This window comes from Centruroides vittatus, unplaced genomic scaffold (assembly GCF_030686945.1).
Source record: "Centruroides vittatus isolate TY-2023 unplaced genomic scaffold, ASM3068694v2 contig_1381, whole genome shotgun sequence".
Classification (NCBI taxonomy): domain Eukaryota; kingdom Metazoa; phylum Arthropoda; class Arachnida; order Scorpiones; family Buthidae; genus Centruroides; species Centruroides vittatus.
The window spans coordinates 1,348,191-1,408,412 of NW_027120867.1; the positions used below are offsets into that span (position 1 = coordinate 1,348,191).

General features: G+C 30.1%; 1 protein-coding gene across 2 annotated transcripts; it reads right to left on the reverse strand.

The window, feature by feature from the left end:
• Positions 1-1,189: 1,189 nt before the first annotated feature.
• Positions 1,190-53,269, reverse strand: Vps53 (vacuolar protein sorting 53). Of its 2 annotated transcripts, XM_067289372.1 has the most exons (22): positions 53,146-53,269; positions 46,010-46,140; positions 44,474-44,627; positions 43,402-43,517; positions 39,810-39,929; positions 38,903-38,981; positions 38,661-38,728; positions 36,444-36,516; positions 30,724-30,866; positions 27,835-28,003; positions 14,486-14,593; positions 13,862-13,959; positions 11,762-12,001; positions 9,274-9,433; positions 9,099-9,181; positions 7,328-7,406; positions 7,063-7,211; positions 6,916-6,985; positions 3,126-3,211; positions 2,368-2,419; positions 1,958-2,062; positions 1,190-1,556 (listed from the first exon to the last, which is right to left on the reverse strand). In XM_067289372.1, exons 1-22 carry the CDS (start codon positions 53,248-53,250, stop codon positions 1,371-1,373), a joined length of 2,574 nt encoding a protein of 857 aa, XP_067145473.1. In that variant the 5' UTR covers positions 53,251-53,269; the 3' UTR covers positions 1,190-1,370. The 2 variants fall into 2 exon arrangements, with proteins under 2 accessions (XP_067145473.1, XP_067145474.1); XM_067289373.1 differs by lacking the exon at positions 14,486-14,593.
• Between the last annotated feature and the right edge of the window lie 6,953 nt (positions 53,270-60,222).

Genomic DNA, 60,222 nt, shown 5'->3' on the forward strand with positions numbered 1-60,222 from the left:
ATTATATTTCCCTTCCCTCTTTTCTATTGCTATTATCTTTCCCTCTGGAATTTTCTTTCGACTCGTTCTTAACGGCGTAACGGCGGGTGGTCCCTCGCAAACGACGGGACGGCGTGCTACCCTCGGGGCAGACTATAGACCACGAGGGCAATTCTTAAGGTCGAACCGGACGAGAGGAGACGTGCGAAGGAAGCTCTCCGGCTTTTGTGGTACCGCACGGAGAAGACGAAGAGATGGAAGAGAAGTGAAATCCTGATGGTGAAAGTACAAGAGTATTACTTCGTCCCGGTGTATTTGACTTAATAAAAGGTTTGATGAACAAAGCCAATATTCGTCGTAATTAGAAAAGGTTCGTCCTTTAGATCTATTGCATCGAGAGCACCGCCAATAATCTTGGGTATCCCTCTTTCTTCCTTGCTCTAAATCTACCTATTCTCTTAAATTAATAGTAGTTAGTTATAAGATAGTTGTAAGATATACCTATATATTTCAATTTGTGCCTTTCGGTTTGTCCTTCTTTATTGTCGGTTACAATATTAACGTGTATTTGTACCAGGGGTAGAGATTGTAAAGCCGACATCCTACATAAGAAGATCCTGTATTCGGCTATGCAAATTAAATATTCTAATTTTACTAAACTTAGTTTCTTTGTCTAGAAAAATTTGTACATATCTTAACAGTACATTAAGCTTTCTAATACTTTTTCTATCACAAATACTAAGTAATAAATTTTTTAAATTGCACACAGACTTTATGGACACACTGTCTGTATATGTATTTTTTCTATTGTTTCCAGAGAAGAGCTCTTATATTTGTAATCTGGCTAAGAATTTATCTCACCTCTCTTAAGCCATTGTTACATATGCAACACATTATACAAAGCTGCCAATTTTTCCTAAGATTGTTATAAGATTAAATTTTAAATCTCAAAAATTTTATGATCTTTTGTTCAAAATTAATTCTCTATATATGTAATTTATTAAATATCAGGTTAAAAATATAATTAAAATTTGAAAAACAAATACATCAGTCTTAGGAAAGTTATAATTTAGAAACTACAAAGAATTTCATGGGTACTTTATGAAATATTGACACATATTATCTAAAAAGTACATATTTAAATAATAACATTAATGTCTGTAACTTATAAAATTGCATGTCTGTAAAGGAAAAAAGATTCAATAATAAAAAATGTATTAAATTTTGCTTATTTATTTTCAATATTTATATATTCTTTTCCTCTTACTTTGCACATCATATCATAAGGATGCTATCTTTACACACAATTCATTATATAAATACAAAATATCATACATTGCCTTTCAGTGTATTCATTAATTTACAATATAAATAGACCTGAAAAATATTTTTCACAGCCTCTTCTTAATTAACTTTTCTAATCTTTTGATTCTACTAGATTCGTGTTCCGGACTGGAATTTGTAGCGGAAATGGAATTACCTGCGGCGGCATCTGCCGTCGATCCCGTGGCGACGCCGATCGGCAGTCTCGTACGAAATATTTCCGTCATTGTGTTTTGTTCGCTGCGTTTTAATCCCTGAAATTATAAATGGCATTATTTACATACATTTATTTTATTGAGTTCGATATTTAATTACAAAAAATATTAATTCCAGTCTCGACATTTAGATTGGATGTGTCGATAATTACTAATTTTATTAATTTTAATATAAAATCAGGAAAATTCAATTTATTTTATTAATTTTAAGTATGAGGTACTTCACGGATTCAAATTCTGTTTCAAGCATGCATAATTATTTCTTGAGGAAGAAACTACCGTAGCCGCAATAGTAAAGTTTTTATTACAGAGAATAGTAATTTTAAAAATATATCTGTTCATAAATTAATAAATTATTAACTTAAATATAATTAAGTATTTTAGTTTTTATTCGAATAAAAAAATATTTTCAATGTTTAAAAACAATATATAAAACTTACTTTCATATCCAACACCTTCTGAAATTCTGCACAATCTGATTCAGGAAGTAACTTGATGTAATTATCCACAAAACCCTGAGCTATTTCGTATGGAGCCATTACAACCTAGGGCAAAAGACAAAGATAAAGACTTGGAAAACAAGTGAAAACACAGTAAAACCCTGCTTTTATGATATAAATTTTCATAAAATGCAATATTTTTGTTGGCCTTTATTATATTTCCAGGAAGAAAACCTAAATTTGACACAGAAAATTAAACTTTCAATCGATTCGGTGACTTAACAACGATTTTATAGGATCGATTAAATCATAAAAACAAAGTCTATTATAATATAAAATATAAATATATAAATGATTTTAGTAAAGGAATTAAAAACTAATAAATAGTAAAAGGAACATAAAGCAATTACCTTTAATATCATCTCAGCCTTAGTCATACCTTTAACAACAATTTTAGTATAGCTGGAAGTAAGATTATTAAATATCATTAAACTGATGGAAAAGTATATTAAATTTTTCAACACTAAAAATCAAAATTTTCATATTGTATACAATAAATAAAATTTTAGACTGCTGAAAGTATAAAAAAATTATAAAATAAAATATTTTTAACTTCTTCAACTTATAATAAATGTTATATATAGCTGAAATCAAGAGAACAAACAGTTTTGTTATACAACAAACATTCACTTTTCAACTGCTAATTTTGTGAAAACAAAGGGCAACCCACACGTTTTCCTGCTCGGTGTGCCGACGTTTCTCGTCGTGTGAGCATTACCCCATGTCTAGCCGAACAATTCCATTGCTTTCCTTTCCTTTTAGCTCCATCGTGAGACCAAAGAGTTTCCAGAGCCAGCAGCCCTTCGAATGCCATGTTAAATGTTCATTTATTCTTTACATTAGTCTTTTATATTCATTTTATACTAATTTCTTATTGTTTTTAGTATTCAACACTATATTTATTCTATATAAAATGTGTTTTCAGTATGTATTTTGTAGCATCTAGAACAAATAACTGGATTTACGTCGACTCGTATGGAAATAATTGCCTCGGTTTTTGTCAGTTTTAGATTTCGCCGATTGTTTTTGGACAAATTATCAATGAAAATCGAGGTATCACTATTACTAATAAACAATATAAATATTTATAAATATAATAAATACATACCTGGCAGGAGCTTTCCTCACAACCTGCGAACCAAGAGAAGGAAGATCCAACAACACTGTTTTCAACATATGAGTATCTAATAAGAGCTATAAAAAGTACTTAAGATATAATTTAAGAATAAATTTCTTACATATCTACATTCTAATGTACATGTATCATCAAGAACTATTTAAACTAATTATAATTAAGTAACGGTTTGAAATTAAATCATATTTCATCAAATATAGCAAAAAATCTTGATATTTATGTATGAACAAGAAATATGTACATGGTTTATAGCATTTTTCAAATCATTTAAATATTTAAATTAGAATTATTGTTCATTTTATTATAGGGAATAATCAATTTTTAAAGTATTTCCATTTTCATAATGAACTAAGAAGTGCATTTGGTTGTGAAACATGCAAACAATTTTGCTTGTTAGTACATTCTTTTTAATTACCTGCAGCAAAACAAGCAGTTCAACATATAAATTACATTTTATTATATGTAAGTGCTAACTGACAAAGTACAGTCAAACCTGTTTTTATGCGGGGGATAGGGACCGCATAAAAAAAGTCTCACATAGAAAATAACTCAAAACCGTACGAAATAGAATTTATTGACAACAGATGTCAGCACTTGACTGCATCGTCTGGTCTATCGTCTGTTTTACATATTTTTGTCCGGGTGGTGTTTTGTTGACTTAAAAAGTAAATTATTTCATTTTTCGCATATTCATGCAATAATATTACTATAATAAGTGCATTTATGCTATAATAAGTTTATTTAGCTATAATAAGTCAACGTGAGACATGACGAATCGCACGAGACTAGTCGCCAACTATACCGCACAAATTAAAAATTCGCATTAAAAAAATCGCACAAATAAAAATCGCACATAAAAAGAGCGCATAAAAACAGGTTTGACTGTACAAAATATGAATCTTCAAGCATTATACTAATATAAGAAAAGGATTAGAAACCATTACTTTAGAAGAAATATCAAATAGCAAACTAGAAGTGAATTGCAATGGAATGAAGTTACTGGAAAAGCTAATAAAAAAAGATTCGAAACATCAAAAAATTTGTGAATTTATCAAAACAGTTGCGTACACTTGATATTGTGTAAAATATAAATTATAGCATACGAATTTCAATGTACTAACAGTAATTATAACAGAATCATTTATAAATATTGAATTTGTTTCCATTTAGAAACACTATCTCCTTATTTAAGTTTTAGTTTAATAAAATATAACATTTGTTGGAAATGAAAATGTTATTTATAAAACCATTTTCACCAATTATAAAATATATAGTTTAGAAAAGATAATGAAATTTTTAAGTTTTTAACTGCAGTAAACTCCCAATTATCCAGGCTAATGGTGGGGAGAGGTGGCACGGATAATCCAAACTATAATTAATTATTTCTAAAATACAACATATTATACATTTCTAAGGCAGACAATTATTTTAACATGTTTAATGCTCATTATTAAGAAAATCTGTGATTTTGGTTTGTTTGCAGGAATCTTTTAATGATTTTTTAATATCAGTTTGAATTTTTCTAAGATCTATTATGTCATTATACTCAAATTCCCATTGGTCGATGTATTCCAACAAAGTGTCAACAGAATTTGGGGGCCGTGTTGCGACTAATGCGATTGATAATTTCTTCTTCTCTACTTTCGGCTTCATTCTCTTGCTCTTCTGGTTGAATGAGATTGGAAATAATATCCGCGTCACTCATTATTTGAAAACCTTCATCATATGAATAATGTTCTAACCACTCTTCAATATTTTCTCTATCAACAGTGCCATGTAAATTTGCACTTAGCTCACTTATTTCAGATACTGTTTCATTTGTCTCGGGCTTGATAAAATCCAAAAAATCACCTACATTTGGTAGAATTTTCCTCCGTGATCGAACGAGTGTTATTGGCTTTATTTTGTTCTGAAATTGAGTTACACCATGTATCGCATCCAGTATTGTCATTTTTTCCCAAAATTTAATCAAATCATTATCTTCGTTACATTTTTTTAAAAATTAAATTCATGCACGGATAATTGGGAGTTTACTGTATTTCAAACTATATTAAGCATTAAGTGAATTAATTATTTCAATTTATTGAATGAAAAAGAACTTTAAAATTAAAAACAATTTTATTGGGAAATAGAAAAAAAAAAACAGCTTATCTATACTTTCTTAATGATGCTTCACATCAATTTTAAAGCCAAAAAATCTCAAATTTGATTACAGTATTTGGCAGTGAAAATGCTATTCGGCATCACTGCAAAATACATATTCAGTACTTGACAAAAATTGCTATTACAAAAGTATAGGAACACCATAAATTTAGTGTTTTTTCAAAATTTATTTAAATTTTTGTTTAGAAAACAGTTTTATATATTTTAAAACAATTACAAAAACATCATTTTCAAGCTTTTTATTTTAAAACAATAATATAATCGAAGTTATTGCAGTTTTTCAGTTTTTACTTGTTACAAAAGTATAGGTACACTTTCTAAAATTATATAATAATAATTTTAAAATATATTTTATACACTTTTAATATTTGGTTTCAACCCCTTTGGCTACAATTACTTGAAAAATTCTGTTAGGCATGGAGTTTATTAAGTTTTTTAATTGCTCATCCTTAATTTTATCCCATGTATCCATTATTGCAATTTTCAATTGATTTACAGATTCATACTGTTTCCCACTTTGATAAACAATGGCTGCTAAAATCTCCCATAAATATTCAATGGGATTTAAATCTGGATCATGTGAAAGCCAGTCAATAACATCAGTATTTTTTTTCTTTAAACCAATTTTTTGTTGACATTGAGGAATGAATGGGAGCATTATCTTGTTGAAACTACCATTTATGACCGCCAATTAATGCACCAAATGTAATCATATTTTTGTCAACAAATACTAAACCAGTTTTATCTCCCCATCCGTCCCTTTTACTTCCAAAACCAGCCCAAATCATTACATAGCCAACTCCTTGTTGTTGGCTTATTAACTCTGCTTTCTCTTCTTAAATCATGCCAATAATGTGAAAACCCATCAGGGCCATCTAATTTAAACTTCTTCTCATCACTAAACATTATTTCTTGCCATTCTTCAGTCTATCCCATCTTGTCTTTAGCCCAGCTTAAATGCATTGATTTGTGTTTGGCAGTTAAAGGAGATTTCAACCTGATTTTTAAATATTTTACATTGTCGTTGTTTTTTAAAGTTCTCCAAACAATCGCACGAGATACATCTACTGGTAATTCAGCAGCAGCTTGCCTTGTTGACATGTTTTTATTAGTTATAAGCTTCAAAACTTCTCTCTCATTCCTGGATGTTAAACATTTAGGTCGTCCCGACTTCCTTTTTTTGGCCCAAAATTTTTACCTTGTTGGAAAACATATTGAATAGCAATTGTAGATCTATTCACAGCAGCAGCGATTTGCCTCAGAGACTTGCCTGAACCATTCAAATAATAAATTTTGCGTATTTCTTGCTCCCGAAGTGCAGTTCTGCGAGGCATTGTTGAAAATGTTTATATAACATTCAATAAAACATTCAGAAAAGTCACCATGACAGTTAAAAATCATAACATCTCATCCTAGTCATGATAATTTTAATTATTATTATGATAAATTAATTTTTAAGAGACTTTTAAATGGTGTACCATACTTTTGTAACAGACTGTAATTACAACGTCTAGTTTTTTTACATTGCAAAAATTAGCTAACAATAGAATAATATTTTCTGAATTTAAGCTTTGTTAATTCAAAACTAAAGACAACTTGCCTGTTCTGCTCCTATTGGACTTATTGGTTTGCATTTAAATAAATGATTTATAAATTTTGGAATAAATGAACTGAAAGAAAAGAAAATTATTTTAGTTAATCATCATCATAATAATATATAAACATAAAAGATTCCAACATTACTTACTTAACAAATTTGACACAAAACTGGGTGAAGTATTTTCGAGAGGACGATAAGTGATCCCTTAATAACGGTAACGTTTGCCTCAGATGAGATGTTATAGCCGTAACGTAACTACTTTGATCGCCGACAGTTTCTACCGAGGCCCACTGAATCTAAATATTCAAAATATAAATAAATTTCGTTTTATGGAACATTAAGTATAAAAATAATGAAAAACTTAAATCGAATACTAAATAATCTTATAAATCTACAAAAAAATTCAATTTACTTTACTCATGGCTGTTAGAGCAGGTTCACACGCTGCTTCTAAATCTTGAACTAACAATTGAATACAATTAGCTATGACTCTGAAAAATAAAATTATTTTACCGTTAATTTTGTGTGTTTATTTATCAGTAAACTTTATAAATACGTAACAATTTTTGCGTTAATTCTAAGAAAATTATTTTCATAATCTAATATTAATTAAATAAAATATTTTTAATTAATTGTATCATTGATTCTTGCACTAACAACAAGAAAAATTTGTTTTGCATAAATTTTTTAAATCTTTTTATTTAATTTCGCATCTTTACTTTTGTTTCGTGGAGGCTAAATCCTATATGCCTTCGATTAAAAATATGCACTTAAGCATGATCATTGAATCCCACATTTCTTAAATGTATTTTAATGTTTTTTGTACAAAAAGTCTGGAATTATAACAGAAATTTAGCCATAAAGTCATAACAGTTTCCCTTCAACTCAATACAGGTACTCCTCACTTTACGACCGAGCTCCGTTCCGACGATTACGTCGTTAAGCGAATTGGTCGATAAGCGAGGAGCTTGCGCTGGGAATAAGTGATCATTGTAAAATTATACAAATTATACAACAAACTTCAAATTTATTCATAAAAAGATTATTATAGTACGCTTAGTGCGCATGTCGCCATTCGCCACTGGCCGACACTCGAGCGGAGAAAGGGGATTCCCCGAATTGCAGGTCGAAACTCGATTGGTCGTAAGTGCGAGTGGTCGTTAAGCAGACAGGTCGTAAAGTGAGGAGTACCTGTATAATGTTATATTTTGTGAGGCCAGAACTTTAGTATGATGTTTAGTATACATATACCTGACAAATAGATAGAATTATTTCAATAAAATATCAAATCTTGTTATTTTATTTTATGTAATCTTTATAAATTTCTTGATATAAAGCTAAGTTAAATATTAATACATACAATATGGAGTCGTGGCATACTATAAAATGGAAAATCCCATATTTTGAAAACATGCAAGTTGAAAGTAATATTATAATATAGTTAGCATAGATTAACTTCATCAATAAAAATACTTAATTTAAAATAAAATACTATGTTGAACTGAAACTTTATCAAATAAAATGAAACTGTCACATTTTTCTGACCGCATTTAATCAAAATTGTCATTCAAGATTGTAAAATCAAGAATTAATAAGTGTGTATGCCAACATATATAGAAATAACATTTATTTTAAATGAATTTGTTATATGAGATACCAACATCTATGGGCTATACAATTTACTGTATAGGATGGGCAACATACACGGAGGATGGACAATGACGCACAAACTGAATTATCCTTAAAAATTCACCAAGACCTAGATATTATTCATCTTTAACCTCTCACAATCAAAAAAGAAAAGTAAAATGGAGCCTGGCTGGTCAAAAATATAGGGTACCATCATCTTCAAAAGCCATAACTTAAAAATATAATTATTAAAACAAAAGAAAACAAATTGTTCACCACTAATAAAGCAAAAATTTCACTTTTATATCATACTTTTACATAAAATCTAAATTTTAGAATCCTTTTATGTCCAGGACAGTCAAACAGTCCTCTTGGCATCCTTCTATCTGACCATGCTCAAGTCTAATAAGAAATCATCTATTATTGTTTAGCCATCAAATTAATATATTTATTCTAAAGAAGTATAACAAAAACATAAATTTTAATGTTGTTATTATATTGTAATACAAAAATTACAATAATCATTCTCAACAACTTAGTAAAGTGCTTATTACCCATGAAATATATCCTGTTCAGAACTAAGATTAATTTGATTACTCAGAGTAGGATCTACTTTCTCTTTCAATTTGTCTTCTAGCTTAAAAAAATTATTCACAGTCAATAATTTTCATATTAATTATAAAACTTTTAAAAAAATTTTTTAATTATTACTCTATTATACATAATTACCTGTTGTATTGTTTCTAAACAATATTCTGCAGTAATCAATATACTGCAAATCCTACACTGCTCTGATGATGTAAATCTTGTAACTTCTCCTTCTTTCAATAAACTTTGAAAATTTTGAATTATTCCAGCTGATGATGTTAATGAAGAAGCAGGACCAATCCTATATCAAAAAACACAAAAAAAATTAACTTTTAACCTCTAGAATGGCCTTTTCTCCTTTATATGTTAATCAGTAGTCTTTAACATCTACACTGTGTCAATTAACAGTTCCTCTTCGGTGGTAGAAATACACAACTCTAAGTATGAAAGAGTATTGAGATACGACAATTGATACAGTTCGAAATGTACTTATCATATTATATTCTTTTAAAATTACATATATAAATATATATATGTTTTTAAAAATTATTATTTTGATCACTTCTGTAAATATTTTCAGAGATTTTGCAGAGACCAAGAAAAATTACAACAGTAATTGTAAAATTAACAAATTATTTACGACTATGTAATAAAAAGTCGTCTCTTTTCCATTCTCACATCTTAGGAAAATAAGTCTTATGGCAGAATTGACCTTTTATTAGAGGCTGCTCATCCACCTCATTTTGCAAAATGTTAAAAAACTTCCTTCCTTCCGTCCTGTCCTGGCAATTTTATTAAATGCATATTATATTTTTTATTTGTGCCATTACTGAAAGGAAGTTTTTTTAATGTTTTGCATAGTGAGGCAGACGAGCAGCCTCTAATAAAAGATCGATTCCACCGTAAGACTGTTATTTTCCTGAGGTATGAGAAAGGACGAGATAAGATTTTTTACCGTATAAAAAAAAGTGTTCGTTAATTTTACCAAAAAACTGCATTCTTCCAAAAATTTTAAGTTCTTAAGGCTGCTTCCCACTTGTGTGAGAGCCCTGACTTAATATACAAGTTTTATTCAAAAAAAAAAAAATTTTTCATGAATGTTGAATTCATAAAATTTTTCCAACACTCAATAAAAATCACAGGAAGCAATTGTATCTCTCCCGGATTCACTTCCTTTCAAAAGCCACACATCTTTTGAATGAGTTTCACCAGGAACCTAACTCCAAAAATTCACCTATTGGATTAAGAACCTGATGTTACCATGGGCATAAAAATTTAAGGGGAGGACCCATATAAAAAAAAATGATGACGACAGAGGAGTTCGCCTGTCATCAAGAGTTTGCAACCAGCCTCTACGTTTAAGAGGATTCGGCCACACTCTGCTGCCTATCCTGTCATTTGCCCCCCATCACCCCCTAGGCCAGTCTGATATTTACCAGTCTGTCTGACAATATTAATTTACCTGTCTACCTATCATCAGAAAGCCCACGCTGAATGACTGAACATCCTACAAACCTGGAGTTTGTCTACCTGTTTGTCTCCAAGAAAGAAACCTACCCACCAGGTACGTACTATGATATCCTGTTGATCAGCTGTTGGACTTGCTGTTATTGTCCTAGATGTACAATCCTTTGTATAAATAAATGAGTATTTGCTTTGTTTAACCTGTAGTAGAGTGTAATTATTTCCATTACACTGTCTCTAAACCTCCTCCGTCTTGAATCCAACTGCCTACACACACAACCACTTGCATGAAGCAATAAACTAACGCCATAACAGTTTCTGTGTCTGCCCTAAGGGATGCAGTGGTGTCAGTCCCAAGAAAGGCATTGTCAATTTCAAATGCAGTTACCTATAATTTTAACTGTTTATCTCTGTGGCATAAGATGGAAATCATTTATAAGAATTGTTCATTTTGATAGTTTGAATGTTATTGCTTTTCAAAATTTGTCTGTTACAACTGACTTCATTGTAATATGTAGAGTTGAAAGCATATAACAACTGTTATAATTGCTAAAAATGAGATATAATAGTTGACGACATAGACATTTTACATAAAGATAACCTGCATCTTTGAAAATTGTAACCACTTATTGTTTTATAATGTTGAATTATTATATTTGATTGAAGATGAACCTACCATGAGCACTGGAATCACCTTTAATTGAATATAAGAAAATCCATTTGATATAAAGGTTGTGTATAATAACAAAACTAGATTTTTACTAAAAGGATTCTACTTTATATCTGTACATCTTTTAAAAGATCATGTAAGATTTCTGTCACGTAAAAACCAAAATAAAATATATAATAAACATTTAAGACTTTTTAATTCTTTTCTCTTCATTCAAATTTCTATCTTTAAATTTCTTTCTATTTGTATTTATCAAATATTCAAGTATATTTCTAAGCAAGTGATATATGTGAGGATTGATCAATAACTACGGTTGTTTGGGTCAATGTTCTCTCACCTAAGACAATTTAATGTATTTATTTCAATTCTATTTATCCTATTTGTAATTTGTTCTTATTTTGAATGAGTATAGAAAAAAATTGGCAAATTAAATCTAATTTGTAAAGGGCCAGCAAATATAAAAAAGATCAGAAAGTTTATCTACATATTACTTACTTTGGCAAGTTATTTTGTAAAATTCTCACTGCATATTCTCGTAAATACTTCTGGAAGGTTGCCATCAAAGATAGCATCGGATCTCCGGTGCTTAACTGGGTGCACTGAACTAAACATTTTTTATAAAACACAAACAGATCGGCACACGAAGGAAGTACCGAAGCACCATGAACTTCTGGTCTTGTGGCATTTATATTCTGCATATCCTCTACGAATCTGTCCATTAACTGACTCAAATTTCTAGAAAGAAAATGAATTTAATTTAAATTTTCCTATTTGTTTAAATGAAAATAATAATATATACTTTATATAAATTTAACTATTCGTCTAAGTTATCTTTTACTCGTCATAAAATGCTGAATATAATTATTGAAATTTATAATTTTCCAAGAGATACCGACTTTAAAACAACATATTTTATTCAATAACGGTAAAAATATAAAGCTATTAATTAATTAAACAACTTGCAAAAAAGACATTTGCCAAAAAAAAGTGAATTTGAGTGATTCAAAATGTCGTTTTTGTACATTTTTCACAATTATAATTGGCCACAAGGTATGTCAAAAATTGTTAAAACTCGAAAAAGTTTTATTTTATTGTCATTTTATGCTATTATCATAGTTTCATTCAAATAATTTGATTAATATTTTGCAAATTATAACATATCACATCATAATCTTTACTCAGATGTTAAGTTAGTCAATGTAAGTATCAAAATAATTATAAAATTTCTTATTTGAAGTGAAATATTAAAATTTAACAATTTCATTAAAGCTAAAATTTAACTATACAGGGTGTTTTGAAACTCATGGGCAAAAATTTAAGGGGTGACAGAAAACATCTAAACAAGCAATTTTCACCATACAATGCATGGGTGGAGAGGAGTATAGAGGAAGTACTAAATAATTTTATTGACAGCATGTGTGGCAAAATGCCGGCGACAAAGGATCTCATTTCGCACAGACACCGATGCAATCGCTAGAACATTTTTCGGTCTGGCACGTGTCTTCTCGGGAAACGATGCCCGTACAGTCTTTCGGCTTCCAGAGCATTCCCATTTGCAAGACCGTACATAAAATGCATGTCCGCCTTTTCACAATTACTGTACGTCGCCATGCCTTCTGAAATCCATGGTAGAAATGATGATGTGTAAGAAAACTCGCGCCTTATACTTTCCATTACGGCACTGTCTAGTGGTTCACCGCTTGCTCTCCGCCCATGCATCGTGTGGTAAAAATTGCTTGTTTAAATGTTTTCTATCACCCCTTTAATTTTTGTCCATGAATTTTGAAACACCCTGTATAAAACATTCTGAATTTAAAATACTTAGTAAACAATAAACGTTTGATAACATATATTTATTATTGTAATATTAAAGTATATACAAGTGTCATCATCTATTAACTTTTAAGAAAACTATTGTACCAGTATGATATTTTTCCATTTAACTATACTTTTAAGGATTTCCTACTGTCAACTATAAACAGTAAAAAACTTGTCAAACACTACACTATTTGTCTTCTTCTGGTAAAAATTAATTTAACAGTTGTTACATTAAGTTTGTCTCTTATCAATATTGTTACTGTTTTCTAATACTTGCAAAGTATATGCAGTAGCTTAAATCTTTCTTATCAGCCATAAAAAGAGGAAAAAAGCATACATGCTAAAATTAAAATGAAAACTTTGCAGTTCAATGTATTTAAATCATCCTGCTTTTAATTTTTTTTAAAAAAAAAAATCAGTTTTCTGAACTTATATAATTCAACAAGAATTTGCATTTTACTTTACAATCTATGCAGCATAAATTGAAGAAAATGAAAACATGTAAGCGAGGTCAAGGTTTTTAAACACGAAAACGCGTAAGTCGGACATTCGAGCACTGCTTTCCTGTAAGCCTAGAAAGTTTGACAATGGTGTTTGGAATGTCGAGCATGATTCCACTGACTATCCCAAACACCATTGTCAAACTTCTAGGCTTACAGGAAAGTGGCACCGAACGTCTGACATACACGTTTTCGCATTTAAAACTTCGATTTCAACCTCGCTATAGTTTAATCATTATTAAATTTATGATCATTTGTAACGAAAGGCTACACTTACTTGTCTTGAGATTCCACGTAAATATTTAAATGTGGTTCGAAACATCGAGAGATGTATCCTTGAAAAGGATTCAATTTTATCTTCATAACATTGGCTTCCTTACAGAAGAAAAATAAAGAATAATACAGCCAAAAATATGTTAATAATATGAGCAAAAATGTTTAAATAATAATAAAGATAATAAAATTTCTAATTAACATTCCAAATACCTTAAGATAAAATAACTAACAGTTTTACTCTACTATTATAAAGATATAAACACAGATTAATCTGATTTAAACATTTAACGATGTTTATTTTATCTATTAAGTTTCTCCAAGCTATCAAAATGTAATTTTTAATAATTGCTCTCTCTGAATTTTTTCTAAATATTAAAAATTAATAAAGAGAATATAATTAAAAATTTATTTTATAATAGCCTATAAATTCCTCCAAATTTACTAAATTAAAATTTGAAGTAAAATAAGTAAGAGACTAGATTTAAAATTATTTGCCGAGAAATGTATTTATTGTTTTCGACATCGAAAACACGACTGAAATTAATTAAAAACAAAATTTAAAAAAAAATCTTCATCTTAAATTCAGTTTTTGCTTGAATGGAAAAAGTGAAAAACGTTTTCTTACTGTCTCGACTAATTCTTTTTTCTCGGCCATTTCTTTTTCCATGTCTTCCGCAAATGGGTTAGTACTTTCGACTTCTTCAAAGGGATTTGTATTGGGAGTAGCTACAATCTAACAATTATTAATTCATGAAAAGTTTAAGATGATAATTAAATATGATACTTAATTATCATTTTAACCATCATTAATACTTTAGTAACTTCATGAAGGATAGACTGAACTAACTGAAGGACCGAAATGTTAATAAACAATCATCATTATTACACGGTGCAGAATTCAAACATAATGAGTAATACATTGTCTTACTAGAATTTTTAATAGAAATACAATTTCACTGTTAAGCATTAGACTATAAAATGTATTACATTACTGAATTAAAAATAGATTCCACATAACAGGATCATTGAAAATTATACAACATTAATCAGTAAGCACGATCAATGATCAAAAGTCAAAATTAACCAGTAAGCTTTTACATACTTAAAATAATACTCAATTGTCAATCACGGATCAAGCATAAAATACAATAAATTTTAACCATTTAACAATAATTTCTTTGGAAACCAGTGGGCTATCCTTCTACCCATAAATTCATCATTATAAATTGAGATTATATTATCATGATGGCCATGATAATATAATCTCCATCATGAATCGCTTCTAGACTCTTAACGAGTCAGTCATATAGTACCAGTAAAGTAACAGCGATTAATATATAGTTAAAATTCCATAAATAGATGATGTGGCTTCCAATTGCAGCTTGAGTATTTCTGTCTCCTATCATCACAAGGTTTGGCCACTCTTGTTTTATTACATTGCTGGATATAGTTTTAACTATGAAATATTATATAAAAATGATCAGCTAAAAATATCATATTGGCAATGAAAGCAGAGCACTGTAAATAAACTGTTGTAAAGTATAGATCTATTGTATAAACAAAATAATAATAAATGCATCACATCTTAATGCTTTCTAATAATTATTTGAAACTATAGATCAACTTCTTATATTCTATAAGAAACTTAACTGCATAAAATAGATATAACAATTACATGTATCTATTTGTAATTATTCAATGCCAAAATAAATGAATTGAAAAAAATTTTTCATACCTATTTCACATCATATTTAAAAATTTTAAATTTCTATAATAATGAACATGCAAAAGTTGCAAAATAACTGATAAAATTGAATAAACAAATATGAATACAGCAACTCGATTTACAACATCAATCTACAACCAAATTTTGATACTTCACATTATATTTTTGGGTAACAAGAAGCTAACACTCTACCAGTTTAAGCACAGAGAATGAATTTACAAAAACAATAACAATAAATTATACACAACTTAACAATAAACAAATGTCAGGAGAAATCATTTAATAGTAGCTATGTATATTTCCTACTTATAATAAAATTATTTATAATGAAATGTAACTGAATTAACATTAACCATTACTGTTTGTTGGTTAGTTCAGTGACAAAATAAGACATGGATCATGTTATTTAACAGAAAAATCTCTCTTTTATTACATTATATAACAAAGATTTAAAACTCAAATTAAAAAAACAAATATATTAATATAACAACATAATTAATGATGGTTAAAATGGTGTCATTTTATATATTAAAAAGTAAGTTATTTAGTCAAAATTATGGACACAAAATATATACATATTAAATATTAATAATGACATTTGTATACATTACTATAATCATTTTAAAAGTATTACAATTATTAAATTGTAACAAAATTATTATTGCAATTTGATATAATTAAATAATTAGTATATGATTATTATATACATGTATATTATATCTTATTATTAAATAAATATTAAGTTATTATTAATATATCAACTTTTAAAACATCTTTAATTATTATTTGTATTATTAATATATACAAACAGTGCTAATATTTTGTATTCTTGTCATTTTTTTGAAAATATTTTTTTATTTGTAAATTCATACAAAATTGAAATTCTATTCTTTACACAAATTTTGATTAACATGTACAGGGTGTTTCAAAACTTGTGGGCAAAAATTTAAGGAGTGATAGGAAACATCTAAACAAGCAATTTTCACCATACAATGCATGAACGGAGAGCAAGCGATGAACCGCTAGACCAGTGTTTCTCAAACTTTTTTGTCTGGTGGCACACTGAAATTATTAAACAAAATTCACGGCACCCTTAATATTATTATTATGTTGGATTAAGTGAGATATACTCGGTTAACACCGGTGGCTATGTACTATGCCGGGCCAAAGTCAAGGCATAGTAACCAAAACAGAAATTAAAGAAGTGTATCAGTGTGTGTGTCTGTATTCAGGAATTTTCTCACAATATGACATGTATTCAATATACTAGCCTTCTGTAGTGTGATGTATGTGTTTCTATTCAATTCTAATGTGCCCAGGCTTTTGTGTAGTGTGTGTGGTATGACACCTGTAGAGGAGAGAACAACAGGTATAATAAGCACCCTATCCATCCTCCATAAATGCCTTATTTCCTGGACGAGTTCTGTGTACTTGCTAATTTTTTCAGTGCATACATTTTGTATATTGTGAGTGTTTGGAATGGATATGTCTATAATGTTTGTGATTTTATTGTGTTTGTCAATGAGTGTGATGTCTGGTCTGTTGTGGTAAATTGTTTTATCTGTGATTATGGCTCTGTTGTAGTACATTTTGTGCATGTTGTTTTCCAATACTGTCTGTGGAATGTATTTGTAATATGGGTTGTGGATGTCTACTAATTTGTGTTTCTTCGCAAGCTTTTGGTGTATTATATTTGCTACTTGATTATGTCTGTGTAAATAGTCTGTCTGTGCCAAGAGCTTGCAACTAGAGGTGATGTGTTGTATAGTTTCTGGCATGATGTGACATTTTCTGCATGTGTCATTTGTGAGTGTTGCATCTTTGAGTATGTGTTTTCTGTAGTTTTTAGTATTTATGACCTGATCCTGTATGGCGATCATGAATCCTTCCGTCCCCCCAAAGAGGCATCCCCGAGCTAACCAGCTGTTGTTGTTGTTGTTATTGTTATTATTATTATTATGTTGGGTTAAGTGAGATATACTCGGTTAACACCGGTGGCTGTGTACTATGCCGGACCAAAGTCAAGGCATAGTAACCAAAACAGAAATTAAAGAAGTGTATCAGTGTGTGTGTGTGTCTGTATTCAAGTGTATCAGTCTGTGTATCTGTATTCATGTGTGTGTCTGTATTCATTATTATTATTATTATTATTATTATTAGCTTTTTTACAGTTAGTAAAGATATGAAGGATAAAAAGTCTTTGAAAAAAATAAAAGTTTTTTAAAGTAAGTAAGTTTATTTCCAAACAACACAAAAACATTCAAAACAAAAATTATTATTATAAAGGTATCTGGTGATAAAATGAGCTCTCAATTTTTTATGATTTACTAGTGCTAATTCATTCCTTAGCTTTGCTACCAGTAACCACTTCTTGATCATTAGAATCTTCACGTTTTCTTTTTTTAATGAAAAAATTATTCATGATGTTGAACAACATAATTAACTTCAATATTTTATTATAAAATTTAAGAAGGGGGCGCTTCAGACCTTCGACCAAGACGGCGCAAATTGCGTTGGAGTATCTTTGGTGTGTTAAAAAGATAAATCTATTGATAACTTGGTGGTTATTGTTGAACTGTTTATGGATAGTAATTAGGTTAAAGTTAATAATGGCAGGAGTAGAACAAAATCCAGGTCCGCTATCTCATTCACCGACAAAGAGAGGACGACCTCCATTGACTCGAAGTACAAGTGCCGTTAAGGTGTCCAAAGATGCACGTGTAGACACAATGCTCCATTGTCAACCGACTACACTTAAGGAGATGGAAAAGATGAGGAAAATAGCCGAAATAGAGAGGGAGAAGGACGAAGAAACAAGGTTAGGAAATCTTTCCGAATTGATGGAGATAGAAGACAGTTCGTCATGCACTACTCTACGGCAACTTTCAAAATTGATACAAGACTCTCACAACTCTATTACTGAACAAATATTGGACCTTAAATCTGAAATAAATTTAATTCACCAGGATATAAGAGAATTTAAAGCCAAGCTTGGAACATTAAAACATAACTTAAATCTAATGGAAACAAAAGTGCCAGACTTAGATAGAAAAATAGAAGCCCAGCAATACTTGGTAAATACCATTTTAAATATAACTAGCTAATGTAATCTAATGTTATTTGGATTACCGATTACAGAAAAAACAAACACGAAAGAAAGTCTTACACAATTTTTCCGACAGAATATTAAGACAACAGAATTCAAAAAAAAGAGAAAATTCTGGACATACACATAATAAAAAAAGAAGATCCATCAATTTTAAAAGTTTCTCTGAGCAAGATTCAGAGAAAAAATCAAATCCTTTCAAATTTTTATAAAAATAAAGAAGTATCCTTAGAAGAGCCATTTAAAAATATACGTATGTCATCCGACCTTACACAAGAATCTAGAAACCGTAGAGCAAAAATCCTCCCATACTATAAAGAAGTCAAGAAAAAAGGTGAATAGATATTACTTAGAAATGACTATATAATATATAAGAATAAGCAAATAACTTATAGTTTTATAAATAATTGTTTAGTTGATACTAAAACTTTTTTAGATTTAACAATCAACATTTAAGCTCTTTTAATAAAAATAAAACTCAGATTTTGAGTAAGCTAAATAGGGAGCCTGACAAAGTTAATATAGAGAAATTTAAAGATTCAGATATTAGAATTTTGTCTTGGAACGTTTAAGGACTTAGAAATAAGTTTTCCGCTTGCTATTTTGATAAAATCCTAAAGAAGTATGATATTATAGGATTGGAGGAAACGTGGGTCAACAAACTAAATACAAATGAGGAACATCTTCTCCATGCCTTTGAATATATACAAGTTCCAGCTCAAAAAAATTTAGGTGTAGGTCGACCAAAAGGAGGAATAATGTTAATAATGAAAAAATCTGTGGGTGAAATGATTTATAGCTATTCAACAACTTACTTTATATTCTCATTAATTAAATTGGATTCTCTTAAATTTAATAATCACTCAGATAATATTTTGGCAATAATAGTAAGCTATTTTCCACCTTATCAAACGATACAAAATCTTTACCAAGAAATGGAAAAGGTTACAATGGATTGGCTACATTTTACCTCTTTTTGGATAATTATGGGTGATTTTAATGCAAGAATTGATAACTACAATGATTCCTATTATAAAGGTAATAATCAAACAATTTATAACTTAAGTAGTAGTCATGACACCGGTAGTAATACTAAAGGGAATCTATTATTAAATTTCGTTAAAAATTATGATTTATACATTCTTAATGGACGTACAAAAAAAGACTATCCCGGTAGGCATACCTTTATGGCATCAAGAGGAGTATTGGTAATTGATTACATAATATGCTCTGAAGCCATACTAGACTATTGTAAAGAATTTAAAGTATTAGACCACGACTTATCTGACCATTTTCCTGTCCACTTAATTATTAGAGATGAATCAAACAAATCAAAATATGAGAAGGCAAGAATTAAAGAGAAAGTGCTGGTTGCGAGAAACATATTCAAATTAAGAAAGTTTGAAACTGAAATAGGAGGAATAATTAAGGCAATTGAAAAAATTGAGACTAAGGAACTATATGATATTTTAATAAAAATTTTTAATGATTATAAGATAGAACCAAATTATCATAAGAATAGACATTTAGATAAAATAAAATCCAAATTTAAGCAAGACTGGTTCGATATGGAATGCTACAGAGCAAAGAGACAAATGGAAACTAAATTAGCATCTTTTCGTAGGTTTAGAACAAGAGATCAATTAATTGAATATATAAATTCAAAGAAGAGTTATACAAATCTTATTAAAGCTAAGAGAACGAAATACTTTAATTTAATCAATCAAAAGCTATTGGCTGATAAAAGCAACAAATTTTTCTGGCTGACTGTGAAAAAATACCGATTGAGGAAAGATAACGAAAAACAAGACCCTATTGGATTTGATAAATGGATCAATTTTTTTGGAAAAAGACAGTTAACTAACTTAAATATTCACCAAGATCTAGAACAGACAGGTTTGATCAGAGAGGAGAGGATAATAAACATGCCAATTCAGGCCTCAGAAATAACAAAAACTATTAACAAATTAAAAGAAACCACGGCCACAGGTCCTGATTCAATTCCCACTTGTTTATTAAAAAGACTACCACCTGAAGCAATCGACTTAATAGCGCTTAGCTTTAATCACATGTACGAAAATAATATATATCCAGATTCGTGGCGTTCGGCATACTTCAGAATGATATATAAAAAAGGAGACGGCTCAGACCCAAGCAACTACAGACCCATTGCAATACTATCATCTTTAAGGAAGGTTTTTACAGCTATCCTCGCAAAAAGATTTAATCAATGGCTAGAAGAAACACAGTTGACGTCCGATACCCAATTTGCCTTCTCTAAAAACGGTGGTACAGAAATAGCCATTTTTATATTGATTTCAATTATTCAAATACAGTTATCTAGAAAAAGGCATAAAGTTTATGCAGCTTTTTTAACTCTGGAGAAAGCTTTTGACTCAATTTCAATAGAATTAATGTGTGAAAAACTAGAAAAAAATGGAGCAGATATCTTTTTCATAAATGCTATAAAATTTTTATTTGGTCACTATCATGTTACTATTAAATCTGGCAAAACTGTCTTCTCCCCTTTGATATTTTTGGAGGTCTTTTACAAGGTGACCCATTATCGCCATTTTTGTTTAACTTTTTCATATTTGATATAAATAATCAATTTGATAAAGCGGAGGATGGAATAAGAATTGGAAATTGTATAATTCACTCAATACAATATGCAGATGATATTGTTTTACTTTCAAATACAAAAATTGGTCTACAGAGAAAAATTAATTTAATGCAGAAGTACTTTACACAACTTGGACTGAAAATTAACCCAAGCAAAACCTATATTCAGATTTTCAGAAGAGGAGGAAGACTGGCGAAACAAGACCATAATTTTTACCTTTTAAATGAGAAATTGAAGCTAACAGAGGAGACCTCTTACTTGGGGCTTAACATAACTTCAACACTATCCTTCGAAGCCCACTTTAAAAATATGAGAAATAAAGCTAATAAACTAATCAATAACCTTATATATCTATTGGTCAAAATAAAAACTAATTCAATTCAAAAACAAATGCAACTTTTTTCGGCAATAGTGATGAACTCAATATGTTATGCTTTTCCAATATGGGGAATTGATTGGATAACTCGTTTTGAAATAATACAATTACAATATATAAGGAAAATATATGGGTTAGACAGAGCAGTCCCTGGATATGCCATACGTCACGACACAAACCGACTACAATTGGAGCCCTATTTGGTATTAAGAATACAAAAATTTTATAAAAGACTGATTACTAGTGAAAACCCTTGGATTAAGACCATATTAAATAATCTGAAAAGTCTAACAGAAACAAAGAAAAATTATGTCAACAATTGGTTCACTAAATTTAGTCAAATGCTGGCTAAATACGGAATTTCTCCTATTTTATTTGGAAACACAGAAGAAGACTGGCAATTTGGTAACTCGTACATTAATAGAAAATTTGTTTAACAACTCTATCCATCAAGAAATAGTTAAATTACAGAGTTCAAAATTTCATCCCTGGTATATGGAGAACTTAAATTTTCCTCCTTCAAACGAATATATTAATTTTCACCTACCGTTTATGATAAAAAAATTTTATATGCAGCTCCGACTAAACAGTTTTTATATATTAGTGGATCAGAATTATATAAAGATCAGAAATGAAACATGCAAATTATGTCAAGAGCAAATTTCGATCTTCCATATAATATGTTCATGCAGAGGCTGTTCAGAGATCAGGGAAAAATATGGTATTTCCACTCTATCCAAGAGTAAATCAATTAACGAATTCTATAAAAAGTTGTTTCAAATGAGCCCGACTGTAATAACAAGATTGTACAAATTTTTCATTAAATACGTTAAACTGTCCGAGAAGGCCAGCAACAAATCTGGTAACGAGATATAATCAAAATTATTTTTTTTTTAATTCAAGATAAATACTATTATTAATGTAAAATTTTCAATTGTTTAAATTATGTTCCCCCTTGTAACGGGATCATCCCATATTACGAAAATAAATATTATTATTATGTTGGGTTAAGTGAGATATACTCGGTTAACACCGGTGGCTGTGTACTATGCCGGACCAAAGTCAAGGCATAGTAACCAAAACAGAAATTAAAGAAGTGTATCAGTGTGTGTGTCTGTATTCAGGAATTTTCTCACAATATGACATGTATTCAATATAGTGGCCTTCTGTAGTGTGATGTATGTGTTTCTATTCAATTCTAATGTGCCCAGGCTTTTGTGTAGTGTGTGTGGTATGACACCTGTAGAGGAGAGAACAACAGGTACAATAAGCACCCTATCCATCCTCCACAGATGCCTTATTTCCTGGGCGAGTTCTGTGTACTTGCTAATTTTTTCAGTGCATGCGTTTTGTATATTGTGAGTGTTTGGAATGGATATGTCTATAATGTATGTGATTTTATTGTGTTTGTCAATGAGTGTGATGTCTGGTCTGTTGTGGTAAATTGTTTTATCTGTGATTATGGCTCTGTCGTAGTACATTTTGTGCGTGTTGTTTTCCAATACTGTCTGTGGAATGTATTTGTAGTATGGTTCGTGGATGTCTGCTAATTTGTGTTTCTTTGCAAGCTCTTGGTGTATTATATTTGCTACTTGATTATGTCTGTGTAAATAATCTGTCTGTGCCAAGAGCTTGCAACCAGAGGTGATGTGTTGTATAGTTTCTGGCATGACGTGACATTTTCTGCATGTGTCATTTGTGAGTGTTGCATCTTTGAGTATGTGTTTTCTGTAGTTTTTAGTATTTATGACCTGATCCTGTATGGCAATCATGAATCCTTCCGTCTCCCCAAAGAGGCATCCCCGAGCTAACCAGCTGTTTGACGCAGTTTTGTCAACAAAATCCTGGGCCAGATCATAAGGATGCCTGCCATGGAGTGCCTTTCGAGCCCACGATTGCTTAATGGTGTCTATGCTTTTTATATGTTGTGTTGTGTCCATATGATGTGAGTGTAAGTTTAATGGTGTGTTATTAGAGTCTGCTAGAGTTACTGCTTTATGTAATTGTGATGTTTCTTGTTTTTTGTAGAAAAACTCTCGCAGTGACTGTATTTGTTTGTAGTGAAGGTTAACTATGTCAATCAGGCCACGTCCGCCATCTTTACGTGGAAGGGTTAATCTTTCTGTGGCGGATTTAGGATGATGTTGTTTATGCTTAGTAAGTGTTGTTCTTGTTTTCCTTTGGAGTTGCTCAAGATCTGTGTGAGTCCAATGTATAACTCCAAAAGAATATGTGAGTACTGGGATGACATATGTGTTTATTGCTTTAACTGTGTGTTTTGCATTTAACTCTGTTCTGAGAATAGCATTTAACCTACTTTGGTATTCTTTAATTAATCTTTGCTTTATTTGTGTATGTTCTGTTAGTTTGGCCTGTTGGAATCCTAAATACTTGTAGAACTCGCCCTCTTCCATGGATTCAATAATGTCTCCATTTCCAAGTGCAAAATCTTCTTTCTTCAGGATTCCTTTTTCTATGTGAACTGTTTTGCATTTATCTAGGCCAAATTCCATTTGTATGTCCTTGGTGTATGAATGTGTGATTTGTAGGAGTTGATGAAGTTGTTTTTGTGTGGATGCATAAAGTTTTATGTCATCCATGTACATGAGATGTGACAGTGTAAACTGTGTTGTTTTTTCGTGTCTGATATTGTAACCATATTGCGTGTTGTTTAACATGTTGGATAATGGGTTCAGGGCTAAGCAGAACCAGAGAGGACTCAAGGAATCTCCTTGAAATATTCCTCGCCTAATAAAAATTTGGTTTGTTTGTATGGAAGTGTTATGGGCCCTGAGATGTAGTGTTGTTCTCCAGTGCTGCATAGTGTTTTGAAAGAATGCAATGAGTGATGGATGTATTTTGTACATGTGTAGAATATGTAGCAGCCAACTGTGTGGAACACTGTCGAATGCTTTTCTGTAGTCTATATATGCCACGTGTATGTTTCTGTGTTGTTTGTGTGCTTGCCGTAGAATGACTGAATCTATGAGTAACTGTTCTTTGCATCCCCTGTGGTTTCTACGACAACCTTTTTGCTGTTCTGTTAGAATGTTGTGTTCTTCAACGTGTTTGTATATTTTGTTTGCGATACAGGAAGTCAATAATTTGTAGAGTGTTGGAAGACATGTAATTGGTCTGTATTGTGTGGGGTCTGTGGTGTTGTTGTTTTTAGGTTTCATGTAGGTGATGCCCTGGGTAAGAAAATTTGGCATGTCTTGTGGATTGATGATGATGTGTGTTAGATGTTTAGCTAGTTCCTGGTGCAGTGATGTAAACTTTTTGTACCAGAAATTGTGAATGTTGTCTACACCAGGTGTCTTCCAGTTGTGTGTTCTGTTAACAGTGTATTGGAAATCATGTATGTTTATTTCAACACAGGGCATAGTTGGTATGTTGTGCAAGTTTCTGTTCTCCTCCTCGATCCAGCCTGCATCAGCATTGTGCGTGACAGCACTGGACCAAAGAGAAGACCAATATGTTGTGAGTTCTTCTTCTGTTGGTGTGCCACTGTGCTGTGTATCAGTGTTTGCTTTGTTATTAATTTGTCTGTAAAAGAGTTTTTCATTGTTTGTAAATAATTTATTTTGTTGTTTTCGTAGTGTACATGTTTTGTATCGTTTGAGTCTACGTGCTTTGGCAGCAAGTTTTTGTTTTAGTGTATCAATGTATTCTGTAATACGTGTGTTGTGATGTTCATGTTTTGTGTGTGTTTTTATTTTCTTGAAAATGTTTTTGAGCTGTTTCCTTAATTTGGGTGTTATGTTGTTTTTAGTGTATTGTGTTAGCCTGCCTAATTGCTGTCTAATGTCATTTATTTGTGTTTCTATTCTTCTCTGCCAGGCAGGCTTGTGATAGAATTGTGTTTTCTGTGTGTTTGTCTGTGATTGTACTTTCAGTCCATGGTGTGTCACTACTGTGACTGCCCCAGCATAAACTAATGTATGAATGTCTGCGAGTGTAGAAATTGAATGAATGTAGTGTGGTAGTAAGTGAGTGTTTACATAATTTAGTGTTTTTCCTACTTTCTTTGACGTGTTGATTTTTGGTATTCGTGGTCGTTGTGTGGGATCTGTACCTGTATATTTAGTGAGTGTTTCCTGAAATATAAGTGAGAGCGTATTAACTAAATCCAAGTCTATGTTATCAGTGATGGATGAGGAAGTGTCTGTAGTATCATTAGTGGTAATTGTTGTATGTGTGTTATTATCAATGCTTGTTGCTGGATTATCCTGACTGGTTACATGATCGTCATTAATGTTAGATGTTTCTGTCTGTTGATGTATTTGATCAGCAACCTGTTGTTTGATAAGTTCAAGTGTTGTTTGTGGAATAAGGTTGTTGTGTATAATTGTTCTTTTTTGATCAACAACCCTTTGTTCGGTGACAGTGAGATGAGGATACTGTTGTGTGAATCTATGGTGTAGTTGTTGTCTGTATGCTGTCATGTTTGTTTCAAGTTTTGTGATGGTGTAATAAGTACGGATGATAAACTCGTTCATTTCTACTGTCCATTTCATCCGTTGGCGTGGTTTTCCAGCCTTTGTGGTCTGTGGATGCATTGCCACAGAAACACCAAGGCTGGGTTGGTTCCTCACATCTGTTGAGGGCATTGCAGTAGCCATGCTTGGGCCGGTGCTGCTTTCGCCACCGGTAACCAAGGGAGACTGTGACCTATTTTTCGAACGTGAGCCTCTGCCTAACCCACGAACGCAAACCTTGTTAACCCGGGCGACGTCCGAGCCGGTATCACACTTTGATCTAGTTATTACCATGATGAATATCTCCACAGAATGTGGGTGTGGTCACTCTTAGCTTCATTTCTCCCCATAGACCTTACTGGCATGGGTGTCCCTACCAGGAGCTTATGCTCCAGCCTGCATTGCCCTATGGATCAGTAAAATTACTGGGCTCTCCCACCACGACCAGGTGGTGACCACGGGAGAGTTATTATTATTATTATTATTATTATTATTATAAAATTTAATTACAAGTTAATAATTTATTTTTTCTTGTTATAAAGAAGAAAAATATTTTTATATGATGCTTTTTCGTTATTGTCTGAACATATAACAATAATAAAAACAACTACTTACTGCATTCAACGCATTTATATTGTACTTCTACTCGCTGCAGGAACAGAAGAACAGACAACTAGTAACTAGTTCGTTTTTTTTTCTAATATTTATGTATAGCCAATTACCGAGTGACTGAGACAAGTGGCGACGTAACAAGATTAGTAGAAAAAACCAATATTTATTTTTTATAATTGTTTTAATTATTTATTTATTTTAATACTTTAATTCCATTATTTTAAGTAATGTTAATTTAATTATTTAAAAATTTCGCGGCACCCTTGTGGCGTACTTGCAGCACCCTAAGGTGCCGTGGCACCCACTTTGAGAACCACTGCGCTAGACGGTGCCGTAATGGAAAGCATAAAGTGCGAGTTTTCTTACACGTCGTCATTTCTTCCGTGGATTTCAGAAGGTGTGGCGACGTATGGTAATCGAGAAAAGGCAGACATGCATATCCGTTTGGTGTTTCGTTCTTTCGTGCGACAGTAATGGATACCTCCTAGCGGTTCACCGCTTGCTCTCTGCCCATGCATTGTATGATGAAAATTGCTTGTTTAGATGTTTTCTATTACCCCTTAAATTTTTGCCCACGAGTTTTGAAACACCCTGTATATATAAGATTAAAATATGGTATAAAAAAATATGTAATGTGTAATTGAGCAAAAACTGAAATGTTAAAATTGAAAAGATATTGGACCTTCTACAAATTATATATATATTTTTTGTTTAAGTATTCCAATAAAAAATTAATTATATTTAATGGAAATACCAAAAATAAATTATCTGATATTTTTAAACAGAATTAAATCTACAAGTACAAAATATGTTCTCTTTTTGTTTCTTTTTCATGTTCATATATAAAATTAATACAAATGTAACAAAAATACAACAGGCACCAGAAAAATGTATTATTATAAATTCTGTAATTTCTAACTTAGAAGAAATATTGTTAACTTATAAAGTAATATAGATATGTAACTCAGATGTAACATGCATATTTGATGTTGTGCATTATGTGCTTGAATATCTCAATCTTAAATTTAATATATGAAAAAAAAAAATGCTTACCTCTTTTTTTCTATTTGTTAAAGATGTTTTCTCCATTCCCTCCAATGTGACTCCATTAAATCTCTTTCCTAATAATACTTCAAAATTGGTTGTTCTTTGAATAGCAAACAACAGGAGACGTACATCAATCTCTTGAGTTCTTGATGCCATTATTTTCGACAAGTCTTTTCTAATGAATAAAAGTTAGATTTAAAAATAAAAGATATATATATATTACTAGTAATAAAATAAACAATATATAAAGTATATTTTTTATTAATTTTATAGACTGCTTTCATCAAACAAATTATTACAATCCTTCATGAAATATCAAAATACATGTTTTTGATATTCCTATATAATGAATACAAATTTACATTTGAAAAACAGATAAAATCAACACATTGTACAAAATATTCCTTGATATTAAATGTATAGAAACATTTGTACATTCTTTATTAAGAAGTATTACAAGAAATGCAGTTTAAGAAAGATGAGGCTTCCCAAGTAACAATAGAAAAACACTAAATAAAAGCAATAAAACATAAAACCAAATGCAAAAGCCTTTAAAACACATATATGTACTCTTAAATACATAAAAATCGTGATGCAAAAGGTCCTTGACATTTTTGATTGAATTGCCGAATCTCTGAAAAAAAGATGGTAAAAACAAGAGGAATTACAAGTTAAAATTTGGTATATAAAAGTTAAAAAAATGTGGAATAAAACCATTAAAGTATTTGAAAGTAAGGATCCTACCAAAATAAGCAACTTTCAATTCAAAATGTGGAAGTATTACAAAGATGTGCAATATCAAAGGATTCAGTATGTGATGATAAGTTAGCAAATTAATAGGTAGGTAGGTTTTAGATAATTTGCTAATGCTTTTGCTTTTCTGTTTATTTGAAGCAAAGGCCCAAATAGGTAGGCAGAAATCAATGACAGAATGAAAATTTGTGAAAAATAGATGCCTAAATCTTTATGCAGTTGACAAGGTTATGGTTGTAGATTTTAAAGATAAATTTGGGTGGGTTTTTAATAAAAGCAAAACACATTGAGACCATTTTGTTAAGACCGACGAAAAGATTCAGGTGTTTTAGATTGATGGAGAGAGTGGCAAGATCATTTTGACTGATTACTATTTATGATTTTAAAATCATCAGCATAGGCTATGGTACTAGAATTGAGTTGATTGAGTATACGGTGGGTGATCAGTTAACGAACAGTTCGAACTGCAAACAAATCAAACAATGAACACTTTCGTAAAAGATTTTTATGTTTGGACAACAAACACGTGTTCAGATAACGAACACCTGACGGAAAAAACACAAGAAGTAACAACGTGTTTAAGATTTGTAAACTATATTTTAATGAAATCTATACATGGTTTATGGCTTACACAGTTGTATACATAACCTTTTTTGCACTAGTTAATTTCTGTAAGTGCTTTTCTGAACTTTTTTATTTAAAACAAATGATAATATTACGGGGCCTAAAAAGACTGGACTGTCAAGAACTGTGTTCACTATAGAAACTAAGCAAGTGATAATAGCCAAAGTAGAGAGTGAGCAGAAGATATTTGATATTGTAGGCAGATGACTTCAACAGGTCTACAGTAGATACAACCTCAGCTAAGAAAGATATAACCAAAAACACTCAAGCAGTTAAAGGAGTAATGAAAATCACATCTGCAAAACAAATGTGCCATCCATGAAAAAATGGAGAGATTGCTTTTAGTTTGTTATTATATGTAAATAAACATAGTAAGAAAGTAATAAGTTTATTTATTTATTTTTTGAGGTCTCCAAAATGAATTAATCAAATTCTCACAAAAATCTATAATAAATCGATAATTAATTATCCAATGAACAATGAACAAACACGGTCTTGCAATGGATTATGTTTGTTAACCGATCACCCACTGTACAGTTTATGTATGAAATAAAAAACATAATTACATATATAAACATAATTATTATATTTCCATAAAGTATTCAAAAGAAAACTTATACATTAAAAGTAAAATAGAAAACTACTCTAATAATTTTTTTGTTTTAATTTTTAAACATCTAATTAGTGCTATAATCCAGTGTTAATATCTTTTCTGTAAATTTGTAATTTATATTTGTGTGTTCTGCATTTTGATCATCACTAAGGGAAATATTGACTTTGTGTAAGATTAATAATTAATCTGACTTTTACAAAACTAAGAAATATGACTGCCTTAAATGAGAGAAATAGGGTAACATTAACCAATGAAATACTAACCTTTTTTATTTCTCATACAAACAATTAAATAATAATAAATTACATTCTCAAATTAGTTATTGAAACTAAAAATTTAGCAGAAATTAAGGTCTATTCACAAATAAGATCATCTCGCAACTATTATTTTAACGAAGTAAGTACTTGTTAAGTTCTCTACAATAAAAAAAATATACATTTGTCTTATAAAATAATCATAATTAATATTTCTGTGGATGTTGAGATATATTTGATTTATAATTATATATCATAATGGCACAGTTGTTGAGGAAGTACCATGTAACAAATGTTAATGAACTTCATGCATCTTACAATAACCTAAGAAAAACATCAAAGATTCGCTATTAGAATAATTGGAAGGATCTCTAATGAATACATAAACTAAAAACATCAACTATTCAGTGAAGATTAAAAGTAAAAAAAAAGTTCAAAAATTGATACTTATAAAAAAAAACAGAACTTAATAGAATATTCACCAACAAAAAATTCTCGACGCCATATTGTAACTAATAGTTTTATGCTTTAATTATTTCAATAAAACTTTTATCTTTATATTTCTTTTCCAGCATATAAAGATAAATTTGTACATTCACAAATTAATTCTTTTATTATTATAAGTTCTGCATATTACAAAATAAGTTTTACCTGGTAATATTACAGAATTCCACAGCAATTCTTTCACTTAACTCCCAATCTGGAGGAAACATACAGCCAAACTTCTCTTCAAATTCTATAAGATGTTTCTTAAGCCAACTGTAGCGGCGATCAATTTTATCTAACCATGCAGCCTAACATAATAATTTAAAATATAAAAACTCCTATATATAAGTATATACTGTATATTCATAGCATTAATAATATAGAAGTAGATGTTAATTTTTAAATTCAAGCATTTTTGAATTGCTTAAACTTCTTCATAATCCAAATTTAAAATTTAACAGAATACCTTCATCACATCTGAACTCTCTTCACAATGGTAATGACCTAAACTCTAAACAAGTCATTATAACCAAAATAAAAATTCTAGATATATTTTTATTTGGACATATATATCATAAATATGTCCATCATTTTTGTATTAAAATAATGTTAATTAAATCAAAAATTTTAACTGATACTAAATGATTTAATAACTCATTGCACTCTTGTTTAATAGATCTGTTAAGTAATAACCAAAGTTAAACTTATCTCAATTATATGCCTTTGTGTCCTTATTGCGTGTATGTTTATGTTCTGCGTTCTTATCGATGTCTACCGAGGCCAGACGTGCGACGGTCGGCATATTCCGCATGTCTGGATCTGGACAGTTTGCCTATTCCTGCATGCTTGTTATTAATAAGTAACACAATGGCTCATAAAAGATAAAAAGTTAACGTTCGATCTTTTCGAGACATTTGGACCGAAGAATATGGATTTCTACAACAAAAGGGTCGTGCTGTTTGTGCTTTATGTTACAAAAGTGTCCTGTGTTGTACTTCAAATGTACAAAGACATTATCAAAGCAAACATTATTCTATGTTTAAGAACGCCAATGAGAAAATTGAAGCAATTAAACGAGCTGTTTCTGGTTAACACCTAAATGACCGGTTTCCATCATTACTGGAAAACAAAATATTATAAAAATAAACTAAAATGTATAAAATATTTTCTTTGATGTACAAATAAACACACAAAGCCGTTGTAATAAATTGCATGAACCGCAAACCTGCCCTATTCAATGAACTAGAATTCTGAGAGTTGTAATTTCTAAGAACATATGAGTAGAACAAATACCGTATTTACTTGCATATAAGATAATCTCGCACGTAGGACGAGGTGTGACTTTAAAGATCAAAATAAAAAAAATTAGATTTATTAATAGAATTCTAGTTTTATATCAAATGCATGTAAATGTACACATTCTCCCACAAAAATTTCTGGCATTTTAAACTTTAAGGAAAAATCTTGTAAAATCAACAACATAATTTTTTCACGTAAAGCCGGACAATCGTGAACCTTTTTTGCCTATTCTTAACAGTCGAATTCACTCTCCGTTGATTACACTTACGAGTTTCTCCAAATTCTGATTTCCAAATAACCATCTGTTTTCACGTGGGAATAGATTAAAACTTATATTGGGCTCCCGTGTGATTTTGGAATTTCAATCTGGAATTCAATTCAAAAGCTTTGCTTTTCGTATTGCTATTGTTCCTGTATATTGTCAGGAGTAAAGATGAATATCTTTACTCCTGACAATATACAAGAACAATTCAAACGACCCAGATAAAATACTTTTGTTTTTAAACACCAGAGGGTGAGCATCCAGTAAAAAATGTGAATACATGGTTCACAAAAATTATTTCAAAAATGCAAAGAATCCTTCACTTGCGCATACAGGACGACCTAGGTTTTTGAAGCAGTGAGAAATGAATAAAAACCTCATCTTATATGTGAGTAAATATGATATTTCAAAATAAAATATCAAAACAAAATTCATAGAATCATGTCGGCACGCAGTACAAGTTTGTGAAAATCATTTGGCACAACTCCTCGAAAAGGTTGCCGGCCCCTGCTATAAGGGATCTAGATTCCTTATCATATTCATTTATTTTTTATCTATCTATATATATAAATGAGGATGTTTGTTTGTTTGTTTGTTTGCTATACACTCCTAGGACATTTGACCAATTGTTATGAAACTTGGCAATTACATTCAAATACTTCTAACTTGGATCGTGTTGTACTGTACATCCTATCGCAAAATATCAATTGCATTTCTATAAATCAAATAATTTTTATTTACATTCAATTTTCCGAGTTACAAGTAGCGTCATCTATTGGTAAAACAGTGAACAAAATAATTTACTAAATATAATTCTTACAGATATGATTTTAAAAAATATATATTATATTCACTGAATTACTGCGACAATGATAAAGTGCAAAATAGATGGCCATTATGCTGTTACTGTGACAGGTAGCACATAGAACTTGCCTGTGTGGAATGTAGTAGTGTTGCCCCTGTACATCATACTTTTCCTGTTTGCAATAGAGTTGTGTTAGTTATGTATCTAACTCCATTTGGAGGAAAATCTTTGTATTGAAATAACATAACTTGTGGTACAAATTGGAAGTTCGTATATAGGTAATCTGGTACTTTTCTTACTATTTCCATGTCTGGTCTTGACTTTCATCTATCTAGCTCTGTTCTTGAGATTAAGGAAGGTCAGAGACAAACGGACGTCTGGAAATTTATAGCTCTACAGTTTTTTCAAATTACTGCCCAATAAGTATACTCTAGTAACCAAGTGGATAAAACCACCAAACACCATTGGACAATTGTGGGTTCACACATGGCCAACAGACTGGCTGAGTGGAGTTTTCTGGGTTTCCTTCATGATAGTAACACTTCAACTGGAGACAACTTTACATAAACATCTTTCTGGGATGCATCCTCCTTGGCAGATCACTCATGTGTTACATTGCCATAACCAAATAAACCAAACTAATTCTAACAAGTGATTATTTATTGTGACATTTTCATAATGCCGGGCTGCAACTTTCATCACAATGTTCTCAATTCTTTTAGTGGTGATCTTGCCTTGTACATCATACTTTTCCTATTAGCAATAAAGTTGTATGGGTCATATATCTAACCCTGTTTGAAAAAAAAAATTTTGAATCAGAATAACATTACTTCTGTTCTAAACCGGAAGATTGTATATAGTTAATCTTGGCCTCCTGCCCTAAGCTTTCGACATCTGGTCTCAACTTTCATCTAACTCAGTGTTACTCGACCTTTTTTTTCTCAGGCCACACACACACGATAGCTATTACACGTGGGCCGCAACATAATGATTATAATAAAAAACTTATATAATTTCTCACTCACCCTAGAAATTTAGTGTGACTGTTGATATTACAAACATTTTTTCACAATTTTATTTAAATTAGGCTTGTAACTGCTGCATGCCACTCGTAAAACGGCATCCAGGTGTGAATCAGTAAGCTGATTTCTATATATATGTTCTTTGCATATTTCATTTTTGAGTATGACATTTCATGCAGATACGTTGATGTGAACAACGTAAAATTTGAGCACATTTTTTTACAGAAAGGATAAAAGGGACTTAACAGTGTGGGTGAAGTGACTGAATCTATTTTTTGCCGCAAAAATTTCAAAATTTATATTTTGACTTCATTATTTATGAGTCACGTCCAGGCCACTCACAAAAGCTCAGTGGGCCGCAGGTTGAGTATCGTGGATCTAACTCTTTTCTTGAGATTAAAGAAGGAAAGATAGATAGATGACAACAATGAAAATTTATAGGGAATTTATAGGAAATTATTGGACTACAATTTTTTCAAACTGCAACCCAATAGTTTTTCCATAAATGTAATATTTACAAGAACATACTTCCCACATAGTTCACACAATCTGTTGCCAAAATTTTAAAAAATTTATCATTACATAAAAGCAATTATTCTAGCATTCTTACAACTTTTTTTTTATATTTAAACAAGTCATACAAAGTCTCGAACGTTAAGATTAGCAAATTTGATCATGTGCTATGCCATCACAACTCATTCAACACGGATCACTTTTTGAATATTAACAGTAGACCAGTATTAATTAATGGTTGCTGATTATTTTCTCTTCTGGGAGGAGGTCGACGACTACTTTTGATTGAATTAACTTTGACTCCCTTCTGCAACAGTTCCTTCTTTCTATCAGTCCAGCAGTACCATGGCATTTGAACGGGAAAATTACATAATCTAAGGTTACCAGCCAGCCCAAAATTTGATTTAAGTGGTTTCTGAGGGTGCCAAATGTAAACATTTGATCCGTTTTTTTCTGAAATTTGATTGATTGGCAGATTACCATTTGATATTTGGCCGTGAATGGTGCAGTTTCATAGAGTTAACATTATAAAATACGATATCTGAAAAATTTAAGATATATTTTTAATTCCTCTATACTTGACCATTGAATTTGTGCCATTTTGTATAATCCAAATATTGGAATAAATGTGATATTGGTAGGCCAAAGTAACCAAACTCTTTATATGGTTTTTGTTTCAATGTTTGCTATATTATAGTATTTGATTTATATAACTACAAAGGTTATCTTAGGTAAGGATTTATCACACTAAGTGACCAATCAAACACGTTTTAAAAATTCTTTATTTCTCTACTGTCCACAATTTAAAAAATTTTTTAAATGTGTTAGATTGGACACTTGGTGTGATAAACCCTTATGTAATATAACCTTTGTAAATATAAATCAAATACTATAATATAATATAATAGAAAGGTTAGAAGTATGAAATAATCTTAACATTTGTTTTTATTTTTGTCTGGTAACGCAGGGCTTACTTGCTAGTATATATATATATATATATATATATATGTATTTATTATGTGAGATTCAGGAAATTGTTTATTAGGTAGAATGTTAGCAAAAAACTGAAGTATAAGAAACTTTTCTTTATTTCATCTGTTTATCACGGAATTAGTCTAACTGTCAACATCTGTCTATTAGTAGGGGGGTCTTCAAGGCAACAAGCCTTCCCCCTCTCTTCAGCCTGGAAAGTTTTGGGGATAGAATTTTAACAACTAATTGTTGATAGATGGGAACATCAACTTTTAAACAATTACACGGTGAAAATATAACAACAATCGAAAGAAATAGGAAACCATCCGCCCAGATTAGTCTCATTCCCACCGTCCTAGAGATGACACATTTGGAGTGTCATCACTACCAAACATAAGGTCACCTGATCAAATTCCCACACCTGATGTGATATAACGGCCGTGCACCTGATCTTCGGGGCAATCGTTCACCAAGTATTCTTTATATTGTGACTTATCCTTCAGATTGTCTCCCCGTCTCCCTGGACATTTGCCACCCAACTACTGAACACTGGTAAAGAGGTAGGATGATTAACTGACTTTATATAAACTCACTCTCAGTCTGTTAGTTTATAAGTAAATCAAAACATGAAGACCTGTATCCCTAGAATCTATCCAAGCTTGTAATCGTTTAGTTTTATATTAAATTTGTTGAATTTTACCAATGGTTGATCTCTCTGGTGTATTGCTGACACCTTATTGATGACCTCGCTATCCCTCTCACTCGCAGTAACAAGAAGAAAATTGAGAAACGTAGAAAATGCACAACAAAAGAACGTCATCCACTGACACCATGAGTGATCTTCACCAGACTGACGTCAGAACACAAGTTATGTCGTGCGCTTCTACCCCCGACTTCTCACAATTGAAATATATATATATATATATTATATACTTTACAATTAATTAAATAATTATGTAAAATTTTTAAAATATTAACATATTACTTTTTAAATGTAAGAAAATTAACTTACATCTTGATTTTCTTGGAAAATGTGTGTATATTCAATTAACTGCAAATCTACAAACCATTTCAATAAATCATTTCTGTAAAAAAATATTTTAGATAATTTAAAAATTATATTTTTTTAAATTAAATACAAAATTAAACTATAAGTTGCATGGATATGATCATTTACATAATAAAACTAAGTTATTTTGAATTATTTACTTAAAAATAAAATTTACCAAAAACTTTTAATATTCACACAATTAAAATTACACTGATCTTTGACAAGCAGAGCTATGCATATGTACAGTATAAGGTCTTCCAAAATGAAGTCTACCATTTTAAATTACTGTAATTATGTTAATTATTATCTGAGAATTATGTGATGTACATCAATTGATAGAGTAAATGTTCAAATTTCATCTTCCATCTGTATTCAAACATCTTTTCATCTAATCAGCACTACTCTAGGAAGCACTGTAAATAAAAATGACAACTCTGCAACAAAAAACAGCATTTTGTGTCTGCAGTTTGCAAAGTTAGAATCACTCATCATTGTGTAACACAAATAATCTTCAGGAGATGCAGAATTGTGACTGCTGTGGAAGGAGTGACAACAGATATGCTGTAGTGACTGTAGGAAGAATTTGAGTATCAGTTGGATATGTGCCAAATGACTTGAGGTGCATAACTGAGAAATTGTAATGGAAAAATGTGAAACTCGGACAGTTTTCCAATGTTTTAATGTATGTTCTTTTTGGAAGACCCTTACACTCAAACACAAGTTTTCTACAATAATTTCCCTTATTAAAAAATGCATTCTATGAATATTTTTTCATATTTATCCAGTTTAACTATCTTATATTTTTCAGAAAAAATTACATTTTTGTTCATAACATCTATCATAATATATATATTTGCCACTTAGTACACAATGGGCTCTAAGGAAAGTCAAATAATTCATAGTGTGTTGGTAGCATATTAGTTCTTTTTTTTCTAGACGGATCAAACTAACATCAAAATCACTCAACATAAATGAGAAAAAAGAAACAACACTACAACTTAAATTACCCATGATAAATTATAGAGATCTGGATCTCACTGTGTGGCCAGTTAGTCATTTAATTATTGTTTTTCATATAAGACCTTATTAGATTAAACTATATCAGACATTGATAAAAAGATATATAAATAAAATGTAAGGAAAATACTGACATTAATATAAAAAGAATAGATTAATTAATGATGAATAATATGTGAGCACACGAACCTGCACAACCAATCTAGTGAAGAGAAAAATTCAGTAATTATAAAGCTGATTATAAAAGCATCGATCATCAAACAATTTATGTAGGTTTATAAAAGACCTTTAAAGGAATTTAAAATTAGAAATTACCAAATAGAGATAACTTTGGAAAGCTGATAATGTACTTAGGTCTAAATCATATTTACAAAACTTATATATTGACTGCTCGTCCCCTTAATGAATAAATAGGAGTGACTTGGCTACATCGAATTTGTGTTCTGACCATAATGAGTTTTTCTTTTCTATTTCTTATAACTGACTGATTGCAGAGTCCAATAGTTGATTTAATTTCAAGGATTTTATTGTATCATTCGGCCAACAATCATAGATGGAATTTAAATCTATAACATTTAGAATCATGAAAGTCCTTAGAAAAAATTTACAGATTAATTTTGCAAGATGAATATGTCCTTATTGAAAAACACTTATGTTGCAAAATGATTATTATCTTTTAAATTCTTTGTATAATAATTTTAAAAGTTTAATGATTAAATTACATATATTTATAATTTTATCTAAGAAATTATTCATTTTAATCATAAAATATATTTACAAAAACAGTCAATTAATTAATTTTGTGGGCAAGCAATCATCATCAATAGTAAAATTCATCTTCAATCAGAAAGATCACAACTTAGATCAAGAGATAAAAAAATTGTTTCTAGCAAGTTACATGTTAACCCTTTCATCAGCATAAACAAGAATTTTTTGTGCTTGCTACTAATACTAGCTCTGCTTAGAATTTCTCCTACTTGACATGATTAACCTGGCCCCAAGCTTTACCAAGCAAGAACCAAACCTGCTGTGAAAAGGTTAAGGTCATATACAAAAACCGTCAAATATGCAAAATACTTCCCAGGACTTATAACAAACATCATTACGTATCTTTTGTACATTTACATATCATTTTATTTCATCGTCGACATATCAACTTACTTGACTTTTGGATCTAATATGGATACAACCAAACAAGCTTCCGCTAATTGTTGGTTTGGAAGAAATGTCTAAAATAAAAGTATGCTTTAATTACTATGTTTTAGATGCAATAAAAAATATTAGCTACATTAATCATTAAGTTTGATAATTAAATTTTTCTTCATAATATAAAATTAAAATTTATTTTGATCATAATTTTCATTTAAAACTCTCGATCATTAATTAAAACGAAAAATGTTTACCTTTGACGTAGGTCCAGTAAATGCATTGTGAAAATCTGCAGTGATCTGTTGAGCTAACTCGGACCGAATTTTTTGTACTCTAAAAACAAATTAATATAATTTAATACTTATTTTAGAGATAATTTTGTTTGTAAAGAATATAAAGAAATTTAACGTAAGGATCAATATCATACAAACAACTTTGAGAAAAATTCATTCAGATGTTTAACATGACAAAAGATTTAACTTTTTAATCAGCGTTCTAATTATGTAAAAATGGTTAAATATTCATTAAGAGAATTTTTATAATGAAAAGTATATTTCTTCAACAAAAATGTAAGAAGTTCAATGAAATAATGAATGTAAAATAAAATATGAGGACTATTTATGAACATTTTAAGCAACTCAAAAGAGTCAGTTTTTGTCTGTCCAGCATGTAAGCATACAATAGAATGTTATTGTTTAGCACAAGATATTAACGAAAGATGAAAATGGACTTTTGTTATAATAAACTCCTCTTTTGTACATAAATTCTCAAGTTTCCTTTCGTATATGGCCAGCTTTACATGGCTTTTTCTAGAACAAAAAAAATTCTAATTTTAGTCATCTTGAGAGGCATTGCCACAATGTCCATTGATATGTAATTAACTGTAGTTGTAATTTCATTTAAAAGTAAAGAAAATTAAATTTAATTCTGTTAGTCTTTATTATATAAAAATCTACTATCCTGTATTTAATATAAAAAAGCATTTATTAAAAGTGAATTAATTTATGTTTTATACAAGACAAATGACAAAAATAATTACCATCATACCATTAGCTATTAATATATTTGTTAGCTGAAATAAATTTTTTAATAATTTTTCAAACAAATGTAAAGATTAATAATTATGAAATATAAATATAATCATAAATGAAGTTTACTTACTTATCGGCTAAATTTCCTATTTGAGAAATTGAAAGATATTTCTGAAAATGGTCTAACACATTCATTACTCCTTGTAATAAATTTGCTATTTCTCCATATTGTCTCTTATGTAATAAATTTCTATTAAAGAAAGCTTTGTATATTAGTTCAACTCAAGTGCACAATTCTATTAAGTATGATTAGCTCAATAAATTCTTTATATATATATATTTTTTGGTTAATGTTACATATGGTTCCAAGATGGCAGCTCGTCTCTGATTCCAGCCACCATCTTGACAAAGGGAAACAGTGCGGACGCACGTTCTAACCTAACCTAACCTATTCTAATAAATTACCATAATTATTACCAACAAAATTATTAGAATAGGTTAGGTTAGAACGTGCGTCCCCACTGTTTCCTTGCTGGAATCGGACAAGCCGCCATCTTGGAACCATAGGTAACATTAACCATATTTTTTTTATATTAATCCTTATGTAATTTTCAAAATCAGCATTTCTTACTTAAAACATTTATATTCTTAGAAAAAAATACAATAAATACATTCTTATAATAATGAATTATTCATTAATACAAGAACTTTAAACACTTCAGAGTTCAAATGCCTAATTCAACAAAAATTCACTTCAGAGTTGCTTCAAAGTTCGAACTGCGCACACAATGAAAAAATGCACTCGAAGTGTAAAATAAGCTTCTAAACAAAGAATGCAATCTAAAATTACTAATAATGTGTTAAATTGCACAACTGTTAAAATTAAACAGCACATCAACAAGTATGTTAAGTAATGTAAAAATATGCAAAAACTTTCTGTTCAATCCAATAAATATAACCTGTACTTATTAATTTAACTATTACATCCCAGAAGTGGGTGGAAGCAATGAAGTTTAACAAGAGGAAGGATATGATATGAATGATTGAGATGAAAAAGGAACTTATTGTGAAACCCGAAAGTGGTACACACGTGACTTTCGATGGCCAAAGTCCACAGTGTGCAAACAGTAAATATAATCTTCATTTTATTATACAGTATTTGCATATTTTATTTATTGTTTTTGTTTTTTAATTTATTATTACTGCATTTAATTATGTTATTTTTACCTCAAATTACATTTGTTTGATGTAAGTTTTAATAAACTTACAACTTAAATGGATATTGTTTAGAGTCTGGAAATGAATTAATTTGCTTTCCATTATTTCTAATGGAAAAAATTGATTCAGACTTTGAATGATTCGTAGTCGAGTGGCCTCTTAGAATGAATTAAATTCGAAGTGTGAGGCACCACTGTACTTCCTTAATTCTAAGAGGCACTTCTTTTTGTCTATTTTTACTTGTCTAAAGTAGAGATGCATCTAAGAATCAATAGTGTCTTATTTCTACTCTCAAAAACAATAACCACGAGTGGATTCTGTGATGTGTTTTGCATTAACAATAATGTTTTTTAACTATATTACTCAGTGATCATATTAATTTGAATGAGCTTTGCTGTTAAGAAATGTTTAAAATGCCTTTAAGATGACATTATGATGCAGAATTAAAACAAATAAATTCAAACATGTTTTTGTTAGGAAGTTTCCAAATTTAAAATAAAAGCAAAGCAATTGGAAATTACGCATTAGTCTCAATAAATGTCTTAGTTAACGTTATTTCTATGTCATTTAATCAGGAATATCAATAATGCATGGGCATCAATGATGAGTAATTTGAAACTGTAAAAAGTCATATAACTTAAATATTATTGTCTCTACCTAAATTAAGATGTAATATATCAATAATACATCGTAAAAAAAAACAAAACTATTAAACTGATGTTTTCCTGGAAAAACGTAACATAAATAAATAAATATTTATTTAAGTATATAAAATAAATCACACGTAAAATTAGAAGAGAAATAATATAATTAAAAAAATAGAATTTTAAATAAAATAATACAATTAATCAATAATTTAATAAACATTTAAATAATTTATAGTTTACTTTAATAGTTCTTTCTTGTAATAATGCCCTGCTAGTGCTTTATAGACATTACATTTGTTCCTATTACCTCATTTTGTTATTTCATATATAGATATTTTATAAAATAGAAAGCCTTTTTCCGTATAATCAATAGAAAAATCTCAAACTTTAATGGTTATTCAGAAATGTACTGATACATTCTTTCATACTGAGATATATGATAATTACTCAACAAAATTTCAAAAATTCTGGCTTTATCATTCAGTCTAATAGAAAATAACTTAAATATCTCATTTCATGATTATTAAAAACTCTACTCATATTTATTTGAACATACAAATTATTTTATATTAGTTTATTTCTATATTATTCGAACCAAATTCACGATATATCATAAAGCAAAGATATTTTATCTAATTGATCTTTCAAGTTTGCAAGTTTACTAAGCTACTGCAAACCAAATGTCGCAAGAGTAAGACTAGGACTTCTGGATTTCTTAGAAAGAAGTAAATATTTTGATCAAGTTCTCTTTTTTAAATATTTTAACAGTCTAATTCCAAAATTTTGGCTAAATCTAAGAATCTCCGGAAGAAACACCCATAACACTACATGTATGTATACTCTCGTTTTCGTTTGTCATTATCACATAGATCTTATTTTTATCAAATAGCTGATAATGTGTGCCCCACAAAATGTCTACTCCATGAAAAGTTTGCTCATTATAAGCAGATGTGTCAACATTTCTTACATTACTTCTTAATTGTTATAATTTTCTCTTTTATTCCCCATTTTAGTTTGTTACAATTACACCTTTTATTTAGCATACTGCCGAATATGTTCTTTAATATATGATTTTTATAATTTTTAATGAATGTATATTATCTGTATGCTTTTAATTTATATTTCTTTACTATACATATTTTTTATGTATTGTATTATTGCTCTGTTCATGTTTTTTTGTTGACTTTTTAAACTTCTTTTGGGCTTATGTACTTGGGGATGGAATCAACTACCTAATGGCATTTCCAAAATTCAATGTAAAACAAATAAATAAATACATTAGTTTAAAACCTATTACTAAATTAAAAAAACATATTATTAATCGTCTATCAAAGAGCGAGTACATCTTTTTGGGACACCCTGTATATAATATGCACAATTATTTTCATGTATGTTTTTTATTTTTTGTTTCAGCATAAAACTTTATTTTGTTTTATGTTTACTCAACAATACATCTTAGATTTATAGCTTAATTTTTAGAGACTTAAGCATCTAGCTTTGTTATCTGCAAGCTGCAATTTTTCTTCATGAATCACTTATTGAATTCTTAAACAATAATATATACATTGCAAACTTCCTGTTTATTAAAAGAAGATCAATAATTAAAATGTACTTTAGCAAATTTTTTAAGATGCCCTTAACCCATAACAACATAATAATCATGAAATTTATATAATTTCAATTGATTCTACCTAAATCACAAACAAAATATAACTAATATATTTTGTTATAATATGTTATATATTTATGAAGAATTGGGAAATTTTGTGGAAAACAATTAACAGATATAAATTAACAGTTGTCTTATCAATGCTTTATTAAAAAATTACTTAATGATTAATTTAAACTAATACTCACTGCAATGTATCTACACCTTCCACTAGAATATGAAGATGATTCAAAGTTGTTATGGATGCAGTTAAATGGCGTTTAGCGTGATCTAACTGTTTAATATCTCTCGTAATTTCTTTCACCTAATTATGTTAAATAGAGAAATTTTTATTAGTAGTCAAATTTAGCTTATTTATTTGAATAATTTCTCTACAAATGTATAAAGTGAATAATTCGCAGACTAATTGATTAGTAAATGTGAGGCATCAACACAATAAGGCTGTACATGCCAGCAATGATATCTTATAGAGCCCAGGTAAATTTGAATTAGGGAGCCACACGTATAGTATTGATTTCAGACATTTTTTTCAAGTGGACATTTTTTGGAAAGATTGGTTTGGGACCCCCTGCAATTGCCCCTTTTTACCTATAGGATAATATGCCACTGCATGCAAGCCACAATTATGCCGAGATCAGGCTCGTAAAAAATGACACTTTAACTCAAATTATCCATAATAAAATAAAGAGATTCAAATCTATTTCAAACTTGAATCTCCACAATGGTAAACCAATATCTTACCACAGTTTTTATCTACGGCAAATAGTTAAGAAACATAAATATAAACAATTAAAATCAATATAATATTTAACGTGAGAATTCCTTTCACAGAATAAATTTGTACTTTAATAGTTATAAAAAAATATATATAACAAAACATTCTTGTAAGATATATTAATAGAAGATAATGAATCATCAGAGATTGGAATATATGGCTTTAAAATTTTAAAACAATCTTCAGGTAATGAAATTTTATATAAACTCAATTATACTAATTTGTACTTATTTAAAAATATATATTGTTCATTCCTGACGAGATAAGACTGATATTTTTCTCTAATGTTTGCTCAACTTTACAGCATATCAGTCTAAAAAAAATCTTTAATCTTTATTGCCATATTCATATCTCAATGAATGAATTTAAACAATTTACTACAGCAGAATTTTTGAAATTATCAATACAGAATATTGCAGATATTAAAAGGATGCCATGTTTTAAAATATTCATTACAGCTCAAAAATACTTTGTCTTATATTTACCATTTGTTCTGATTTTTCAGCTTTATCTTTAATGTCTTTAATTCTAGCAAATAACTGCTGTATGGACTTTTGTGCCTCTTCCAGAGCTTCTTTTCCGTCGCAGCCGACGTTTGTTTGCCCTCGGATAACGGTTCTTATCTCGTCGTCCAGTTGCCTATAATAAAGATGTACAAAAAATTCTTATACATTCATAAACTAATTTTGATCATAATGTAATAAAACCAAAATTAAATAAATAATCTTTAAAATAACATTTGAAAAAAGTTTTAATATTTAATTTAATAATATAGATACAAAAAGTTGTAAAATTTAAATTGTTAGAATGTATTTACAGAGGTTTCCTTATTGACTTTAAATTTTAATTTTGATTTACTGATCTTCAGTTACAAACTTTTTGAATTCTTTAAAATGTATAATTACAAATTCAAAATAACAAAAATGCAAATATGAAAATTTTAAGAATTAATAATCAAAACGTAATACCGTATTTTATGAACTATAAGACGCTACGGACTATAAGACGCACCTGAATTTTGGAGGCAATTTTTCGAAGAAAAAAGTGCGTCTTATAGTCCGTAAAATACGGTAAGTAATAAACACAGAAAATTAAACCTTGTAAAATAGATTAAATTAATAAATATCAAACAATTTAAAATTCATAAGATGTAATTCTTAATAAAATGCTCATAAATTAGATTTCGTAAATCACCCACTAGGCATTTTATAGGTTTTCCGCATCTCGACGATTGATGCAGTGTGACCTTTTGTGTGCTTTATATATTTCTTAGAACATTAGAACATTATGTTAGAACATTATGATATGTGGGGAGTCCGATATTAAAGATACAGGCCAAAATTGCGCTAACATTTATAATTAAAGCAAATATTTAATACATTCCACAAAAACTACACACTTTTCTTTATTTCTCAACATGATCGCAGTAAACCTTGAGACATTTATCCAGCAACACTACTTTAAACGTGCCTTCATGGTACTGTTGCTGGTCGAGTTGTTTGTAGTAGTCCAAAATGGTATCTTCCAATTCCTACTGATCCACAAAGTGTTTTCTCCACCAAAAATTTCTTTAAAGGTCCAAATAAATGAAAATCAAAGGGGGGCTAAATCTGGACTATACTCCACACGTCAAATCAAACCAAAGCAGAATTGGAATGCCTGAACATCCTCGATATAATCCAGATTTAGCCCCCTTGGATTTTCATTTATTCAGATCTTTATAGAAATTTTTGGCAGGGAAATGTTTTGCGGATCTGGAGGAATTGGAAGATACTGTTCTGGACTACTTCAAGCAACAGTACCATGAAGGCATGTTTAAAGTAGTGTCACGCTGGGATAAATGTCTCAATGTTGAAAATGATCAGTAAAATCTGAATGAAAACATTTTCATTTTGATAAATTTGTAGCTGGATTTATCAAGGTTTAGTTTATTGGTTTATTTTGAATTATCCAGTTTTTTTACCTGCTTAAATAAAAAGACTCATAATTAAAATAGTAAATAAATCACATATTAAATTTACCTTATCTTTAACTTCATACGACCAATCACATCATCTATATTAGATAATGACTGCTCATTGGGAAACAAAGTATTAATGTAATCAACAGCATTGAAATCTGTTCTATCCAAGGGATCTGTACTTGGAAGCACCTAAAAGAAAATTTATTTCTAGAATTTAATATGTAATTGTAATTTATTAACTATATTTTTAAAAATAAATATAAAGATTAAAAGCAAATTTTAATCTGACATAATACAATCACTGTATTTATATATTTTTATATAAATTCTATTCTGTTTACTCAAAAATTCATGTTCTAAAACTGTTCAAGCTATTTCTTCCTTTTACTTCTTCTTCTGTGGGCGCGATATCAGATTCCCGACGTCGGCAACAACTGGCGTAGGTTAGTAAATTAGTAATATGTCAAGGTGTTTCTAGGGAAAGTTACAGCCGGAATGGTTTCCCGTTGCCTTCTCTGGGGCGCAATGTTATGCGAGGGGAATTTTGGATGCAGTAAAAAATCTGGCACAAGTATTGCTTTATGTCAATTGTGCAGAAATTATTTATTATACAAACTTTAATAGTTGTAACAATGTTTAAAATTCATATTGCTTCTTATAGATAAAATGAATAAAATGAATAAACTACTAAACAGAAAAAATAAGCAATAAAAATGCTTATTGATCTTCAGACATATGTTTAAAAGTTGCATTATGTTTTTGCTCAAATCAAAAGTATTTATAGAAACTTCCATTCTTTCATTAACTCAAACTGATTGGACTATTTTTATTTTGTAAATCCATTATTTGCCACTAAAAAGTTAGTGTGACAGATAAATCTGTTATTATTAATATAGTGGTGTTGATGGAGTGCATCCTAAAATGATATATGTACAAAATATATATTGTGATAATGCTATGTCAGACCAGGATCAAGGCATAATTGCAGAACGAGATATTATTATGCGTACATGCTGTTCATGTATCTATAAGAATTTCCTGACTAACATGTGTTTATAATGGCAGCCTTCTGTAGTGTGATGTATGTACTGTTGTGAAGACTCGTGTTTCTAGACTTTTGTGTAATGCATATGGTATGATGCCTGTACATAAAGAACTACTGGCAGAGTAAGCACTTCATCCATTCTCCATTTATCTACTTCACACTAACTTTTCATTCATTTATCTCAATTTATCGCAACAAACTTGGATCAAACACTAGATCAAAACGTATATTCATGTAGATATAAATCTATTAGATTAGTTTGAGTATTTTGGGTAAAAATGCTGTGAAAGCCAAGTTATGATGCCAAATTAGTCTTTAAATCAGAATCAATCAAAAACAAATACATATATACTTTGAAATTAAAACATAAGTAAAATCTACTATTAAGTAGAAGGCTAATGGAGAAAACAGCAGTCAGAAAAAAAACAGATGCGTCAAAGAAATGAAAATGTAAATAATTAAAAATAAGTTACTATTATTTTTCTTTTAAAAATCTACAGTTGAAAATTCGGTTAATGCTACCTTAGGTGCCAAGATGGCGGCTCGTCTCCGATTCCAGCAAGGAAACAGTGGGATGCACATTCTAACCTAACCTAACCTATTCTAATAAATTACCAGAATTATTAGCAACCAAATTATTAGAATAGGTTAGGTTAGGTTAGGTTAGGTTAGGTTAGAACATGTGTGTCCCACTATTTCCTTGCTGGAATCAGAGACAAGCCGCCATCTTGGCACCTAAGATAACATTAACCAAAAATTCAATAGATTGGTGAGAGTAAACTGTGGAGTTTTATATAATCATTGTGTATAGCATTGTTATTTAAGAGAAAAGAAACACTAATAATTCCATTTATTTAAAGTAATAAATGAATGACATCAAGAGTATAAATATTAATATAGAAACCATAGAGCCATTATAAAAAACATCATTCAGAGAGAGAAAAAAAATATCTTTTTGCTCAAGATAAGACATGTTCCATTTCCTTCAATAATGATAATTTATTTCATTATATCTGAGCCAAAATACAAAGCTCTGTCTTCAAGTAGAAATAAGCCATTTGAGCTTTAATTTAGTATAATATCAGTTTATATACTGTTTACACAAAAGTATCTGAAAATAACATACTTTAATGGATAGTAATTTTTTTATTTAATTTTTTTAAGAATTTATATTCAAAATTTATTAATGCTAAAATATTGATTGGTTCATATATTAATATTACACATAATAGATCAATATATATCAATACAGCTATTCCTTGTACCATGCAGCACTTCTATGACATGGTTTTGCTCTAACATGGTTTGAAAATTGGGGACATTTGCTGTACAACACAGTTTCCAGTTTTACTCTAACACAATTCAAGAATTTGGAAAATCCTCCATACAAAATTTCACAATTTTTAAGTATAAATTCCATTATTCAATATTTTTTTCTTCAAATAAGCATGCACGTTCTTTCAAATTTGCTCGTGGATTTTAGAGTATTGAAATTTTCAAATTTTTTGTACCTTTCGTCAGGTTTATTTTAATGAAAACTGATAGTGCAATTTTTTTATTTCTCGTCCTAGCTTTCCTATAACCAGGTGTTGTTGTTGCTTTTAGACTTTTGCCCTTAGATTGTCACCGTGTTTTGTTTTTATAGATTAATCTTTGTATTTAGTAAAGTTTATTTAAACATGTTTAGGTAAGTGTTATTAAATTTGTTTTTAATTATTTGTAAAAATGACAAACAAAATACAACAGTATCTCAGTACTTAAACTGTTCCCAATTAGAACAATTCGGTATTTAAAAGTGTTGTCAAAATGTAATTATGAAGCACATAGATACTATACTAATAAAATATTACAAAAAAAATATAGGCTAATCTACAAATGACAGCTGTTCTTTTTGTTTAAGTTTTATAAAGAATTTAAAATTAAGTTTGTTTTAAATCATAGGTACTATAATACTAACTGAAAATAAATCATCTATTATTTAATTAATCTGATTATCCAGTTCAATGACACTTCTGTAAATATATACCCTGTTTCCCCAAAAATAAGACAGTGTCTCATATTAATTTTTGCACCCAAAGATGTGCTGGGTCTTGTTTTCAGGGGATGTCTTATTTTTCGTATGGTATGGCGGCTTCCGGCCACGAAGGGGAGCTCACCATGGCACACTCGTACAGCACAGCAGGGACAGCATACAGTATGGCGGCAGGCAACGGGCCTCTCGATGCCTTGCCTGCACATTTACGAGTGATGGCCACGGAAGGGAACATCGGAGTTGGCGGTAGGTGACGATCTTCGTGTCCTGCACGCAGCTGCTCTGCAACGGACAGTGAAGGTAGGGGACGACGGCAGTGGGCTAAAAAGAATCACAGCTGCATGCTCTGGTGTTCTGTTTGGCAGGCATGCTTCCAAACGAAAACTTTGCTAGGTCTTACTTTTGGGAGAGGCCTTATATTTAGCAATTCAGCAAAACCTCTACTAGGTGTTATTTTCAGGGGATGTCTTATTTTTGGGGAAACACGGTATATATATATATTCTTTGTATTTCAATCTAATCTTTAATTTTTAAACAGCTGAAAAAGAAGCATATGTCATATTACGTATGACACACTATAGATAACCACTGTCTTTTGAAAACAATATTTATTTTAAAAAAGGTAACAATAAATAGCCACATTTAAATATGAACTAAATTTCTAATTTATAAATTGAATAATGGGCACATTGCCTGGTAAAGCCACTTTAATACAGTTGGATAAGCAGACCAATGAGATAGACTGGACAGTTGGACCTATCTATCTCAAAAATGTTAATCTTGGAAACCTCTTCATCTCTAAATTTATTTTTTCCCTGCATTTTCAGCCTAAATTCAATATATTTTCCAGGTTTATCTCAAATAATTTTCTCCCAAAATCTCTATATCTCAAATTATGAACTGAAGTGTCAATTACAAATTCAAAGCTCAACAAATATATTTTGATAGCATAAATTGTAATTGAGAAATATCTTGTTATACAGTACATAGTTGCAATTAATACTGTTTTTCTCTAATTGGCTAGAAGTTTGGCTTTCATCTTATTGGTTGAAGAAAGTCAGGCATTAGAAACTATTGATGAACTATTTCTGTTAAGATATGTCAAAAATGTTTTATTTATACCTAATACAGGTATGTACAGTACTTGCTATTGAATTAATAAAATACTGTACCTCTAGTCAAACCTATATTACTGTTTGCTGCAATTTTCAAAAATTGTAAACTATAAATTCCATAGAAAACCTCACAAAACCCAATAAATTTGTAAAACCAAACAACCACCAGATTACATTGGGCTACTTTTCTGCAATTATATTAATTAATTTCTAAATAATTTGTCACTAGAGGAAAGCATTAGGTGCCATCTCTTATTAAATTTCGTGATTATAATTAAATTAATATTTATTAAATAACGTGATTAATATAATCGTGGAAAATTACTCCGACGTAATCGGGTGGTTGTTTTGCCTTATAAATTCTCACTGGCATTCATCTGTTTGTTCTCCCTTAATCTCAAGAACAGTTAGACAGACGAAAGTCGAAACCAGATATGGAAACCTTAGGGCAGGAGGCCCCGATTAACTATATGTGAACTTCCGACGCAAACCGGAAGTCACGTTACTTCAATTCAAAAATTTTCCCCCAAACGGAGTTAGATAGATGACTGCCACGACTATTGTTAACGGGAAAAGTATAATGTACGGGAACAAGACACTACTAAAATTGAAAACATTATAATGAAATATTGCAGCCTGGCATTATGACAATGTCACAGTAAATAACTGCTTGTTACTATGTAGGAACTCTCTATATCTGGAAATCTGTCTATCTCGAATCTTCCCCCATTCCCTTGAAATTTGAGATAAACAGGTTTAACTGTATGTCATTAGTTTGCTTATCTATCTGGATTAAAGTCACTTTACCAGGCCCAATATCTTAAATTCTATTCCCACATCAGTAAACTCATTAAATTTATTGAGTGATCATGATGCTGTCTGGAGAGATGTAGAAATCCAAACCTATCAAAATTTGTAAGCTGTCACTTCTTGACATGCAGAAGTGATTTCTGTATAAAAAATTTTGTTCCAAAACTCACCACTACAGGACTCGTGCTATAAAAAATAGATAGTGTAAGCAAAATGTACACATGCTATGGTCAATTTCTAGGTATAAAACTGTCTACAGCACGTGAAACATCATCCATATTACTGCAGATCAGTATATTACCTTATGACCATACCCGAACTTGCCTTTCTTGTGCAGATTTTTAATGAAAAATATAAATGGAAACACCATAAATCAGAAGTACATAACTTTCTTTATTCTCTTTGTGACACTTAAATTTATATATGAAACAGACATTTCCTGGAAATTCAATTTCTTAACTGGTAACATTTCTTCAACCATACAAATATCTTCCATAATTCCAAGTATGTTGTGAACCTCTACACATTGTTCATCACAAACTGCTCACGATCATTGTTCGTCATGAAATTAAACAAATTTAATTTATGATCTATTTTGCTAGGCAAAATAATTGTCTAAACATTGTCTAAACATAATTGTCTAAAAATTGTCTAAACATGATCTATTTTGCTAGGCAAAATAGATCATGCTTAGACAATTATTTGGAAATACAGTATAAAAAAAATTCTGAACATAGGAAGAAATCTAGACATTATCTAACAAAGCATCCATTCAGCATGCAAGACCATGTATTAGTGAACATTTTGCTTTTAGAATTTATAAAATGATATGTATATTATATCAAAAACTAAATATATAATAAAATATAAAGAATTCTGTTTTTATAAAGTTTGTTAGTGAACAAAAAACTATAAAATCAAAATGGTGTTAGCTCCAAGTATAATAGGCTATGTCAGAAGATATGAACTTTTAGAAAATTACCCAAAAGGCATCCATTGCAATCCACAAATGCTTAAATATTTAATATCCATTTAGAAATTATAAAAATAAATAATAATAAAAGAATAAACGAAGATGCAGGCCTCCAGATACATGAATTTTGGGAAGGTTTCCTAACAGATAGGGAGTGAAAAAATAAACAAACTAACATATTTGTGAGCCAGAGGGAAACACGTGCAAAAGCGAAGTGAATACAGACGTGCGAGACGAAGCTCGAAAATTTCTGGTGCGTAAAATTGCGAGGCAGTACGGATTTATCGGATTCCACAATTTTGTATCAAATAGTATAGAATTTACTTTTCAAATTTGCGAGTCCGGGATAACACGTACCCTTTAGCGGATCTCGTCGCGTACGAGTACGTACGTCGAGAAATTTTTTCTATAAAACTACTTACGTACACGCACATACCTAGAAATCCACAAAGAGATATATATATAGCACGACCGAGGAGGAACCCGTCGGGTCCAAAATGCACATCATAATAAATAGGTAGAAGAAAATTGCGTCTCGAGGTCGTACCGTCCCGCGGCCGTTCGGTTCAATAAGTCCACCTAAGGGAAAAGTGCACTAGTACGAAACGTGGAAAATAAGTCGACGGACAAAAACGATCCGGTAAATATCCGACAAATGCCACACTCGGATGCATCGTTTGCAGAGTATTCCTATTCGTATTACTTTAAATACGTATACTCGTTTTATCCGTCTATACTCGTCCGTCAAGCTACACGAAAGCGTTCAAATTCGTAGTCTCGAATCTTTGATTCCGTTTTCGTTAAAAATATTTGTTTATAGATCAAAATTCACACTTAGAATATTTCAACACTCTTAATTAGTAAACTTCTAAATATTTAATGATTTTTGGAAAGGTTTTTTTATTATAGAAATTTTAAAATATGAAAAATTAAGTACATTCTCTGATATTTTATATATTTTTAAACACTGACTACACGTAAATCATTAATGTTTAACGATGCACGAGTTAAAATTAAAAGTGATAAGTGCATTTTGTCATTAAAAGAAGTAGACGTTACTTTTAGGTCGATCGTCGTATATTTATATACGTAACAATTAACTAAAAGTAACATTCACCGAGAGATGTGCACTTTTAAATTGATTAATTAATCAAAACCACGTGGCTTTTAACTTAAACTGTTTTAACGTTTTAAAAAGTCCCGTTAAATATTAACAGACCTGTTCAATTGCATATTGCACTTCTGCCGGAAAGGATATGAAACTGTTCAAATTTTCATCTTCGAAAGTATCGTCTTCGTATTCGACGTTACAAACATTTGCCATTTTGTCAACCTACTTTCATTTCAATTATCGTGACGGAAATTGAAAAAATATATAAATTCCTAAATTATCGTTCGATTTTTAATTTTAAAGTTATTTTTATTCATTTTTTTATAAATAATATATGTAAAATATATAATTTACTTTTTAAATTTAATAATACATCTACGTAGGTAAACTGGCAACAGTAACTTTAATAGAGAAACAATAGACAGTATTCAATACTTCGGTGTTCGGACTTATTGCATATAATTATCTTTATTATAATCTTTACACAAAAATAAATAAATTATATTTTTAATTAAAAAAATAACTGAAAAATTCAATTATAAAACTATTTAATATATTTTAGCGGATGGAAGGTTTTTTTTAAACTTTTTCCGCCCTGTTATTATGGGTTCTGTCAGGCCCACAATGGGGCGACCGGGTGGTGAAGGCTCGACATATCCGAACGGACCACCCCGAAAAATTCCTGGGAATTTTTGACTTGTCCGGATTCGATCCCGGGTCCCCAGAGCAGTAGTCCGATATTACAGTATCCGGGCTATATGGGGGTGAGGGAGAATTTCTCAACCGAAATCTGCGAGTTGACTCGTGTTTCAAGAAGAAAGCGTTCAATGTTCATCAGTAGACTAGTCGCAACCAAATAAAACTCATTTCTCGCGTAATCGGGCTTGTGTTGGCTTCCACCAGTTGCCGCAGCTCGTCATTCAATAGGATGGAAGGCCTTCCCGAGCGTGGCTTATCTTCGACTTCATATTGCTCAGCTTTAATCTTATTGAAGCAATCGTAGATTGTAGACTTGGAGAAGACGTTCTTGCCAAACGACTGCACCATACGACGATAAGATTCAACTGCTTTTATACTAAATTGATAAAAAGTTTGTGCGAATTTGGTATCGCCACACGGAATATCTTTTCATTTATAATCATAAGTGTACCTCAACACTCTTCATTTACATATCCAACAAGAAACTTCTAGAAATTTCATCTGTCGGAGAAATATTTTGAATATTCTAGAGGTCTATAAAAATCAAGAAACTTTTCATCAAAACAATAATTTGAAAAATTACTATCAAGTTATTTATAGCTACTATACCCGGAATAGGATTTAAAACCCAGGAATTTCTTGGGGATGGTCTGTCGGGAATATGTCGGACCTCTTCTCTTACCACCCAATCGCCATAATGTGGGCCTAGTCAAAACCACGATGGATGTTGTTTTTTATTTTTTTATTCTTTCCACAATGTAGACACTAAGAGATACTGCTTTTCAAGCTCATCGTGGATTCAGTTCAGAGCATAATTGGGTAGATGATAAGAAACAGGACCGATTTATCAGAGACAGATTGCCCCCAAAATTCCCTGGTTTCTCGATCCGCCCGGAATTACCTGGTACCCAGAGCGGTAGGCTGATACCTTAATCATTCGGTCATCGCTACCGATGGGCATGATTTAAAAGGCTCTCTTAATGGTCGCAGGACGAAAGATGAAAATACCTGTAAATTAAATTGCTGTGAATTAACAATGTGATGCAAAACTGTAGAAATGTTATCATTTATTTTAAATACATTATTTTATATTTAAAATTAAGAAAACATACGTAGCTAATATAAATTAATACAGTATTACATATATAACAACACCAAAAAAATCCGTGTTGTCTTTTTGATGTGACAAAAGATTCTTAAACAAAGTTAAGGATGTTTCGTCAGTAAATTCATTTAAATAATTAAAAATTTCGTAATCTTTGCCAAAAATCTATCGATAAAGCATTGTTCTTCAAACTTTAAAATCATTGTTGGGAACACGAACATTAAATTCTTTACGATCTTCTTCATAATTGGAATGGTAATGGCTCACGAACATACGTCAAGATGGAAAAATTCGCAGAAAAGAAGACATTCTATTCGGAATGAGATAAAACCTAAAAATAATTTCATCGCTTCGCGCGTAAACTACGAGAATATTAGAAGTGCTAATTCTAGAGAAAAGAAATTAAATTACAAAAGATTCGTGCATAGGAAACGGAAACTCCATCATAAACAAATAATTCCGCACTTTGATCATTCAAAATTCGAAATGGAACATGGTAAAGAATTTTTATTTGGTAAAAGAATAGTTCAAGATGTAAACGATAACAGAAAACAGTTTATAGATGATTATTCAAACTCGAATAATTTAAAAATACGAGATAATTTGGAAGGGATTAACAGATCGGTATACATCGATAAGCCACTCTATAGCTTCATAATAGTAAGTTTTTTAGTAATAACAACTACATTGGTTGTTCTAGTAACTACAAAATTATATTACTGGAAAAGAAAACGAATAATGTCGAAGGATGGCTGTTATGTAAAGAATCACGAAGACTTTCACGAATCTTTACTTTCGGAAGCTGATGAAAATGAAGAAATTCAATCTAATGTTCGGGCAACTCACGGATTCAAGCCATTACAAACACAAGGAAAATACATTAATAAAGAAGATGTTTTGTCTTCCCAACGAATGTACAAGTCGCGAATGAATTCAGATTTCCAGAAAGTTAATCATTGTCAAATTGGTGATACGGATTTTACGGATGTAAAATTATTCCCTAATTTTCGTAAAGATGCGGAAGATCAAAACTTGTCGAGTAACATTTCAAAGTATAAGAAAGAAGATGGGAATAATTACAAAAGACTCGATTTAATTAATAAAAAATTAAAGTATAAAATATTAAATAAGAATTCGAAAGATGTAACAACAGATTTTTCGGGAAATAATTGTAATGTATTGAAAATTTCTCCATCTTATCCCGACTCTACCGACTTAAACGATGCGACAAGATTAAGAATGGACGAAGCGCAAGATTTTACAGATTTATCTTATACTGAATCAAAGGAAGAAAGCTTAAATCTTAGTAGTCAAAATGAATATATTTCTGATACAGTGTCGGAATCTGATATCGATAGTGAAAGTTTTAAAATTGGGAGTGATTGCCAATCGCTAGTATCCGTCTTAGTTCATCGTTTTCAAAGATGATATCGATATTAAACTAAGGTTTTATTGATTTCGAAAAATAAATTTAATTTCAAAATTTGCAGAAGTTACATAATTATATACATACAGTATATATGTGTGTTTATTTTTGCCACTTTCCGCTCTGTGTGAGCCTCTTTTTTCATCGTGTACGGTGGGTTCGTCCGGGTCTAATGGGAAACCCGGGTAGTGAAGATGAGACCCAACTTATCCCAGAAAAATTTCCGAGGCCCGTACATTGTGGGCCTGGTCAAATCCACGATAAGTCTGAAAAAGGCTTTCTTACTGTGCACAAAGTAGAAAGAATACAAAAAAGAAAAAATCCACTTTACGGCATCGGTCAATAAAAATTAATTTCAAACACCTCTTAGTTATATTTAAAATAAATTTTAAATACATTAATTGTATTTGATGTTTAAAAAATTCTCAAAAAAATTCCAGTAACGAGTTGCTTAACTTTCCCGGCAAGATTTAACACTGCGTATGTGGCACCATCTGTTACCATATTTTATTATTAAAAAGTTTTATATTTTTAACTATTATAAAATGGCAAAAACCTTAATTTTGAAAGTAGGAATGGGTTTTATAAAAATGTTGTAATAGCGAGTAAAATCGTTATTAAATATTATTATTTTTTAAGTTAAATCAAAATACATTAGCGAGGTTGAGGCCGAAGTTTTTAACGCGAAAACGTGTACGTCAAACGTTTAGCACCGTCTTCCTGCGAGCCTAGAAGTTTGACAATGGCTTTTGGAACGTTAGTGGAATCACGCTCGACGTTCCAAACGCCATTGTCAAACTTCTAGGTTCGCAGGAAGGCGGCGCTAAACGTTTGACGTACACGTTTTCGCGTTAAAAACTTCGGCCTCAACCTCGCTATTAGTTTGTTAAATATTCCAACAGAAGGCGCTACGATGTGGTTCTTTTATAACTTCATTATTAATATTATTATTATGTTTAAAAATCGTTTTTAAATTTAAAAAAAAATAAAACAAAGAAAATGTATATATATATAATTGCTTATAAATGAATAAAAATGATTTTATTTGTTATTTATTTATTTATTTGTATTATTTTAATTACAAAAAACAAATAATAACTTTATAAAATTATATTTTTCTGTTAAGAATTCTTCCCGCATAGACAGGTTTCCGTCTTGAACAGGTCTTACTATACTGCACAACGCATAGAGTGATGCGGATCAATGGCAAAACTTTCGTCTCTTTTACAGGAAAAACTATACATTTGTACTTCTTAGTACACAAAACTAAGTACAGAATTAGAATATATATTTAACGTATATAATACGATCCCAATTTTAGTAAATTAGCATTAAAAAAGAGGAAGCTCGAGCGAGACACGTTACGAGTTACGGTGCTCTTATTCATTTATGTAGTTACGAAGAATGAACGAACTGTATAACAACTTTCTCATTTCCTGTCCGTGTAATTGCTATGTCAATTCTAAAAACATAATTAAAATATCGTCATAACAGAAAGATTATTAGACGTATACAAATCACCGAATTAAGAAAATGTGATCGTTCGTGTTTTTTGCAGGTTTACGGTATCAATTAATCAATTCGAAACGTTTAATGGTGTGAGATTTTATTCCTGTTTAAATAAAATTATACAATGTTTAGATTATTTAAATATCTTTAATATTTAGGCGTTTAAAAAGCTTAAAAATTGAGGTTTTTTGGAAAGATTCGTGGCTCCTTCTACGGTTTGTCCTTGCGGGTATTGTTGAGGAATCTTCTCGGGCTTTCTATAATCTTATGATGTTTAATTTCTTTTATATAAAAACTTGTGTTAAAACTATTAAGGACTCTTTTAAGCAAAAAAATCTCTAATTTCTATAAGAAACTTAAGATCAAATATGAGTTCTTGGCATTAAAGCACTTCAACGCTATAAAAACTTAATTAAATAAATACATAAAAAAAAAAATATAAAATACATGTAAGAATTCTAATTTACAAATAAAATACCAAATTTATAAATTATATATTATAATATTTAAAATTTTAAAAAAATACATATACATACACTCGTAGACGAATTTACGAGGAGCACATCGCAACCGCTTTGCATTAAGTAAAATAAATGAAAAGAAATAAAAAAAATTATATTTCTATATACAAAATTTAAAATTCTATGTGATTTATACATTTTTTTAAATTAAAAATAAATTAAAAATTAAGTGTTTAACGTACGATAAGTATACTTAAAGAAGAGTCATCGAATTTAAAAGAATAAATAATGAATTTTAAGTAAATAAAACGTTTCGGAATAAAAATATTCTCATATAAACTATTGTTAGTTTTTTTTAAAGATGGAAAAAACTATTTTATATACTTTTATATCGAGGTTCAATACTTTAAACCAACAAAATGAAAGGTAAATCCATCATAAGTCTGTATATTTCTTTCTTTATTTCCTTCAAAAAATTTAAAATCAACGATATTTGAATGAAATAAATAATATATATTTTTTAATTTTATAAAATAATAAAATTATATGCGGTTGATTCTACGTATTTTTTGAAGATTTCGATGAAAATCCCTTATTTAAGATAATCGATCGAATTCTTCTTCGGGGGAAAAAAATCAATGGAAGAGCAGTTGAAACCTGTAGATTTTGAATGAATTTCAAATATTTATCTTTGATTTCCTTTAAGAAAACTCGATTATAATGAATATTAAACACGAATTAATTTAATTCTTTTGTATTTATAAATTTTAATTTTATAAAATTCCACGTAATAAAAAATTCGCCAGTTTTAACGTTTTTTAATGGAAAAAATTGAGCAAAATATACGGCATAGAATGCAAATTCTAATAAAATATATCTTAAATATATTAATTAAAGTTTAAAAAATAATTTCGTGCATAAACAAGTATGAAATTAGAGCATTTTCGAAGAAACACCGACGTGTTTATAAGCTAGCGGGGGCTAAGAAATGCCCGAATTTAATTTTATTCTTGAAAAAATTGGCTCTAATATTTACACATTATTGGTTTATTACATTGTAATATTATTCATAAATTTATTCGTTCGTATAAAGGGACGATGACAACTAAAATTGAAGGATTTCTTTTTTAGGCCATAGTCGCAGCGTGTCATTGGACATTATTAGAAAAGAAAACTCTTAAAATATTCTAATAAGCTTGCTTGATGCGAATATGTTCTACTATGTGTTATGAGCTCCATTTACATCCTTATTAAACATAAAAGATCGCTTCCCTATTGAGCGATATTATTTTTGATAAAAATAAAATACTTTAATGTGTTTTTTAAAGAAATTTCCTCCATTTTTTTGGAATTAAATTACGATACTAAATTATTTTATGTACAGATCTAAAGCTTATTTATTTAAAAAGAGTTGAATTTTGAACTGTTCTTTTCGTGTAAAATAATAAGAAAAGAAAACGTGGCTAGAGTCTAGAGGTGAACAATCTCCCTAATTCGATAATTACGATTAAATGTCTCGTGTTTTATTTTTATTACCTAAAAAATGATATACTTTACAACAATGTACAGGATGTAAAGTAAGTGAAAATGTCCTTCGCACATTCTTAACAATTTCTTCCTGTTGTTAGTCGAGATAATTTCTTAATTGAGTCGACTTTACAATTCAGGTAAAGATGCCTCTCTTCACGTTCTTAAATTATACCACTTTAACACGAATGGGTGATGTACAGAGCTTTAAAAGAATTTAAACTTTCTTCTTTACGTGTAAAGACTGAAATTTCGTTGTAAGGAACCTCAAAAATTTACTCTACAGATAAAGTAATGAAATGGAATACTTGTACATTACTTTCGTCACAGTTTTACCCTAATGTACAAAAGTATTTTCATTAAATTTACGCAATTGCGGGTATAGATTAACGTACACTTTCGTTACTTCAGAGCGGGGCCTTTGAGAGGGAAAGATGGGGAAATTTTTCCCCGAAAAG

Coding starts and splice junctions, on each gene's coding strand:
- Vps53 (XM_067289372.1), bottom strand. CDS start 53,250: ATGGCAAATGTTTGTAACGTCGAATACGAAGACGATACTTTCGAAGAT. Junction 7,212..7,327: donor CTCTAACAGCCATGAGTAAA/GTAAATTGAATT, acceptor TTGAATATTTAG/ATTCAGTGGGCCTCGGTAGA. Junction 6,986..7,062: donor TTTTGTGTCAAATTTGTTAA/GTAAGTAATGTT, acceptor CTTTTCTTTCAG/TTCATTTATTCCAAAATTTA.